General features: G+C 39.6%; 1 protein-coding gene across 2 annotated transcripts; it reads right to left on the bottom strand.

Moving 5' to 3' along the window:
- Positions 1-17,625: 17,625 nt before the first annotated feature.
- Positions 17,626-61,637, bottom strand: ARSJ (arylsulfatase family member J). 2 transcript variants are annotated; one of them, XM_061443342.1, is made up of 2 exons: positions 60,891-61,637; positions 17,626-20,549 (listed from the first exon to the last, which is right to left on the bottom strand). In XM_061443342.1, exons 1-2 carry the CDS (start codon positions 61,265-61,267, stop codon positions 19,154-19,156), a joined length of 1,773 nt encoding a protein of 590 aa, XP_061299326.1. In that variant the 5' UTR covers positions 61,268-61,637; the 3' UTR covers positions 17,626-19,153. The 2 variants fall into 2 exon arrangements, with proteins under 2 accessions (XP_061299326.1, XP_061299334.1); XM_061443350.1 differs by lacking the exon at positions 60,891-61,637 and adding an exon at positions 44,773-46,854.
- Between the last annotated feature and the right edge of the window lie 10,452 nt (positions 61,638-72,089).

The raw sequence follows: 72,089 nt of genomic DNA, 5'->3' as shown, positions 1-72,089 counted from the left end.
GCGTATGGGAAGCTACAGGTAGGTTCTTGCATCTTGCCCTGTAGTACCTGGCACAGATACTACAGAGAAAGAATAGAATTTGGTTCTGAAGTTAAATGAGTAAGAAAAGGGCATAAAGGCATTGCATGTTTACTATTTTAGCCTAACACATAAATTTACTTATTTTCCTTGCAGTATCAGCTCAGGTGTATAAAATACAACTATACAGAATAATCCTATCTTTCTGTAACAGCTTGACCAATATGGCATGATTCAAATAATTTGTACTTATTTTTTTTTAAAATGCAAGGAAAACTAATATTAACAATAAAAGTTGCCTGTTGGTGATGTGTGTGTCCGTGCATGCACTGGACAAGAAATCATTTTCCTTGAATGCTGAAATTTTTACAGAACCTTTTTATTTCCATGTGTCAATTTTATTACAAACAATGTGTGCGTGTGACTTCTCTTGGAAGATAATGTAACAGCTTAGAAAAAATATACTCTCTCTCCCCAGTGTTTTCCCTAGTGCTGTATATAGCTTGCTGTATATTATTTCTAGATACATTTTTATATATATATACTATTATTTCTATATATTAATTTCTTTAATAGTGAATATTATTATTTCAGCATAGCTATCTCCCAGCTGTCATCTGGCTTCACTTAAGTTATTCTGAAAGACTTGGGGGTTTATTATTTTTCATTTTACACTCAATTCAAATAGTAACTCATAAAAATACCCATCAGCAAAATGAGAAAAAGAAAAGGTCAGCACAATCAGGAAATTTTTTTAAAGAGGTTTATTTATTGCAATCATTTATTAATGCTTTCCCCTTCTACAAGGTTACTATTTTCTATTTGAAAGTCATTTGTTGCAAGAAAAGTATATCCCCTATTCATATACTACCTTAGTAATACATATAGATACATTCTTAGGTTTAATATATTTGGAAATGTTGTCACAAAAGCATATTAATTGACTTTTATTCTGTTTTGACTTACCTACATTGTTTGACACAAGCCTTTGGCACAGCTATAATTAAATGCTGTTAACTTCTCTCTGAATTGAGCTGGAGCTGGGGCATCACAAAATAAGGTAGGCTCCCAAATGCCTTTTTGGAGTTAGAATCATAGAATCATAGAATTGCTAGGGTTGGAAAGGACCTTAAGATCATCTAGTTCCAAGCCCCCTGCCATGGGCAGGGACACCTTACGCTAAATCATATCACCCAAGGCCTCGTCCAACCTGGTCTTGAACACGGCCAGGGATGGAGCATTCACAACCTCCCTGGGCAACCTATTCCAGTGCCTCACCACCCTAACAGGAAAGAATTTCCTTCTTATATCCAACCTAAATTTCTCCTGTTTAAGTTTTAACCCATTACCCCTTGTCCTGTCACTACAGTCTCTAATGAAGAGTCCCTCTCCAACATCCCTATAGTCCCCCTTCAGATACTGGAAGGCTGCTATGAGGTCTCCACTCAGCCTTCTCTTCTCCAGGCTGAACAGCCCCAACTTCCTCAGGCTGTCTTCATACGGGAGGTGCTCCAGTCCCCTGATCATCCTCGTGGCCCTTCTCAGGACTTGTTCCAACAGTTCCCTGTCCTTTTTATGTTGAGGACACCAGAACTGCACACAATACTCCAGGTGAAGTCTCACAAGAGCAGAGTAGAGGGGCAGGATCACCTCCTTCAACCTGCTGGTCACGCTCCTTTTGATGCAGCCCAGGATACCGTTGGCTTTCTGCGCTGCAAGCGCACACTTAGGCTCATGTTCATTTTCTCATCAACCAACACCCCCAAGTCCTTCTCTGCAGGGCTGCTCTGAATCTCTTCTCTGCCCAACCTGTAGCTGTGCCTGGGATTGCTCCGACCCAGGTGTAGGACCTTGCACTTGGCATGGTTAAACTTCCTGAGGTTGGCATCAGCCCACCTCACAAGTGTGTCAAGGTCCCTCTGGATGGCATTCCTTCCCTCCAGCGTATCAACCGAACCACACAGCTTGGTGTCATCAGCAAACTTGCTGAGAGCGCACTCAATCCCACTGTCCATGTCAGTGACAAAGATGTTGAACAAGACCGGTCCCAAAACCAGTCCCTGAGGGACACCACTTATTACTGGTCTTCAGCTGGACATTGAGCCATTGACCACAACACTTTGCGTGCGGCCATCCAGCCAGTTCTTTATCCACCAAGTGGTCCACCTATAAAATTGATGTTGCTCCAATTGAGAGACAAGGATGTCATGTGGGACAGTGTTGAATGCTTTACACAAGTCCAGGTAGATGACATCAACTGCTCTACCCCTGTCCCTCAGTTCTGTAGCCCCATCATAGAAGGCCACCAAATTGGTCAGGCAGGATTTCCCCTTAGTGAAGCCATGCTGGCTGTCACCAAGCACCTTGTTGTTTTTCATGTGCCTTAGCATGCCTTCCAGGAGAATCTGCTCCAAGATTTTGCCAGGCACAGAGGTTAGGCTGACTGGTCTGTAATTCCCCGGGTCATCCATTTTCCCCTTCTTGAAAATGGGGGTTGTATTTCCCTTTTTTGCAGTCATCAGGAACTTCACCTGACTGCCATGATTTTTCAAATATGATTGCCAGCGGCTTCGCAAATTCATTTGCCAGAGTTGGTGCTGTATGCTCAAAAGTTGGAACAGAACTCTACCAAAATTGCATTTCTGTACATGATATATTCTTAATATGAGGCCAGCTTTTAATTACTGAAGCCTGTGCCAGTTGTGCTTGAGCCCAGCAGCAGTCATTCCTAGAGATTACACTTTATTTAGAATAAATTCGACAGCCTAGCATCTGACCATTTACTGCTTTGTTCTGGCTAGTCATAGGGCATTCTAATTCATTGAACCATATCTTTGCTTCTTCACAGAAATTTTTCTCAGCACTTAATTTGCCTAGTGAAATCTGTATTATCCCAATATTATGTATTAGATACATAGTAAGTCAGACGTCTGCATAAAAAATACTGATAAAATTACCAATAAACTAGTTTCTGATATGCCTCACTGTTTACACAGACTCACAATCACACTGCTATATATTTTAATAGATACACAGATTTTTTTTTAAACCGTAGGAGACCTCTCTGATGGTGTATAAATGAACACAAGTGGGTCAAATAGCAAGTTCAGGTTTACGTGGTTACTACAGTTGCCAGGAATAGAAAAAGAGATCTGTCAGTTCCAGTAGAGAATTGAGAAAATTCAGTAATACTGATAAATAACACATCTACTGCCTAAAAGGAAAACAATCTAAAAGTAAAGAACTTAAAAAGTGTTGCAAAGCTGAAGCAAAACTAGGATTAAAACCAAACAGAAGAGCAGTTATGCTGGTGCACTTCTCAGTATATCTTTGGCTGTATTACCTTTCCTTTAGGGGCACCCAGAAGAGCTTTAGAAACTGTAGCCCAGTATACAAGCCAATGCTGAGTTTCTGTGTCATTCAAGCAAGACACACTTAACCACGAGGTAAAATCAGCTAATAAAGTTCTGAATCACATTTACTCCCTTTAAATTTTGATGCAACTTCAGCACTGAAGGCCCTGTATTTTAGTGGCAAAGTCAACCTGGCTTGGCCTTTTCAAGAGAGTCGGGTCTTCACAGCACAGCCTTACATCTCCTCCACTGTGTCTTCTCTGGAGGAATAATCTCCTGCTCAAAGTGGGGTGATCAGCACCTCTTCCATCTCACAGAATTCTAGGTGGAGTGCAGAGCTTAATGATATTTAAGATCCTGTACCAGTAATAGACTTCATTTCAGCCACTGGTGAATGTGCCTGTGCAGTAAAGCTTAGCAGCTAAATTAGGTTACCTGTAAGAGTATAGTTAGTTCCCCCATAACTGTGTACACTCTCTTTTTTCACTTAAAAATGCTTTCAGAAAGTTAACCTATGATCAGTTACTGAAAGGACATCCTAACAAAACTTCACTGGCGCACTGGAACTGACACAGTGGTAGCACTGGAAACAAATATCAGAAACAACACTGCCTTCCTCTTTCTAACAGTCATCACTGCACTGGCTCTTCAATTCCAAATGTTTGCCATATGTAGCTACAATAAACAGTAGAGAAATGTTTGTCCTTAAGAATCTTTCCCCTTTACCTTCCTTTCCTTTTCCTGCTCTTGCTCTGTTTTTTTTTGGTTTGTGGAATTTTTCCCATGGATTAATTCCCCCCCCCTTTATTTCAGTGGGTTGTGATTGTGGAGTAACTCAAGTCCCAGGTACTTCCACCTCAGCAGGGTTCTATAAAAAGGAAAAGATGGGGTTTGGATTTGCTTTGAATGTCTTTGCAGCTGTGAAACGTGGATGGCAGTGTTACTGGAACAAACTCTTTTGTGAGGTTTCCTGTACTTTCTGCTTGCAATACTGTCAAGAATATTCCTAAGGCAGCTTTTCCACAGTGACTTGGAATTTCACACTCTAGATGAAAGCAAATCAAAAGAAAAAAGCAGAGTTTAAAAGAAATAGAGTATTTCAGGTTCGCTGTGTTAAATTCAAGAAACGAACACACTGAAAGGAAAAGATTCCTTCTTTTTCCCTCCCTTCACCAACTCATCATTTCCTACTTAATATTTCCTCCTGATTTCCCTGCAATCTATCAACAGTGTCCCAGAAGTTGCTTCTGCTTTATCTATTATTTACTGGCAACTGCAAAGTGACCTCTCAGACACAAAGTCCACAGGCAAACACTTCATGGATATCAAATAGCCTCTGGATCTCTGCTTATAGATGGAAACAATTGAAGTAGTACAGAAGCATATCTGGTTTAGCCAGGCTTTTAAAAGGTGCTGCCCCCTCTTAGCCTGGGGAAATCTAGTCCTGTAGGACTTTATTCTCTCTGTACTTAGGAGTTCAACATCAAGAACTATATCATGTTTTACCCATGAAATTCAAGGCAAAAAACAGGAAGGCAGCTCTGCTCCCTATGACCTGTAGGAAAGGTTGCCAGCCTCTTGAGAAACCCAACAAAGTGTGCTCCATTCCATGTGTGTACAATCGCTCACATGAGACATATTTCCATCTTCAGCTTCTCTGAGGACACCTGTTTAACTTCTGACTTCTTTTTTTTTTTTTTAAAAAAGCACCTTGTCATCATCAGCTGAAAAACAAGGGGATGTATTAGAGTCAGTTCTGGAGCCGCTGCTGAACTCTTACATGCGCTGTGCTTTGTGCCAAAGAAGGAATTACAGCACTTGGGTCTCACAGGCACTGCTGTTTGTGGCGTAACCACGAGAACAGCTTCCAAGCCCTGCAAATTTACTGAGTCTGATCACACTTCTCACATCCCAAAGCAGAGCACCTGGAGCCTGAAGCAAACATTCAAAGCTTCACTTCCTAAGGACCATATAGAGAGGGCCTAATGCTAGCGATAAACACCCAGAAGCCACTGATTTAGTAGAATATATTAATGGAAAAGAAAAGGTGCCCAAATCCCAGGGTCAGATTGCTTGATACAAGTATATGTCTTGCTGTGAGAGTAACTTTGCTAACATTGTATGATAATGCATGCAAGTGTCTTGGTTTATCTTTTATTGCTTAGCATTTATTTAATATGATATCTTTTACCATATTAAATATACATGTAGATGGTGATTGAGAATACGTGTTTTAAACAGTCATCTACTGCTGTAAAAATACAGATGGATGAATGCTTATGTTGTTTGGAGGTCTTCATTCAAATACAGATGAAGAACTTTACACAAGCCAGTTCTATCTGTGTGGTCACTGATGTACTTTTTTTCAGAGGCTGAATGTGTAAAGCCACTGCCTTGGCTTGCAGAGAGATGAAGAGAGCCCCCATCTCTTGCTTCTCTAATCCTATTATTCTGCCTTTCATAGTCCAGAAACTTCAAGGTCCAGCTGAAAAATTCTCAGAGCATATTTCCTTTTGCCAAGAGCTAATATATTATTCTCAGAAAGGTGCAGAGAGCTGGTTCCAGCTTTTCTGTCATGCTCCTTAGATGTTTATTTTTTATAGGTGCTGCTGCTAAACTTCTCTGTCAGAAACACAGAAGAAAGAAGTCACAACCACAGTATTCATGGAGAATATGAAAAGAAATGTACTTTTCAGGGAAGAACACAGCTTGGGAGGGAATGAGAATGAATCATACTGAATTATTTTCACTCACTGAATATAGTACAGAATAGGAGGGGGAGAGAAATGTGAAGATATTTGCCTCAGTCATTCTATAAAGTAATAGCTAAACCTTCTCAGGACTCCTTTAAAAGCTGTATGAAACATTTAGTCTAGATACTTTCTGTACAAGCACTTAGTGGAGTGAAATCATACAGAAAAAAAAACCAGCACAGGCTGATTTAATGGTGGTGGGCAGACTGTCACAATTCAAGGGGAATAAAGAAGGGTTGTGATGGTTGAGCACTTTCAAAGGGATTTCAAAGGATTCTCTGCCTTCTACCAAGCACAGTGTAAATAAGATAATTTGTCCTATGAGAGCAAAGAAGATGTCTCTGCCCCCAGAAGTAGCCCACATTGGTATATATATCTATAGGTATATGTGTGTGGAAAGGGTAAAAAAACCACACCCTACTGCAATGTTACTATAAAACAATGTTATACCACTGCAGAAGAGATCATGGAGATGCTGCATTGGTTTCACTACACTTGTGCAAAATCACATCACATTATACTGGTAAAAAATGTACTTTCAGAACGGACCTAACGAGTACAGTCTAACTGACCACAAAGGAAGGGTGGAGAAATTTCTCTTTTAAAAACAAAAGGCCTTTATTTAATGCAAGAACCCTATGTACGCCTTGCCTGGATCAACTCCTATAGAGTGAAAGTTAGCTATATGAAACAAGAAATACCTCTCATTTTTATTTATTTTTATCTTTATTTTTTAAAAATATTGCTTTTAACTTAAGAATTTTATTAAACCATTTCAGTAAAGTACATTTTGATAAAAGTTACTCTGGTCATTCTGGAGATGAAATACCATCAAGAAGATGAGCAGGTAATCTGGCACCCTTCTAAAGTTGAAATCCTTTGAAGAGAATGAGCTAAACTCTTTTTTCTGTTCATAAACAGTGCTATGTGTAGTCCTGCGTTGTGGTAACATGCACCAACAGCTGATGAGGAGGAGGGATCAGAACTGAAATTTGAAAAGGGTAAAAGGAGGAGACAAGCACATACCCTAGGATTACAGTTAGGAAATACGTCCCTGTCTCAGTGGTTCTTGGATGAAGAAATAAATGCATCTCTCTCTGGAGAGACAGAAATTTCTGTAACACCAGTTCACAGTGTTTACCAAAGTCCATTTTTCACTGACTCATCTCCACACTGTGCTGCTACAAGTTGGCCTCTGCTCAAGAACACAGCAGGAAAGATTCCTCTGCTTGCTCAAGGTCTTCTTACTGACTAGGGGCCAAGTTCTCTACTGGAGCTGGAAAATGTGCCAAAAAAATGTAACTTGTTTTGTTTTTCTTTTCATTCTCAGTCATAAAATGGAATTGCTTCCCTGCACCACAGAAGATGCAAGTTAGGACAGTGCTATGATTCAGACTGGGTAGGCAGGGAGAAAAGTATGTGCTGGATGTATGTGCAGGGCATGTTAGTTAAGCCAGCCGGAAGAAAACAAATGGAGAACATTTTGCTTACAACATGAATGAAAAGGATGCCACTCTACCAGAGGAAGGGAATGGGGAGCTCCTTTTCCCATTCCTTACAAGATGAAAGCTAAGGGCTCCAGGGAAGATCTTACCAATAGCAAGGACGCCTCCGATACACAGCCCAGAGCTCCTCTTCCTAACTCCCATTTAATTTAAAATAATTACTTCACCCTTTCTTTGGGAAAAAAAAAAAATAAAAATCTACAAAGCACTTTAATGAGAAAGCCTTACCAAGATGAGTAATTCTTGTTGGAGAACAGCACCTGAAGTAGGAATTTTTTGTGTTTGGTCTCAATCTATGCACACCTTCAAGGGGAATATGTAAAGAATTGTGGGATGATCTGAAGGCTAGACCATGAAATTAGAAAAAATTATCAGAAAGAAGGTGCACACTTCTAATGATCTGGGTAATTCAACATTGGAACAATTTATTAAGCTTGGGCTGGATTTTCCATATAGTTTAACATGTTTGTACTTAGACTGCTTCATAACATGGTATCTTGCAGCAAATTTGTAAACACAATTTGGTAGCACAGATTTTTGCTTCAACCTGCACCAAGTGCACATACAGATTTAAAATCATTGACAGGAAGGCTAATACAAAAAAAATGAAATCACACTCTCAGCTACTCTGGTAATCCCACCCACCTTTCATGCGATACAGGGAGATTTCAAGCAATCTCCAAAAGGGCAGAAAACAAAACTAATATTCGTAAGAGATTTATAAGTAAAGCCAAAGATTCATTCCCGTTTGAAACAGATGGTCAGGCAAAGGCATTCTGGATAATTTAGCAAAAGCCTGCACTTCAACTAGCTAACAAAAGCATCAGTTTAATCTTCCATCTAGTTGCACAGGATAGCCTGTGTATTAAGGATCAGGAAATACCTGCATTGCTTAAAAATTAACACGCTGACAGGACTAGGGCAGATCCAGTTATGAACAGCATTACTGCTGTTAATGAAAATAAATTAAAATTGCAAGTGAAGAGAAAGTCAAACAAGGCTTATAAAATTATTGAAAGGAATGAGAGATTGAGAGCTGAATGAATCAGGAGAAATCTAACACGATTATAATGAATGGGAGATACCTAAAATATCACCGAGATGTTGTGGTGGAAGCAGTGTTGGATAAATGCAGTAAGTTTGATAGACAATCAAAAGTAAGTTTTTCTTCATTTCTTTAACGCAAACTAAGGAACCATAATATGACACAGTTACAGTATTAGATGGATAAATGTCAATGACAGCACTAGAAACATGCTTTCATACCTTGGGAAGTCTTCTATCTCAGGAGACAATGCAGAAGGGATTCACTGACATGTCTTTTCCTCTGGGAATAAAAAAGAGTGGTGGCAACATTATGCCTGTGTTGTTTTTCTTCCTTCTGTTCTCCTCATAATAAACAAGCAGCAATTTTGGCTTACTGCTGTCACATCTACCTTAAGTAATTCCTAAACTGACCGCTTAAGACAGTAAGTATATCACCTGGATCTGTAAATGGCAGTAACTGCAAACTCTCAGACCTGCCCTCTTTTCTTTATTGAAGCTGTTACTGTTTTCCAGCAGTACTGATGCCCTTGCAGTGGAACTTTATTTTTGTTTGTATTTTCAGAAAGTAGTTCATGGAAAAAATCAAAATTAATGATCTTCAGGGAAACAATATCACCAGGCAATTACAGCCTATATAAATTCTGGAATTAGAAGACAGTTCTACAAATAGAATTGTAGATAGAATTGATACTGTCATAGGGAAAATACTACTCATCTTGTCTGATGCAGCAAAACAGTTTAGTGAGTGTTCCCCTACCCTGTGCTCCTTCCAACTGAACCATGGGCATGGCTAGTAGCTGGTGTTAGATGTGGTCTATTGAGAGGAAGGTGAGAATGTCTAAAACTGCTCTTTGACTCCAAACTCCTTCCAGAGCAGATAAACCGGGCAACTGAGAGGCTGCTGTGGTACTGCTGCACATTAATTTAAACACGGCTGCCTCAGAACACCAGGAGAGGCCACCTGATGAAGTGTTTGAGGAATGATGGCCTTATGGTTTAAGCATCAGATGCCCATTCAGGACATCCAGGCTTTTGCCAGCCTTTGCCATTGACTTCCTCCGTCACCTTGGAACAACCTGTATCTTATTTCCTATAGGTAAAACAGAGATAGAAATAATGTCCTGCACTGCAGAGGGTAGAATTAGTAAATGTACAGGAGCTGCTCAAAACCAAGAGCGTACATAGTGAAGGAAAAAAGTGGAAGAAATAACTGTGATAAACGCATCACAGCAGTGTTTCAGTGAGATGAAGTGAATTTCATCATCCAGCAGTGATAAACCTGCATGTCAGATCCAGAACCAGGAAAATCAGAATGAGGATTTTCCCACAGCAGTGGGAATGGAATAGCTGTTTCATAGCACTGATTACTTACCTGCATGATTTTCTGCTGGGAAAATGTGACTCCTAAACTAGTTCAGTTATGCATGCTACCCTGAAGGCTGTATCTGAATAAATACAATATACCTGATTTAAGTAAGTGTGAGTTAAACAGGGCCTACCCTTTGGAATAATGAAATGTGAAAAAGTGACTCTTGAAAATTTACTCCTTAGAGAAGTATATTAGTATTTTTCCTGAATTAAACATTATAGGCATGGCTGCTCTTAGGATATTTGGGGTTATAAAATATAATTAGACAGCTTATTCTATATCCTCTTTATTTTATATAATTTCATCATCTATTTTGCACAGGAAGCTTTTAGAAAATGGCTGTAGAAGTTGCAACAAAAAATTGAATTGCTGTGGGAAAACATAAAATACTTTTCCAGGATAATTTCAAACTTTATTTTTTTCCCTTGTAGAATAATAAATAACACTTAAGAAGTAAAGATTGCTTCACATGAAACAACAAAAATAAACAGTTCCCTGCCTGGGCTCCTCGATGGGGAGTGCCATCCCGAGACTGAAGCAGCAGGGGATGCTCTAGGCTCAGTGTAGCCTGCAAGGGCAGAATTTGACCCTTACAGCTACCATCCACCACATGAGATTTAGGCTTTCAGGACTCCTGGATGCCAAACTGTTTTGCTATTTGAAGCAAACAATCAACAGACTAAAACAACTCTGATAGAATATACGCCAAATTGCATTAGCAACAGCTACTTGATAGGCCTTCAACATGGCTGTCAGTGAGAAGTCATCATTAACAGGAGGTGCTGTAATGGGAAGCAGTGTTGGGTCCAGTCCATGCAAAATGACTGCAGACAAGATTTTCGGGTGACACAAAGGCTGCTGGAATGGTGTACAAGGAGGACAGGGCAACTGCAAAATGATGCAAATTACCTGAAAAATTCATGGAATCATAGACATTCGGCCTCTTCAACAAAACATGTTTTTCTGAAATCAGCTATAGACTGATGCACAGAATACGTGTAACCAGGAATGAAAGCGTTCCAGTGGAATGGTTCGTGTGGTGAGGAACCTCAAATCAATTTGAGAGTCACAAAGGACACACAGTTCATTAGAGGCAGAGGACTACTTGTTTCCTCTCAGGAGGTGGTGTTTCTTCCACTAAAAGCTTGAGTGAAACTAATACTAAAATATTGTATTTACTTTTGATATCCACTGGAGAAGGTGAGCAAAAAAGCCTCAAGCTCCTATTCAGGAATGGAGAAAGTGCTATATAATGGTAAGACTCTAAGGACCCAATCTGTTCAACTTCTAAAAAAATTTAGAATTGGAATACAGATGTACAATCATAAAAGGAAAACACCAGGTGCCAAATGGCTCAGTCTTGCGAATAAAGATAGTACAAGGCTGGAATCTGTAGCCAGACAAAAAATCAACTTAGAAAGAAAGCATGCATACTTTTAACTCAGAAATTAACCACTGAAAGAGGTTTACAATGGGAAGTAATAGATTCTTCGTATTTTTCTGCTTTGAATCATAACTGGATGCTGTTCTTCGTGTTTACTCAGGTAACGGTTACCTTCTAGTTAAACAGAATTTACTAGGTTTGGGTAATGGAATAGGAATTAAAGTATAGGAAATGGCCACCTGGTAAGCTTGTCTTTAGCAAGAGACTGTATATTTAACAAGTCTACTGTATAAGCAAACAGGACAATGAGAACAGTTTTTATTTGTTCATAAATTTAGCTGAATTTAAGATCACTTTATATTAAATTATTTCCTTTGTATCTCTGAGGAACAACCGTGACTAATATGAGAAAGATATGATTTTAGCTGGATTTCAAGGGCTTTCTTCTAGTACAAGCCCTCATGCTGGCCTTTGCTGGCATGGATGAGAAGGAAACAGATGTCAGTGAGATCTCAGCATGCTGAATCTGTAATAGTGAAAATCTTCCACTGATTTTAATGTAATGATCCCATAAGTTTAGTCAGTGCATGGAAGTAAGAAAGTGATTGGAAAGAAACAACAGGAACCAGGAAGGGCACCTTTTCATCTCAACTTGCTTGTTATCTGGGGATACTCACATGCTAACAAGTTTAATGACTTTCCCTGTTAATGACTTGTAGCTGGGGCTATGGGAGGCTGAGGAGAGCAGCGGGATGGCTCCTCCTGACGCACACCAGGCACATCTTGTCCTTCTTGTGTTGCCGTTCTATGCAGGGGTGCTTCTAAGCAGACTTTCACATATGATGTCAAAAGCAAAATGAATCATTTAGCCTTCTTCCTTTCAAAGAGAAGTAAACAAAATCAAGTGGCAGTAAAAATCTCAGAGGCTGTGAGTTGCTCACTGGCACTGAACACCAGGTCTGTGCACTCCCTCTGCACCTCTGCAAATTCTTCTTTGTGGAGGTTAATGTTTGTTAACTGCAGATACTTTCTTCTGTTGCCCAATGGAGATGATTAATTTCCAAATCCTCCATAGCTATATAGTAATAACAGATCAATTATTTAAGTATATTAGAAATAGGTGTTGCTAAGAAATTGCTTAGCAATTGCTTGAGAGCCTGAACAATTTGGTAAGGATAAATGACACTGACCAAAACCCTCCAATATACTCTTTATCAGCACTAACTATATTCACTTCATCCAGAGTGATGAAATGTAATGAAATCTGCTAATGAAAGCCCAAACAAAACTGGAACCAATCACTGTAAGAAAGGTATGCTGTCAGAGAAAGAGTTAAAAGGGTTGCCCAAACGTATGACTTCTATAGTTATGCTCTTAGCTTTAAAGTTTTGCCAATATTCAAATCTTTGAAGTTGTTTGGGTTTTGTTTTTTGTTTTCTGTTCTTTTGTTTGTTTGTTTGTTTTTTGTTTTGTTTTTTGGTTTGGTTTGATTTTTTTTTTGGTTTTGGTTTGGTTTGTGTTTTTTTGGGGGGGGGGCTTGTGTGGGTTTTTTGTTGTTTTGGTTTTGGTTTGGGGGCTTTTGGGGGCTTTCTTCTTGTTGTTGTTTTGTTTAGTTTTGTTTTTGTTAAGAAGAAAACCAGATGATAGTGGCTGAAGTATTTCTTTAATGACATTCAGTTCACTCTCCAAAAATGTTCCTTTTAACCAACTTGCAATTCCTCCATTCCCTGTACTATACCAGTCACAGCTTGGTACTCTTCATATTCGCACAGGGCCATCTCTCCAGATATACTGGATTCTGTTAATAGTGATATCCTTTCCCAATCTGTGCTCTATATTCTTATAATGAAGAGCCATTAGTACTTTTAGAGCCCTCTTGATTTTCTCCTGCATGTGGTTCTGGGCTGCTAATCTGGAAGCAAAGCCACATTTAAAGGAAGAATTAACATGCCCTTGCCAAAGTGATTCTACAAAATGATCTTTTAAAGCAAATGTAAGGAATGACAACAAACATCACAGCCTGTACTAATTTTAGATGATTAAATACTTTTACTGAGAGTCTGATGTTTACAAGGAATTTAAAAATACATTTTTCAGGCTACACTGGTCTGACATTTCAGGACCCTGTTCTCTACTCATTATGGAAATTCACAATAACACTAATTAATCTGTTTTATTACTTCAATCACAAGGTAAACTTTAGCAGCATTGCCCTGATTTTAATTGAAATGAACGGAAAATATGTCTTTGTTGCAACATTAACTCAAATCCAGACACTTAATTGGATTTTCTTTCATGCTGTTAAACTGTATTTCTGTCTATTATTACTAACCTGCTTGGCAGGGGTGAAAACAATTCTTTTTCAGGGAAAGAGAATAGTTTTGTATTTTCACACTCACTGGTCTGCCTTTTACAAAACCCCTCTACTTCATCAAGACTTTGACATGGGTCCCACAAAAATGAATTTAAGTATGTTATTGAGTACTCTGCTGAAGAGGAATGGGATGCTGAAGTGAAGCTTGCATTATATAAATGCTAAATTAAATCTTACACTCTTTTTTTCTCTCTATGCATTCTCTGCCTGCTCTTGGAAATGAAAAAAAAAAAAAATAATTGCGATTCCTGAGAATAAAATTCATTAAGCCAGTAGTCAGCACGTAATATATTGTATATTCCAGCATTTTTCTCTGAGGTAAACATTATTTATAGTATGTGTGGTATGAAGTAAACTAGATTTTAATTGCTTTGCTTGCAGATTAACAATGAGTGTTCACTGGGTTTAAAACAAGATGACAAAAGGAACCTGTAGTTAGTCTGCAAATGTTACATACTGAAAACTACCAAGTATTTTTCCTTCCCAGGACTGGTGTACAATGCAAAACAACAGCCAGAAAAGGTACAATCCTTTGTTCATAGATCTCTATATGAGGAGGGGGAGGGGTATCCTGTAAAACATACCATATGTTATTTTCTTCCTTCCTTTTTCTTTCTTCAGAGATTTTCTGAACAACTTTTTAAGTAGAACCTGATCCAGCACCCCCATTTGCACTGAATAATGCCACTGGGCGGAATTCAGTATCCCCTTGTAGTTTAAGGAGAACAAACATCCTCATTTCTTTTGTGGAAATCACTCTTACTCTTTGCCATCAGCTGAATCCGAAGCTCCCTCAACTGAAAGAAATTTTAACAGCAAGTCCATTCCTACTTTATTCCCCACATGCTGCAGCCCAGGATCTGACCTTGTATGTTCTAACTTTGGGTGCTGTGTCTCTTTCTGTGGTAGAAAGCTAATGCTCTTTATAAAAGGCAGCTTTTAAAGTGTGGATGGCTGTGTTAAAGCATGAGTGGTGGCTGCTGAACATGCAGTGCCTGAAACATAGAGAAAGAAAAAGCAGTTTATTTTATGCAGTGTGATCACAAACTCCTAAATTTCAATGCTGTTTAGATGATACCTCAGATAACCCACTATGTACAATCCTCCATGGATGGAAACACGAGGGCTCCTTCATCAGCTTGAAATCCAATCAGCACCCATTTCTTCCAGGGAGAAAGAGAAACTTGCAGGCTTTAATGGTGTGGTTCACTTTCGAGAAAGCCTCATGTCCCAGCAGATGCAGAAAACTTTTGGATGTCTTCAGACACTAATGACTCCATTAGTTGTGAGAACTCATGCTTCATGACAGAACTTCACATCTTACAACATGACCCCCATGCAGACTCTCATTTTAGATTTACTTACCATCCTTGGCACATTCTTCCACTGGTCTTTATCTGTAGCAAGGATAGTGGTTTGCCTCCAACTTTATACTTTTACAACACCACCACCACAACAGTAATCAGAAGGTAACATGATAATATTTTTCCACACTTACACGATTTTAAAAAGCAATTCAGCATGGTATACTATGTTCAGGGACCACAGATCACAAGGCAAGACATTCTTGCTTCTGGTTTTCCTTTTTTATTTCTTTCTTCCTCTCTTCCCTGCAGTTATCCTTCTCACTCTTCAGGCTTCCTTGACGTACAAATGATGATCCAGGACCACAGCTATCTATGATACATGGAAAAAGAAGATAAAACCTCCTCAGGCTGGTCCTCCCAAAGGCATGCATGTCACCAAGACCAGATCAGAGAGTTACAATCAGACCTGCCTTTTTCTAGCACCCATATAGCATGCAGAGTAATAGAAGGCTTGAGACCACTTAAAAATAGTAAGTAAATCCCCCCTTGCTATTTCTCCCCTCACCCACTCTTTTTCTAGATGTCTTAAAAAACATGGATAGAGATACCAGTTAATGACTTGCACCAAATATCAATTGGTATTCAAGCATGACTTTGCACACATACATCTGCCCAAGTAAAGTGGTAACTCCCTTGCTATGTCTGCCCAGCGATTAGGAGGACAGTTGGTTCTCCTTCATAGTATAGGACTGTGGTTTCAGTATGTCTGGTAGCCAGTTTTGAGCTCTTCACTGTGTTTACCTCTCTTACCTTCCCTGAGACCACACATGTAACAAATTCTGAGACATAACTAACCTGTGAAATCCTTCTGTGAGAGTGTGTGAACTCCTCACAACATGGTATTACCAAAATCTAGAGACCATTGTGTTGTTGGAGTGAAAAAAAGAAGTTTTGCCTGAAAGTAGACAGGAAAATTGAAACATGTTTCTTTCACATCAGGATCATCAAAATCATCAGGATTTTGTTTTCAGCAAAACATCTGTAAAGGCTTCCAAATGTTAACTGTTTTCTGACTTCCTCTAAATCCAACTTTTGTCCTGTACCAGATCAAGTGTCAGTTTCAAGGGAATCAGCCTAACTAAGAGCCATTGCAGCCTTACAAAACTTAACTCCCATTGTGTACTCTGCAAACACTCTCGTGGCACATTTATTTAATATACAGGCATGCTGGAACTGATCCACTGTTCTGCTCTGAACCAATAGCTTTCAAGGACTCCCATCTCTCCAGAGAGGGGACAGATGCAAATTATTACGGAATAAAATGTTGTCACAGAATAACGCTATCTGGTTGCTTCTGTCCAATAAAAGCCAAAGCAACCATAAAACTTTCATGGAAAAGGGTGATCATTGACTCTTATGAGGATAACACTTTACCACAGCACCTTGTTTCTACTATGCCAAAATAAATTAAAATATCTTAGTCCTTCTTCATGTCCTGTTCAGCTTACACTTCTGATTTTAGCATTTTTTAAAAAGACCTGAAAAGTCAGAAAGCTTACTATTTCTTTCTAATACTGAAATGGAAAATGAATGCTCAGTGTGAAACACAGATGTATTTTAAACACAAATACAATGATTTATGTATTAAGTTGTAAACTAGACAGTATAATTTTTCAAAACTAGTTCTTACTTCCTTCATTTCTCTCCTAATGTTTAGTAAGAAAATGTAGATTCTTTCCTAAACTAGAAAGGTACATCATACGAACTCATAATTTCTATCTTTGTCCCATTTGTACATATACCTATGCCTTGATATCTGATCCAGACTAACTTAAAAAGTCTCACTTTTCCTCCAAGACAAAACCGACATGTATTTTCTCAAAGACATGAATTTTATATACCACATTTTGGAGTACAGTTATTAATATTTCAAGGACATCAATGGTACATTAAAAAAAAAAAAATTGAGAAATCAGAGAACATTTGAGTTCCCGATCACTCACTGAATAGTCTGAATCTTAAAGCTAGACAGATTTCTAAGAAAATTAATTACTCCTCCTAAGGACCATACGGCATGAAAAATAACAGTGAATATTAAACACTGATGCAGATACGCATCATCTTTTTATAATTACAATTTATAGGTAACTTCCAGGATTCCATTTCTGTGTTCTCTCCAGTATATTCACTACAAAATGTAATTCTAAAATGTGACAAGTGTTGTTTGTAAGTTTTTGTTAATAACAGCTTTATTCTGTTTCAGAGCTGAAAAATATGCAAATTACTAGGGTTTGGCAGTATATGTCTGCAGTTAGTTTCTTTTTAAAAAAGGTCATGCAATGTTGGAGCATTCAACATGATTCGTATTTTAGTGTGCACTGATTTTATGGATGTTTAATTTTCCAGCTCTAATCCATTTATATAAACGTGACTTCTGAGTCAAGTGAGAGGTCTTAAGCAGCCTTATTTTAAATTTTACCAAAATATTATAGCTGTTGAACAAATGAATCATCAATTTTACTTAACATAATTTATCTTGAAACTTATATGTGTGTATTCATTGTATCAATTATCACAGATCACCAAGAATATGCAGTCAGTACAGCCATTAATCATCTAGGCAGACACCTTGGAAAAGGGCAAAGTTTGAACTGTGTCTCACATGATGTACATATTGGAAGAAGAAATTCTGTTTCAGAAATGAAATGGTCTAAAATATCATCCCTGAACCAAAAATAATAGTAATAAAAAGCTGAGTTTTAAAAATAAGTTTTTTAAAATATGAGTATTTAAAACAAACAAGAACAGAATTGCTGCATTTAATGCAAAAAAAAAGAGGCAGGTTACTTTTATGAATGCCATAAAAATTAAACCATTTTAATAGATACATAAATAAAAGGTTTAAAGTAGAATTTCCCCCCAAACATGAAGATGGCCTAGCTTCTGTACAGAAAGTGAATAATATTCATGAGACTACTAAATTAAATAATAATTTTGTTACATTCAAAATAATTGGAGACAAATACATAATGAAATGATGCACCTGAATCATTCTCCTTTCTCATCCTAGCAGTGTATACAGTATTTTCTTTTACAGTACTCTAAGGATATGGATCTGTTAAATAAAATCTCTGAATAACAGAGTGGAAATAAAATTAAAAATCAAAGGAAAAAAAAACGAACAACCCTAGCACCCAAGGGGTACCTTGCATCAGCCCATAATTACAGTTTTAATGGAGGAGAAATAAGTACTGTGCTGTAAAATAAATAATGTCTTTTACATATTGCTGTATAGTTATCTTAAAGTGTTAAAATATTACATTCACTTTGGTGATATGTTTTTCTCTATGCCTATAATAAATTATATCTGGCATGTGCTAGCTCTTCATATGTGTTGAATAACAACCTTCTTGTTTTATTACAAATGGGGGGAGCTTAGCACATCTAGGACATTTAAAAAATATTTCTGATTTATGTAAGACAAAGTCTAATTCAAAGCAGCTTTCCTCCCATCATGGCCATGGCCCCCTGCCCAGCACCTCCAAGAAGTTACTCTGGTGGCTTTAGGTTTTTGCTGTTGTATCAGAGAAGGTCATGGCTTGGTGACTTAACACTTTCTGACCCACGGAGTTTCTCAAGTTTTGTTTTCCCTTTCCCTCTATGAATCATCTTGTAAATTTGAGAACATCTGCCACTAACATCTCCATACTCTCCAAATATTCCAACTAATTTAGGCAAGAAACCACCATTTGTCCATCAAAAATTAGTTTACAGAAATGAGATATTACTGCTGCTGTTATCTAGAATTTAGCAGTGATGGGCAAGCACCATTCATCCTGTAGAGGAGAAAGTTTGTCATGTAGATGCTTACGTACACTCAAGGCGAAGCTTTGACATATCCTGTGCTGGTGAAATCACAGAACAAAATTAAAGATGACAACCTTCATCCACAGTCCAGAGCTAGCATTTCTAGTATATTCTGTCTGAAGTTCAAGAAGTTTGGCTAAGCTGACTTGGACTTGGCAAAAGAGCGTGCTTAGAGTCTATCCACCAGCAAGACGTGAACGGCAATGTAACGACTGTCCTTTTTTCTGATTTGTTTTTTTCTTGTTCTTCTTTTGCTTATTCACACCTTTACTTTTATCAGCTTTCTTTTTCTTCTCATCCTCTTTAAACCACGGACCCCAGACTCCTCCATTCAGCTTCGGGTTACTCCGAGGGTCCTTCGGTGGGTATCGAACGGGAACTGCTGTCTTATTGAACTGTGAAAGCCTCCGCAGCAGCTGCTTCACTACATCTGGATACCTTGTGGAGAGATCCACTCGTTCATAGGGATCAGCAGTGATGTTGAAGAGCCACACTGTTTTGCCAGCTGACCAAGAAACACGTTCGTTGTGCCAGCGATTGGGGCCTGCGTTACTGAAGGCCTGTGGAGGTACCCAGTCACTGTATCCTGGATTTCCTGTCAGTAGTTTCCAATGATTCACTCTGATGGCAGACTGAATCGCAGTGTTCCAGATCCCATAGCCAGCTGCCCAGGACCCATTTTTGGCTTTGGTGTAAATTGGGTCAATGTTGTGCAGGATGTCTACCCGTGGAGAACGTCTGCCTTCACTAATGGTTTCCCATATATCATAACCATCCAGCTGGATATCTTCATCGATCTGCCCTTCTGCCAGAGTGATCAAAGTGGGGAACCAGTCTGTGATGTGCACAAGCTCCTTACACACAGACCCTTTGTTTTTCAGAAGGGGACTATGGACAAATCCAACAGCGCGGATCCCTCCTTCCCAATAGGTCCCTTTGCTTCCTCGGAGAGGCCAGTTGCTTCCTCCAGCCATTGGCTGCCCACCATTATCTGAAGAATATATGATAATGCTATTCTCATAGTAGCCATGCTGCTTTAAAGCAAGGGTTACATTGTTTATGGCTTCATCCAAACAAGCCAGCATTGCAGCATATCTTCGCCTATTGATGTTATTTATCGATCGATAATGTTCAAAATACTTGCCTGGTGCCTGCAAAGGCGAATGAACAGCTTGGTAAGCAATATAGAGGAATATAGGTTTCCTGGGGTTATGAGAAGCCAAGATTTGTTGTACTTTCTGTGTGTACATCTGTGTGGAGTAGATGCCGTTGTCGTGATCCCAAGCTGCATTGTCATTCTCATACAGGTCATAGCCACATATCCCAGGGCTGTCACATTTGAAGTGGGTGTAATAGTCGCCGCTGCCTAAAAGGGAGCCGAAGAAAGTGTCAAATCCTCTCTGCGTGGGCATGCATTCTCTGCGATAAAATCCCAAGTGCCATTTGCCAACCATGTGCGTTGAATAACCAACCTCCTTCAGCTTCTGAGGTAGTGTGATGTTATCCAGAGGTAAGCAGTTGGGCTGGCTTGGACGTATAATGGAGTGCTGAAGGCCGGTGTGTATCTGGTACCTAGAGAAAGACAGGAGACAGGCATTAGGTTTTGGTGGGGAGAAATGCTCAGACTCTCCTTATGCATGGAAACCCATGCATAGCTAACAGAAAATATTCCTATGCATGCATCAGTTTTCTCTGGAAATATTTTGAAGTGCATATGTCAAAAACTAACAGTCATACTATTAGACCTGCTGAAACAGGAAACTGGTAGCTGTTTCTCTTCACGCATGTTTAAGAATGGCTCTCTCACCTCCTTTGGCCAGTGGGCAACAGTACTGAGCAGGAAACATGACAGAGAAGCATTACACACTTCTCTCCCTGCTGGCCCCATTTTTAATGTTTTCATTTCCTTGTAACTGTGACCAGTATCAAAGGATCTCGGAGGCAATATGCTGCCTGGGAACCATCATTTGGGCACTACTATTTTAAAGGTAGTGGTCTAACTCATAGACCTTGATGGTATCCCTTCCGTATAATAAAACCCCGAGAAAGCAGAACAATTGCATTGTGGATAAATACAATTTTTCAACTGCCTCATAATTTGGTAATGGTAAACATATCTACAGCATATAGACATGCTGGATTTTGAGCATGTAACAGCAGTATGTTTAAAGGATAGGATAATAAATTCTGCAGTGGAGTACAGTCTATGGCCTCCATATGATTAGAAAATGAATGCAGCATGGGCAGTAGTACGTATCAAGAATCAAGGGCAAATCCATTTAAATGAGTTTGACTTTAAAAATTAAAGTGTAACAGCACCCTGTAAACCAAAGAAGATTTCTCCCTGAGAGTGAGATTAAATTCTCAGGTATGAACAGAATAGCCAGGTCCACCAACACTGTGAATCTTCTCCCAAACCTCTTCTTTTATTCATTTGTGGCAGTAGGAGTTGGGGCTTCGTAACACATTCTGCTCGTATTGCCAATCTGACTGGCCTCCTGAGCTATCTAGAAAATTAAAAGCATTAGGTTCTGGCTGCCCATAAATAACTTAAAGTCTGCCATCCTGGCCAAGATGTTAGAAGGCACCAGAGATGTCTTTAATGCCTGCCTATCTGTAATAATTGTGTAACTCACATTTTATTCTTGAACTTATTTCCACAGAAACAGAAGCTCTAGTCTAATTAATTTATTGCAGAAGCCTTGGGTGTCACACTCCTCTGCTTTAAGCTGGCCTGTACCAAATATACTGCAGCACTGCTGCTTTACTTTGTCTCTCTGGCACTTTTTCAGAGCATTGTTTCTGTACCAGCTTGAGGACCTGGAGCCCTGACATCCAGTTGTCCCCAAAATCACACATTGTTGCTGACACAAGAGATACTGCAGTAGTTACAGCATACCCTCAGAATTCAGGGATTCTGGATCTACACTTGCCTTTTGAAAAAAAAAAACAAACCACCGTGCACACAGAAATACCCACATCTTTCCCATGATTCAAGTATAAGACTTGTCTTTTAGAACAGGTAAGCTTCAATAAGGAAACTACACTGACTATCGCAGTGCCGCATACTTCGGTTCACTCCATCTTTGAGAGTCCTCAGGGAACTACGTTCACAAGACATTTCATTTCCTTCCCCTTCTCTTTCCTCTGCCTTGTTCAACTCCTTCAGTAAATTCCCCTTATTTGATCCCATTGAAGAAGTCCTTGTCCGTCCGTCCCCGCCTTGCTATTTTAGTAAACAGCTTTTGCTTTCCCAAATGCTGACAGACTCCTCTATCTTGAGATCAGCTCCAATCCCTACTGGGCAGTTTCTCCCTGGATAAGCCAATTTTGCTGGAAGTCAGCATTCTCTAAAGTGATGCTGTTGCAATAGAGATCCTTCCACCTTTCTCCTTGACAAAGAACCTAAGCCTGGGGGGAACAGGCAACAGAATTTGCAACACACTGCAAAACCAATTTGCCTCTTGAAAGTGCCTACACAAAGTATGATATTCATAAAAAGTTAATTCTCATAAAGAGCTCATAAACAGGCAGATTCCCCACCTTGGGCTTTTCGATTATTTAGCCAAGAATGGAATTCCTACACTGTTAATCTGACAAATACTGTACCAAAAAATATCAAGAGTTAGCCTCAGTTATAGATTATATTTTTAGGAAAATACCTGGCATACAGCAATGCATTTTATTTCAGCAGTGCCCTCAGTATGCTGGTTACAACACACACAGAGCAGTCCTGTGTCAGGTCCCTGCTGCTGTCTTTTTGCAGAAGACTTTGGTGTGTTTCCCATATGTGTTGGTGTATGTTATTTATGGCTTAGCTGTGCTTCTTAATATACATCTATGTACACAAATAGATTCTAGATAGATATTCAGATGTGTAAAAAGGGATCTGCAAAATAACCAATTTTAAGTAAAAATATTCCAGCTGGAGAAATGTTTCAAAGAAATATCAACCTGTATTTATCAGAATATTCTTCACTATTACAAAACAGTCAAGATCTGTTCACTCTGCTGTGCCACATGCCTTCCTAATTGATCCATTATGTGCCAATATTGCTTTTTCAGTGAAAGTCTTTTGCTTTCAGAGGACTTGCAGACCATCCATGGGAAAACAAAATAATGAGACCGAAAGACAGTGATTATGTGGAATTAAATGGAATTAATAACAATAGGAAAAGTGTCTCAAGATTACTGTTTTGAAACTGTATTTAGACTGTGAAAGAGAAAAAAAAAACTGAAAAAAGCAAAACACAAAGGAAATAAGAGGCAGATGCTGATTTGGGGGCAGTTCTCTTGAAGATAAACTTATGAGCTCACTAACTGCCATGAAATGTCTGTGAAATACATTCTATAGATTTCATCGCTTTCCATCACAAGATTAGCTAATTCTTTAGAATGAATTGGTTGAATTTAATTCCAAATGCAGAAAGGAAGTTATAAGCATGAATAGTCTGGAATTCACTGTAATTACAACACTAGTAACCAGTTAAATATAAGCAAATGCTGACAGTCCACAGAGCCTAATGTCATATTTTGGACTTCAACACTTATGGATGGCGTTTACAGAAAGGTAATACACTGATAATATTCTGTACAAAGTATAGGGGCTCAAGACCAGTGAATACTTTATACACATGTACTACCCTCTCTTACTCCTTACTTCTCCAAGTTTCTAGATTGTGGCTGTTTCTATTAGATATATCTACCAGAAATACAGGACTTACAGAACAAGGAACGAAGTAAAATTTATGTGAAAAGTTCAGCTAATCATTTGCATATTGAAAATTAATTTATGCTCACTACATGGGGATGGCTCTTCTTTGCACATTTCTTTTTATTTCTATTTTACTAGTGTGGATGCTGTTCAGATTTTACAGTAAAATCACTGATAATTGTTTCAGCTGTTCAATACTAGTTGACTGTTCCATCACTTTGTTTACTTGTTTGTGGTGGAAACTTGAAAGCAACAGGCTCCCAGTGGGAGTATCTTGATGACTTAATAGGGCCTTTGCTTCTTGTGTGCTGAGAAAAAGATTTTAGAGAATTCTTAAAATGAACAAACAAATAAATCCTCTATCGTAAGTTTGAGCTCACGATACTGCTTTCCAGTATGATTGCCCTTCCTGTTTTGATCTAGAAAGGTACAAAGCTAAGACAGTGGCTGTTACATTATTCCACTTTCAGTCTCCAGGTGCAGAGACCATGAAGTTGTTAAAAGTCAAATGCACATTCAAATGCCAGAATCTTTGTGGATGCAAATCACCATGGGTACACCAAAGTCAATTTGACCTGAGCTGAGGAATGCATTAACATTTGGAGGCTTAATTTCCCCCTTCTGATGTCCTTCGTAAAGCTAAAGTTTCCCAGTTCTTATCTGGAGAGAAAACCAAAGTACAGAAGCAGATTGATGACAGTAATCTTTACACATTTTCGCTACTATTCCCCTGAAGCAGAGAACAAGATAGATTGAAGTTCTGTGTAGTAGAAGACATTCTCCTGGCATTCCCCACATCCCTGTGGTGCTTATGAAGTCTTAAACATACGTAGGCCAAAACGGTTCTCCTTAAAAAAAAAAAAAAATCCCCTAAGGAGTTTTCTGTTATTTTCCCCCTTAACTTCAGGGTGGATTCTGCACTGCGCAAGAGGCTGGGATGTTTCTAATTTTGTAATGTGCCTGTACAAAACCACTGATTTTAAGCTTTCATAATTTTAAAATACTGCATTAATTGTCTTCAAACTGAGATTCTTTCAAGGCTTACTGAAGATTAACAAAGACGCACAGTTTGAGGTTTCTGATTTCAGGAACTTTTACTAGCATAGTTCTAGTAGAACATGTGGAAAATGTATTTTTATTATGCTTACAGAGTTCAGGATATGTAAAAAAATAAATAATCAATTCTTAAAATACTAAACTCTAGCCGAGGATTTAGAAAAGACTATTTTAAATTTAAAAAACAATAATAATTTGCCAAAGGAGTTGCAAACAGACCAACAGTACTGAGGTTATGCATGTTACATGAGTTAAAGGGATCATTACTGACGATTATGCATCTCCTTGTTAAAAATATTAAAATACAACAATACCAGTTAATAAAGTAAGCTAAAGGGACTGCTAAAGAACAGTCTTCGATACCTTACCTGAAACTGTGTAAAACACAACAGCTTGAAATATAGCTATTTCAGTTGAGTAAAGAATATAGGAAACAGTGACACTTTTCACTTGGAGGTTTGAGTCCTCAGAGGTCCCAGTTAGTGGGGTGAAAAATCCAACAATCCCAAATATCCCAATTGCCACCATCAAATCATTAGAAGCTGGACTCAATGATCCATAAGAGAAAACAGAGATAATAAAGACTGCTTTATAGGGTACTGAGGCTTTAGTATGGTGCCTACAAACCCTTAGTTTGGAAAAGCTAATTACTCTGAAGAGATACGTTTACTCTCATTTACCTCAAAGTTGGTTTGGGCTCTGTAAGATGCTTGTCAGGCAAGCAGGAGCTGACTGGAGGCTCTTCTGCTTTTAGCCCTCCAAATAGGTTGGTAAAGCTCATGGCAGAGAGATGCAGGGTTCCTGATCAGACATAGACCAACACCAACATGAAAGACTCACACAAAAATTATTTGGATCAGAAATACTGGCCATAAATCTAAATGTTTTATGTGGAATCTGCTAAGATTTTAAAAACTAAAATGAAGGAGTGAAGCTGGAAAAGGGACAGGTTGATGCAGGAACCACTAAGGCATAGGACAGAGCTAAGGTGATTTAAATGAGATGCAGATAAGCTTACCACAGCCCAACATGAAGTGCTACAAAGCAGTCATCGTCCCTTCAGACTGATGACGACAGCCATAGCCTGTAGCTACAGTGCTTCTCTCTCAGTCTGCACTGAGTAAATTTACTGATAAGCAAAATATTTTCTAAATTTTCATGTCTTTTTTATTTTCAATCTTTTCCTGACTTAGATTCAAATGACAAGCCTTGCCTTTGTTAATTTCCACTTACCATGCTCCCATGAGAGCAAAAGCAGGCAGCAGGTATCTCAGTATTTGTTGTGGTAGCAAATTTGATTCTCTTCTAAACAAGACCAAGTTAGCTAAACTCTAAACACATTTCTTCAGTACTGATGGTCTATGGCCATAGGAGGTAATCCTGCCCCTCTACTCTGCTCTTGTGAGACCTCACCTGGAGTATTGTGTGCAGTTCTGGTGTCCTCAAAATAAAAAGGACATGGAACTGTTGGAACAAGTCCAGAGAAGGGCCACGAGGATGATCAGGGGACTGGAGCACCTCCCATATGAAGATAGGCTGAGAAAGTTGGGGCTGTTCAGCCTGGAGAAGAGAAGGCTGCGTGGACACCTCATAGCAGCCTTCCAGTATCTGAAGGGGGCCTATGGGGATGCTGGTGAGGGACTCTTCATTAGGGACTGTAGTGACAGGACAAGGGGTAACAGGTTAAAACTTAAACAGGGGAGGTTTAGATTGGATATAAGGAAGAAGTTCTTTACTGTGAGGATGGTGCGGCACTGGAATGGGTTGCCCAGGGAAGTTGTGAATGCTCCATCCCTGGCCGTGTTCAAGGCCAGGTTGAACAGAGCCTTGGGTAACATGGTTTAGTGTGAGATGTCCCTGCCCATGGCAGGGGGTTGGAACTAGATGATTTTAAGGTCCTTTCCAACCCTAACTATTCTATGATTCTATGATTCTGTGGCAATGGTGTAGTAGTCCACATGATGTGTTTCCTAAATGTTAACATGAAAGTTTTGGTTTTCATGCAATATAGTCTTCTCAGAAAAAATCCTAAGGAGCCCTGAGTCTATATTATAGAAGTTAAAGTTTGTCTTTCAAGAATAGCAGCTATGCAGCTGCATGGGAGGAAGTGCCTTTTTTCTGCCTTAAGTTCCAGACACTTAGTTCCAAAGTAAAGTTACAGCTAAGGCCTCAGTTTAACATGCAGTTTAAATAAGAATGTGATTTCAGCCAGGTAGTTGGCTGAAACAGGACCAAAGTAAGCAATCAAAGCTTGTGCTCACTCACACATGAGTGATGCTGTAGGTATGGAAAGAACTCTCCAGTCATATGTGCAGCATTTTGTCCTGGTATTTTAGCCATTTTTTATTCAGATCTTTATCCAAACAACACTAAAGAGGGAAGGAAACACCTTCTGCATTAGAACATGGTCTGTCACAAAGTATATCCTTTTCCAATATAATTTAAGGGTAGAAAGCATGGATTGGCTTATGCTGCCTATTTTATTACCTGCTTAAGATTGTGGGTAAGATTCTCTGCAGATTGTCCCGGCAGTATTTGAATTAGATGTGAAATACTTTTACTGATACATTTATTTGCAAATGGTACTATAGATAGGAAGTCACTTCCTTAAGATGGTGGGTGCATAACTTCCAGGAGAAAAACTCCTTGCAGAAAAAAGAGGAGTAAAGATTTATTACCAGAGCCTGCAGGCAGTTCTTCACAGGCTGGAGAGTTCAGACGAGCTCTGCTGAAGCAAATGACTGTGCCACACAGCCTGACCAACACTGCTTGATTTTGTTTAGACATTTGAGGGAGGCAAAGACTGTCCACTTTCAGAGACTGGCATGATCCCTCTGGTCCCCAGAGTCCTGGCTCCCAGCTATTCAATTGACTGAATGCTGAACACACACTGGGATGAGACCAGGGTGTGTGTCATTGCCTTAGATTTACAGCTTCTCTTGGAAAAGAAATGGAGGTGTATGCGCAGGGAATCCCCAGTCAATCTGAACAGGCCCCTGAGAGCGTTTTCTCTGCTCAAGTCTTCTGACAAACTTAAACATATGACAGAAAAAAAACCCTCTGTGAATCTATCATATAACCATTTTTGTTTCCTAGCTTATAGATTTCATATTTGACTGGGGGAAAGGCAGGTTATGAATGTAGGTGGATCAGAGAAGCAAGTGCAACATTAAAGACTAAATGTGAATTTCAAACCTTTGCAGACTTCACTGTGCTGGCCCAGATGAAAGAAAATTGAAGTTTTCACATGCAGACATACCCATTCATTTCATCTTCAGCTGTATTCCTTGAATTTTTATATGCTTATAGATCAGGGCAGAAAAATAACAATTTCTAAACCAAGTGTTTACAAAAAAAGTCTAACTGAAATTACTTTCTGAATTTATGTTCAAGTTTTTTGGGGGGGGGGATGGTAGTTTTTTGGTTTTGTGGGTTGTGTTTTTTTCTTTTTTTTTTCTTTTTTTTTGGGGGGGTTAAGTCAGCTAAGACTCTTCCATCAACTGCAGGAAAAGAAAAAAACCTAAGTAGTGATTTATTCATGGATTATTAATGTTACCTTTTTTGTTCCATTTACCTTTTTCCGAGGACCTCCAGGAGCTGAGGTATCCTTGTTTAATTAAATGCTATTTGGATTTTGATGCATTAATTCAACCTCAACATCATTTAGAAATTCAGATCTCATGCAAGCTCTGACATGTGGCCATTTAAATAATGCCCTTACAAATACATTTTTATCACCCAGCACTTAGAAATGCCACTCAGGGTTACATTAACAAAATAAACATTTAACCATAACAAGAAGCAGAGGAACTTTCAGGGAACTGCTTGATGGTTCAGAAGCTGTGATGGACCCTGCTGCTCAAAAGCTGGAGAACCAAGGCGGAAAATGTTGTTTGTGGCTCTATGTTCTGACCAATTTTGCATCACAAGGACATGGACCAGCTCTTCTCTCTTTTATCTTCCCAACTCCTGCTAATGCACCGTGGGAGCGAGGCAGAGCTTGGTGAACAGCAGGAAGGAAACTGTTGTCTCTAGATCTGCCAGTTTTAAAGGCAAAAAAAGGTTGTGTGGAACCAAGCTGGGAGAGAAAAGAAACTGAAAATCTTTATCTGCATTTCCTTGGGGTTAATCTCCCTGGTTGCAAGGGGCGGTTAGTGCAGGGAAAAATAAAAATCATATAATGCAACTCAAGCGGAAGCTTCAACTTTAAATCACCCCACAAATTAAGCCGCAATTAATTTTTTCAAACCCTAATTCTGATTTTTAAAAACATTATTAAACTGGCAGCATATCTGATTCTAACTTTTCCTGTCATTAAGATAATTTTTCTGCTCAAATGGGAGGGCAAAAAGGATAATGGAGTGGGAGCCAGCAGCAGCTGGAATGCACATGTGTATATGCAACTATTGTTTCCTTTGCTCCCTGTTTGCTGCAGCTGTAGAAACAGAGAACAACATTTCCAACTTTATCACAGAATGTTACTCATTTAGAAAAATGGGGAAGTAAAATGTGTGATTGCATAATCAGCACTCTAGGTTTCCTGTTTACATGGAAGTGACATGAGAAGAAAACAATTTGACTAAATACTTTGCATGCCAACCACAAATCCAGTTGACGCCAGCAAATTCTGGGCTATCAGCAAAAATAAGTCCCATCTGATATTACACCCAATCAACATGTTACAAGGAAAGAAATGCAGTGCTGTGAGTTCTTGAGTATACCAGAGCTACACTCCAAAAAGAAAAGCTCCCATAAACAGAATAGCACTGTGTTTCTCTGACATTAAGGCAAGCAAACAGCAAAGAAAAAACAAGTCTTTAAAAGAAGTCATTTTTTTAGTCCTGCTGCAGTCAATTTTATAGAAAGAGAAACAGAAGAAAATGAGATAAATGGAGCCTAAAAGCCATAAATTGGCATGAAGAAGAACTTCCCCCTCAGGTACTTCAAAAAGTGGTCTGCAGCCCTTGCTGCAGCACTGCATGAGGCTGGAGTGGGATCAGCATGTCACAAAAGGGACACGGCACATATCAGTTTGTGAAGGCTGTTCTCTGTGCTACAGCACGTAACTCCTGAGCATTGACAGTGTGTAAAACCAGCCTTCATTTTAATCTGTGTGTTCACTGCTGTGCTGGAGAGAATAGCATCTCAGATACTAGTAACATCCTGAACTAGTCATTTTGACAGACAGGGTTCCATTGTATATTGTTGAAGCATTCTGCTAAAAATCCCAAGGCTGAAATCTTTATATAAGAAGAATTTATTCAGTGAATGCACCTAAGAGACGTGAAATATATTCATTATATGGTTACCTTTCATAAGAAGACATCTTTCATAAAAAAAACTTGATAGCAGTCCTTAAGGTAGCAGCCAAACAGTTATTTTGTTACCTTACACTTTAATTAAAGTACCCATTTTGACCACTTATTACTATTTTTGAATTATTCATCTGTCCAGTACTTAGAGCCTTTATCAAGCAAAATGCTGTATAGTGACCCTGAATTGTCAGCAAGGATGACTGAGGACAAAATGACAAGATGGAAAATCCAGGTTAACAATAACCATATATGGTTTTATATGATATCATTTGAGACAGGGAACTGATTTATAACTAAAGAACATTATGACACTGATGAAAAGTCAGTATTATTTGGCACTTCAGAGACATCTCAAGTGCTTTAGATACTTTCTTGCAAAATCCAAATCCAAACATTCCATTTCTGAGCATGACATTGAGGGATGTCATAGTTTCATCACTTTATTGCACTGAAGTGTATCATAAGCCATTTTCTTTTGAAATCTTAGATTAGTCTTTAAGACTGTAACTTAAAATTAGAGCTAAATTACTGAGAGTATGCTAAACAAGTGGTATTGGCCCTTTAGTATTTTTTAATATTCCTATTATCCTGCTCTATGATATGTCTTAAGCTCAACCGTCTCAAAGCACCTATTACAACAAAGAGAGAAGAGATTCTAGGCCCCTTAATCAGTATGTAGCTACTTAATTAGAAGGATCAATTCCATCAGTTTCAACTGAATATTCTTAGATAAATTTTTGCTCTGTGTTATAAAAACATCAGTATAAGTCCCTGGATTAATGCAGGAAACCCCTTTTCCAGTGTAGAGATTCATTGTGAATGACAATTAATTAAGAAATACTCTTGCATAATCATTTCTGCTTCATCTCAGCTTTGCTATTCTATTTGTTCTACTTAATGCAACCTATCATATAATGTTATTGTAAAACCTGTATGTTTACATTAAAAGGAAATTATTATCTCTTCCTTTATCTTCCATTTATCACACATCAATTCAACATATCAGGATATCCACCTAGAGCAATATGATATAGCTGAGCATTCGTGTTTAAAGCTTAATTACACATTTCTAGACACTTGTAACTGGCACTGCTTGACACATCAGTTGCATAGTAAATGACAAACTGTGATTCAAAACTGAAACTGAGAGGCACGCAATCCACTTCCTCCACTTTGGCAACGTAACTTCAAGCTTTATACAAGACTGCAATGCCCGCCGAGACACCTCCTGTTCAATATTTTTAACACTACCATTTTTTTTGTTTTTCCTACCAGTGAGATAACCATGCCCTTCGCTGTTGGCTCTACAGGTATCCTGGTACAGACACAAGCCACAGCCTGTTTTGTGCCACTCCAGAGATTCTGCTAGAACTGGAGTAATTTTCCCAGGAAAGACCTGATGATACCAAGAGCAGCTTTATCCAGATTGAAGAATAAAATACATTTTGACTTTTCAACACCACAGATAGTTTTCTGGGTTGACATTTACTGGCAATAGCAGTGGCACTGAATGACTAGCAAAAGTAATAACCTTGACTTGAAAGAGAGGGCTAGGAGCCAAGAGACACACTTTCTTCTGGGTTCTGCATAGTTTTTAGCCTGAGCACTTCAGCTGACCTCTAGTTCTTTTGTCCTTCTGACACTTTCATATTAGTTTTTTAGTCTTTTGTGTTTCTCCTTTAAGCAAGGGATGGTACTATGTCTGTTGTACAACACAACTAATGCTCAAAATGGGTTTTTTAAGTCTGCTGATAAAAAACATTGGCATGATGCAAAGGAGCCTCACCATAATGCTAAAACCACTTTGTAACTGGATTTATTAAAATACAGCACGTAGAGGCATCTACTTATTTGAAATTATCTGCTTATTTACAATGATTACCAGCAGTTATGTATGAATTTTGTCACATATTGCTGGCTACTGAACTAGATCCTCTTTCCTCACTAAATTCTGACTGTTGATAGCACTACTGAATTTTCTTTTCTACTTCCCAATTCATTTGAAATATACCATATTAAAATCCATTTTTTAGAACTTACCACAACATGCAAATCCATTTTTGATCAATGGCTGGTGTTGAAGGCATGGTGTGCAGTTCCCAAAGAAGTTATGGATTAAGATAATGAACTATTTTATCAACCTGTGTCCCAGACAAAAGGTTCCTGATTGACAACATGGGGAAATAAAACATCTCTGTTTATTCATAGGGGAGATTTAACAAGGAAATGAGATGCTTTTGCTGCCGTGGACGTAGATGTAGGTGTGCTTTTGTAGCAAAGGAAGGAGTAGGGAGCAGTGTTTCAGGGCTGTCAGTCATTTATGACAATTTTTAACTAACACGTCAGGGGTATTACATACTGTACAATATGGCATAAAAAAGAAAGTAAAACATCTGTAGTCAGAGCATGATGCTTTTCTTCCTTTAGGGATTTTCAAATTTCTGTGAAGCAATAAAAGTATGAAGACAATTTGAACTCCTTTCCCACATATCCTTAAACGTAGTGGCCATCAGTTTCTCTCTTAAAAGCTCCATATGTTGGAACTCAAAAGTAACAACAGTTCAGCAGGTACTGTGCCCAGGTCACTGCAACCTGTCCCTTTTAAGAGGAGCAAATAGCAAAACCCCCCACAGCTGCCTCTGATCATGGTGAGCCAGGAGCTTGGTACTTCATAGGGCTCTTTTCTCCTGGAGAACTCAATGGATTCTCTGCACCCAGTTCAAATTAGGCAAAGGCTAGGAAAAGTGTAAGGCTGCTATGTGGAGCAGGAATGCAGTGAATCAGAAAGCTCTCTTTTTTGGTGACTAAAAGCAGCCCACACATTTGATAGTTGCAAGATACCAGGGTAGGAAGCACTACGAAGCCCCCTCCCACCATTTTGCCGCATTTTCCCCTTTCCTTCAGTCCCTGATGCGATGGAAAAGAACAAACTAGAGTTAATAAGGGATGGAGGTTATTAGCATGTCTGTTTCCAGCCCTTCATGCGACTGAATAATGAAGTGATTTGGATAAATGGTTCTTTATTTGCCTCCTAAATCTGGCTTAGCCAAACAAGTAATGTTATCCTGGATGTCACTGCTGCACCCTCTTATCCTCAAGGTAATTTCTCATTTACACTGCTCCTCAGTCACATCCTGCTTTGCTGTTTGCACTGCAGAAGTGTTCAAAACAGAAACTAGGGCCACAGTATAATAGCCCTGGGGATGGAATGGAAACAGCTGCCTAATGATTGTTAGTCCAACTAAAATCTAGAAGTGATCTCTCTTACATATATAGCAATTATGTCTAAAACGAGACTATAAAATGTTAATATATAATGAAACTGTGCCTTATTTAAGATGTTAGTAGGTGATTCTGATCCCAGACAAATTACCACAGAATGACTCATGTAATGGAGTGAGTTGCATAAGCATAAGGGAGGTGTAAATTCGACTCACACAAAGTTTTGGCATTCAATATCTTAAACAATTAAATCCTAAGTACATCCATGTAATCTATGTAGTGATGCCATCAACGCTGTACACTTGCCTTCTTAGGGCTTCCCCCCCTCCCCTTACCCGAAAGGGTGTTTAACAGAGTGGTATTAGCATCATATACCCTGTAGTAAGTGATTTAAAGGCAGATGCCTCTTGCAAATGTAGGTCACACACACTGAGGCAGGAGGTATACTATTCTATATGTATTATAATCTCTACTATGCTATGAAAGAACTTCAAGGCAAAGAGTGACTTGGAAGAGGTGGATGGGGTTATCAGCCTGATTCAGACATCAAAACTAAGGGAGAAGTTTTCACTGAGTTCACAGGGCCCTTGTTCAGACCTCTTGCTTTGGTACTTTGGACCTATCTGCCCTTTCCATACTCTGTAAGGCACCCAGATGGGTCACTACCAGCCTGACACTTGATAGTAACCATTCTGATCTACAGTCAATCCAAGAGCTGCTCATATATTCATATTTCTCTTGTTCAGCTGTATGCTGTTCTTTTTCTGGAGTTCACTACATCCCATCCCTGCACATTATACAGAAAGAATAAGCATAAATTATGGTGTTGTGTTACTAATTGGTTGCATGTATTGTCATAGCCCATAAATTACCACAACTAAGAGCTGAAAGACAAAATCAACATAACACTGGAAATTAAAAACAATTAAGAAAACCTGAAATAATTTAAATTGTGATCTTTTATACTGTGAGGCATTTACTTTTTCAAAGGTTTATTTTGGAGCCATAAGAAATAAACATTAGTTGCTAAGGAGAAAGGGAAACACATTTAGCATTTCTCAAAGTGGTTTTGTTTGATTAAATAGCTATAGAGCTCTGACTCAGGAAGATCGCTTTGTAACAAAAGACCGTCCACTCCTGCTTCAACTCCTTGGAGGTAAAAGAGCTTTCATGACTGGGGTAGATTTAAACAACTGCCTGTTCTTGAACTGATGATTCAGTGTACTTCCAGTCTTTGCAGCATCACAAGAATTTTACAAACTGGTCTATAAATGTTTTTATAGCTAAAGACACAAATAGGTGCCTAATGGGATTCGTAAAGACCTCCCTAGATCTCCATGAAATCAATACAAGTTACAGCAATTAAAAAAAAAACACCCCAAAACACTGATTCCGAATCTGCATTATTAAGCTTCTTTTAAAAACATCTGGTCCTTCAAGACCTTTCTGTAACCCTTTCACTCCAGCCAAGGCAACTGAAGTTGTTAAGGTGGGTGGAAACTTCTGAATACTGGTATGTTCATGGGGACATCTAAAATGACATCTAGGACTCTTAGAGTAGCATGGCAGCTTTTTTATTAGGAGAAAATATGTTCGCTGTCTAAAACATTTTAATAAAGGAGATCAGTAAATTGTTCTCCATTTTGACTTGTAATCTTATTACCCCAGTAGAACTGTATCTCGTGTAATTAAAAGTGCATACTACTCTGTTTTCTCAGAGGTTGCAAATCAAAATTACCATCTCCACAGCAAAGCGACTCCTACACATTTCTCTTTGACCTTTGTGGAGCTAGGCACTTGGTGAAAAAGTTGACAGGAAGACCGCAAGCCATCACTCCTTTTCAAGTGCTATTAACTATGTGGAACAGTGCTCAATCCATGGCAAATGACGTGTGGCTCCCAAATCACTTGTGTTCTTTCACGGTTGTGAAATTATGGATTTCAGTGGTTAATAATCCTGGCAATAATGTCAAAATTAACAAAAATGCATTAATGCCAAAGAAGCGAAGAATCATCCCTGAGAGTCTGTTATTGTTATTTTGAACATTCATCTCTATATGAGGAGAGGAATATGGGAATTGTGGAGATTGTAAAGGGAAAAGAGGGGAGGAGAAAAAAGAAGAATCAGGCACGCTTCATATGTGTCATGAATAAGAAGACAAAGTATTTCTTTCCTCCTCAGGAGCAAAAGAGTTAAAGGAGGAGAAGATCAGCACAACTGAAGGCACACACAGTAATTTGCTGACATTGTATAGTATTGCCTGTATTACAACTGTACAATACCACACAGAGCTGATGAGTCGTGACAATATCACAGAGCTATCTTCAGTTGGGAGAATGTGAAGATGTTAATAAAACTGCTAAATATCAGAACATCACATCTGTTCAGTTTTGTTTGTAGAGGCTTTCCCATTGACTAAGCAGATCTGTCTTCCCTGTGTAGCTCTGCTGGGTCACATAGGAGGGAAGCAGCCCAAACAAAGCTATAAACCCTTCAGGGAGCCTGTCAGCTAACTCAGTAAAAAATTCTTATCTACTTTTTCCTATTAGTTCTAACAATATATAATGTACACAGCTTTGCAGTCTCAAAGCATCCCACAAAACAGATAAATCAACATCCCTATTTGAAATACAGGCACTCCAAGATAGGGAAAAATGAAACATCTCACAGAAATAACCCAGCACTAAAGACATAACTGTAGAAAGAGCCCTGGTCATCCAAGGTCAGCGTGGGGCTCCACAATGACATAAGAAAAGTCCACAATTAGGTTCAGTGCCCCAGAAATGGAAAACATGAGAACTCCTAAACAGGCAGCCTCACTCAAGGGAAGGTTAGAAAAGCAAGAACATAGTTGGATGCATGACACTAACTGATTGTCTTGACAATTTTCATTTAATGTACAGAATTCATCTACATTCACCAAACCTGACACTCCTTGTAGTGCATTTCCTTACGTACAACTGGAGCTTAGTAAGTCATTGCCAACTGCAAATACTGTCTGAGAGCAATGGGCTTATCAAGGATCTATTAACCAGGTTTCTCACAAGAGTGGATGCACAGTATAAAACACATTTTCAACTTGTTCTCCAAATGTGCCCCTGCAAGTTAACCATGCTGCCTAAATGCACCAGTTCTTCACCAACTGACTCAGTTGACTTGTTCAATATTCAGCACATCATGCATTTTGAATTCTGGTAATCTGGGTCCATGACTGTAAAATCCCTCAGCAGTTCATCTGATGCCAAGCTTTTAATGAGTAGTGCTCTATAAATTGCAGGACCCACTTCTTTACTTTTATTTGTTTTAAAATCACGCATCTGCTTTTCAAAACCAGGCTTATACATGTGTGTTCAAAATCAAAATGCAAGAAGGGTTGCCAAGAAATGCAAGCTAAAAACCTGGGTTAAACATGCATTTTGGCTCTGATTTGGGAAAATGAAGCTTCTTCTATCTTTCTGATATAATTTATTTAACCGAGAGGTGAGCCGTAGTGATGGTCATTTGGGGAAACTGCAGCAATCTCTCCTGATAAGAATGGTCAATGGCTGCTCCAAATTAGGAAGAAAAGAGACAGAGAGAGAAAGAGATAGGGAAGGGCAAGAGAAAGAGAAGATCAATCCACAGAAACCACATTAGAATTAAAGTAGAAAATAGTTGCTTCATTAAGGCTGGATCCAGATATTAACATTACCCAAAACTTTAAATGAAGCCTTACATTACTTTTTGCCCACTTTCTTTCACTACTTTAAGTACATACTATTTTAGACATAAAGCCAGTTTCAGGTATTGTTTTAAGTGCAGTATTTTAAAAAACAGATAGCTACGTATCTAAAATCCAAAGAAATTTGAAACGCATCTAATCTAGAGGAGATGGTATGTAATAAAAATGTAAAGTACACTATGAGATAGCTAACAGAAAACAGAATTACTTCTCAGGCTTTCACTGCCTGAAAATTAAGATATTTTTTCTTCTTTGTGGGGCTGGGGGAGGTTTTTGGGTGGTTTTTTTTTAGTTTAAACCATCCAATAAATTTTGTGATGTTACTTCCCTCCTGCCTCTTTTCCATTTGAAGACTGAATTAAGCAGGAAAAAAAAAGTTCTTGTGGCAAACTAGTTTTGTGCATTTGGTCACAAGGAGCATAGCTTGGAAATGATGCATCAGTCTAGGAACAACAGAATAGCAGAGAAGAGAATTATTATACTTGGAAATGGCATAAACGCTGGGTCAGCTGCAGAGAAACCATGGCTGGACACACTTTCCCTTGAAATATGTAAGTTAGGTTCAGCTGTGGGATATGAAAGCAAGTTTTCTCCTGGTTCTTCAGTTCTCCGGTATGTTACACAAGCTCCCTTTCCCCTTTATTTTCATAACAGTACATAAATATTTTGTGAACTGGGTTTCTCTGACCCACTGACTGATTCATTTGTCTCTTTGAAATTGTATCTCATATGCTATGAGAAATTCATTACCCTTGTCTGTCAAAAAAAAAAAAAAAACAAACCCCAAAAAACCCCACAACAGTAATCCTGTTTGTTGCCTATGCTACACGTCAACTCAAAGCATAATAATTTTTTACTTAATGTTAATATCAAGGTTGCATGGAGACAATTGTATTCTGATATTAGAAGCAGTAAAGCTCAAAGAGCTTTTAATTAATTCTTTAATACCTGAAGTTCGCCACTCCCAAAGATATAAATAAAAGAGTAATGAGGGAAGAATATATTCTCTTTCAGTGTGGATTAATGTAAATCCTCATTTCTACCAGAAAAATGAAAATATGTGTCTACATATCTTATTGCATATCTGGTATTAGAGGTGACAGTGAAACACAGGATATTCTAATGCTATTCTAGGCTAACATTCAGGGCTTCATACAGTGCACAAGGTTTTGCAGTATTATGGAAAAATGAATATCTAATGCAAGGCATTTTATACAGGACATCAGAGTATCCCGGTTCAACACAGCTAAATAGATCTGCATTAATGAAACTTTCTAGATTCTTCCAAACTTTTCCAGTTTAGAAAAAGTGGGTTTATTTTTTTTTTCCCCTCCACTTTTTCCCATCTGCCTTCATTCTCATTCCTGTGGAATAGAGGGAAAACCTTATGCTTGAAATTACAGTCAATTGCAATTCTGGAATCTAAGCTAGTATGATTGGTTTGACAAGAAATAACTGATTTTCTTCTGAGATTACCAGCATTCCCTGTACAAGATCTGAAATTGCTGTTCCAACTCTTCCTCAGTCTAACTCAAAATTAATCATGATTTAAAGCATTTGCTTATGAACTAACCTTTTTATTTTATTTGTTCCAGAAAAATCTCTCATCACTACTTCTTCTGAGCCTAAAAATATCCTTTGCATCAGCTACATTTAAGGAATTTATGTGCTGGAATAAAAGACTTACTGTGTCACTGAGACGAAACTAATATAAGCCTCACAGATTCACTTTCAGGAAGTTCTGATACTGCCTTCTGTGCTGGTGTACAGGGTTTTCCCCTGCATGAATGTCACTGCTTTGCCCAAGTTCAACTACTTAGCTCCCTGCAAGGTTTCAGGAATTAAGTGCATCCTCTACAGGTTTCCCGTATCTCAGTGTATCAGTACACAGTCAGGCTGGATAGTCAGGTTGCTATATTTTTCCACTGCATGTTAGACTTGTCCAGCACACCAAAATCACTTTTGGAAAGTCAGGAGTAATTAAATCTGGCCATCTTTCTGGTGAAATAATATTTCCATTAAAAAAAAAAAAAAGCATTAGAAAAATCCAGTCAAAGCCCAACTTCCTTCAAGTGAAAACCATACTACCAAAAGTTTAAACTGGAAATGTCTTAGAAGTGACAGACATGTAAGCCTTTCTCATTAGCACTGTGGCTTGAGATCTGAAAAAGCTCACACTTCTATCAGTTGCTCTTTTTACTATGTTCCCTGAATAGAGTCTCAAGCTACATGGCAGGAGAGAACACTGACTACTGCCCTAAAGACACAGCCTCTGAGGCCAAGAACAGTCCAGCAGTTTTAATGGTGCAATGGACTGATTTTTCTGACAGCCACAGGGATATCACTTACAAGGGATATCAGACAGACAGGGTCAAGTTCCTGCATTCAGGTTCCTGATTCTGATCACAGTCTCAAAACCAGTTTTTTTAGTGTTAGAAGTTAAGAGTTCATTATGTCTTCTGAAAAAAAACCACCCAAACCAAAAAATCCAAACCACAAAAGCCCACCATCACCTGAAACTCTTGTTTTTCTCTTTGTCTTGTGTATCACTACATGGTGGAACACTTTTCAAATCACAGGAGTTTCTCAAAAAAGAGAAAAATTCCTCTAGCTCTACTATGACAGAGACAGAAATTGCAAAACAGTAGCTTGATTGAGGAAGGCACAACTCAGACATTTACACATCCTCTAGTATAGCTGCAGATATTCTGGTGATAAGAAACAAAATCCTGCAGCTGACCAAGTAAGAAGCACTGTATTTTGCTCATTTACCTGGTTTTCTTCTGCTTTTCTAGCTGAAAAAAAAAAACCAATTTTTCTTTTTTGCTATCTCCTCTTGGGATAGGAAAAATTTCAAAGAAAATTCTCTTTCCTCAAATCTGCAGTTTCCAAGGTGTGTTACTGAAACAGAAAACATAAAACAATCTCAATGTTACAAATTTCAAGTACGTGACTATTATGGAGCTCTTAATTAGACTATAAATGGAAAAGACAGATTTACGGTGGCTTGCTGAACAAGTGGAATCATGCAGAGCATACTATGCCTTTTAATAAAACCCTAAAATGCAAATACATTACTTCATGCTTTTACCAGACAGAATGGTTTCTCCCACTTGCTCCTTCAGGAATGTGCTTACAAAATTCCACTTCTCAACTCCTACTTCAAAATTCCTCCCAATTATGGCCATGTTTTCCGCTCTTGCTTAAAAAACATTTAATGGCCTTTTATTACCTGCAGATCATTTATTTTCTAGAAAAGAATCCAAAAGAATTAAACACTACCCCTACACATTGCTGTTTCCATGCTAAAGTAAACTGTCATCTAAAGAAGCAAAGTATGGTGGCAGGAAAGGTGGAATCTCCCTCCTGATCTGTCTGAAACTTCCCTTGAGATGTAGGACAAAGTACATAGGACTCTCGACTCTTTAATAAATAGTGGCATACTCTTGAGATCTCATTCTGCCTACCCTCTCTGAGAAGTTGCCTACCCCAGAGAAAATTTGCCCGGTGCTAGCAGAAACCTAGTTTCCGTGATAGTTTAAGACCCCCCACTGTGGTCCAAGTTGGCAAAGCCAAAATTACATTCCCTTTTTCTCCCCCCAGCACCTGGGCAGTAACCTCTGACTTTGGAAAGGGGACATGTCTGAGCAAGGCAAAAGTATGTTATACCACATCGCTAAGCTGAAATGAATTTGCCCATCACGGCTCTTCATTTTATCAAACCAGAATAATAATTCAGTCCTCCTCCTCTGTCAGCGTTGTGATGCCAGCCTTGTTAATGTCTCTAAAGCTGTCTGAAATCCTTTGAGAGGAGCAGCTATGGAGGTACAAAGCTGTAAGACTGAAATAGCTGTGGTTTCCATGGTTCAGTGACTTTCTCAGACTTCAGTGATGACAATTATAGGGGCTGGACTTCTTGTCCTTTGTTCCTCTGAAAATAGCTTTCAAAAATTGTAGTATAAGTCCAGAGTGGGAAGGTAGGTTACAACAAGGGGGAAGTCAAAGAGGGGGAAGTCAGGCTCATCTATCTTATTTCTTTACCCGCATTATCATGCACCTACACAAATTAAGACGTGGTTTCTTTCTTTCCTCACCTCCTTAAAGAATGAATTTATGAGGTGCAAATTTAGAAGCAAGTGGCATCAGCAAACACACATGGCCTGTGAACGTTTGTTTCTTAAAGACTGACTGTGCTGTAAATAGGTTAAATTATCTGTTTCAGGGAAGAGAAGCAACCTGTTCTCTCCCTATCATGTTTCCTTCATGCTGAGTTCCAGTTGTACCACACAAACTCAGAACATTCAGTTTTACCACACCCCCAATGAGATGGGAGAGAAAACAGGAGGGCACATACAGTTATGCTGCATTCAGGTGTTTGCGTATTTTGTGCATTCAGGTTTGTGTGTGCTTTTCTCTGGGTTTTGTGAATTACCTGTCTTCAGCTGCCTACCACTTGCTTAAATGGGTTGTGTTTAGTTAGATTTAACTAATTTAAGAAAATCTACATTGTTATTTCTAAACAGTATATCAAATTATAGCTTTAAGGGAATAATATTTTATATTTAACAAAATAATTATATTTTAATAAGTTGTATCTTTTTCATTAACCATGGCAAACCTCTGTGTGTGCATTAAATAAAATGTTGTGAACAGCTGCTGGCTCTTAAATTTAGGTTCATCTAGCTAACAAAACAAAGATATATTCATGTAAAAATATACTAAGGGAAAAATGATGCTTCTGAAATGTACACCAAGAGTGCGGTCATGAAAAATTCAGAAAATTAGTAAATCATCTACCTGGGACTTCATCTCTGGAGACAGATGAAGTTGTATCTCTTGCTAAGGTCATTTGCCTTCTTTGTTTTCTGCACATACCAGACAAGAGATGGACTTGACCTTATCAGCAGAGCACACTGCATCTCTGTCTCTTGAGCAGCTCTCAGGCTGTCCTGAACACCTGAAGAGTCACAATGAGCCTAGAAAATGTAAATGCAAACAATCCATATGGTTGTGTATCCCCTTTTTTCTCCTTCTTTCTGCAGGCATAGAGAAGACACTGCCATGACAGGAGGCAGCATGGGCTGAGCACATTGTGTTCCTAGTCACTGACCGAGCATCACTTGCTCGACAGAATGGGAATGCAGAGGAAAAGAAGCACACATTCCCACAAGTTACATACATTGACTCAGTGTGACCAATACACCCAGCACTGGGGTGAAGATGACACATTGTCACTGCTTGTCTTTGCCAGAAAGAATAAAATGAAAAGCACAGAATAAATTTACAATTACACTTTTGAACCACAAGAACCATTACAGGAAGTCTTTGTAGATACTGATTTATATTTACAGTAAACTTTTCTAGCATTCATTTCCAAGTAATCTCTTTCCTTTGCTAAGGTTTCCTAAATCAAATGACTGAAATTTATGATATGAAGGCTGCAGTGCTTGGGCTATTTGCATAAAGTATCTTAGTACACATTTAAAGGATGTCAAGTTAAATTTATGCTCCATGCCTAGTTCCTTTAGAACCAGGACTCGAGTGTTTTCCAATATGAAGTCCCTAAATAGTCAGCCTTAGACCTCTGCAAACCTGGAGTATTTCCCTTCATGTTGATGCAATTGATGTTACTAATTGGGAAGGGCAGCAGATTTTGATGCATTGGAGTTTTTTGGGCCAGACAAATGGACTGCAATTAAAACATGGTTGTTAAACCCTGAATTGATGAAAGATTTATTTGAAAATAAAACTGTTTATGCAGGAAAATATATGTAGTTTGGATCAGTGTACTATAGACAGAGTTTCTGTACAGCAGATAAGCCTTACAGCAGCTGATAAGCCTAAAGCAGACAGTGGAAGGGAAATATTTTTATTCCATTGCTGCCTGGCCAGTATTGTACCAGCACCAACTGTTTCAGACACTTCTGCAGTGTGACAATATTTGCAAGTGTTTCCTTCCAAAATGTGCAGAATTTAATTCCAAGTAAGCAGGACTGTTTTGACACAACTTATCAAGTGCTACCAAACAGAGCAGATTCAGACCACACTTGTTCCATTTGCTAAATTCAAAGTTTCCCATGTGGAAGCCAAGGGAATTAGGCTATACAAAAGTAGGGGTTTTGTACATAACTTTTTCTTTAAAGCCAGCTACTGTGGCCATGTACATCTATTGCCAGCAGATTGAAAGTTTAATTGAGACAGTAAATTTATTTTCCATAGAAGAATGGCGGTAGAGAAAATGAAAACCTTTTTACGTCTCCTTTGCTAACCTTTTTCTAGATACCAAAACTTTACTTGGCATTCTGTAGTCCATTATTTTCCCTTTTAAATTCAACACAAGGCGGTTATTTTAGAAACTACTTCCAATTATATACATGATCATTTGGCATAAATAATTTTAAAACTAAAACTCTTCTGCCATAAGTTTCATTTGGATGATGATTTCTAATACAGTAGTATTGACATACATTTATTTTACAGGCTGTTCTACCAGGACTACAGGGAAATAATAGTGTTTTGGGTTTTTTTTTAGGAGTAATGTATTTTTGAGCATAGAAGTTTTTCTTCTAGGAAGCCTTTCTAAAAGGCTAGGTACTTCTTCAGCACTTATTATTTTGAATAGTGAAGGTTTAAAATATTCAGCATTCTTCTGAAAATTATGAGTCACACTGAATCTGACTAAATTACAGTACTGTGCAACCTGGCCATCTCGCAAGGTTGTTTTATAAATGCTAAAGGAAAAAAGACAACAAAACCTACTGATATACAGAGAACAGGAATCCTTGCTGGGCAACAGATCTTGCCCTCTGCTGTAATGCTAGCTTAAATGAAGAAACTGACAATTCCAATCTTCTGTGATATAATCCTGATGGTTTCAGTCTAGTAAGGGATTAGTTTTCCTACCTTCTTCGTCACAATCCATGCTCTTTGGAGATGAAGAGCAGAAATTCTTATGCACAATTAAGAGCATGCATGTTTTATTCCTGAAGCCAAAATCCAATACACTGACAATAAGTGCTAAATTCCATTTTGCTGGACATGATTCAAAAGAAAATAAAGGTCATATTTCTAATAAAACGTAGTATTAACTACAGGAGAGGAAACATCTGGAGCATGCCTGATGGTCATTTCCAATCTTTAAAAACTAATGAGGCCCCAACAGTTAATTTTGTAGAAAATGCCCCTGCTGTTAAATCCCATGTGTCTGCTTCAAAAGACCTTAAAGCTTCAAAGTCTTCTAAGAAAATACCTTCATGTGTCAATGACCAAAGACCAATTCATGAAATTGGTCTTTCCTCAACAGAGAAACAAAGTAATGAGAATACTGAAGAGTACAAGCGTACAACTTGTACTGTTGAATACAGGAGCTGTACCTGCATATTAGCTTTCTGGCCCTGCACATAACATGATCACCTTGACTTGCAACACAGACAATTTTTTTGGTGAAGAAATCTACTCAAGTAACTTTATCTTGAAGGGCCACGGGCCACAGGCCACAGGGCTCAGCCCCACCTATGGAGAAGTTACAGCCTGTGAAAGGCTCATTGTTGCTTGCTCACTATCAGAAGTATACAACTGAGATGCAAACCACAACAGCCTGGTTCCCTGGCTTGTACCAACTTTTTTTCTGCCAGCTTCAGCACAACAACTGGGCTACAGAGAAGGTTCTGTCTACTCATTTGGGTACTTGTTCACCTCATTTCTTCAGAGAAGAACAAACCAAATTAAGATTGAACAATCAACCTATTCATATCTTCATTTAATACCTGCGGGTGACATCCAGTAATGCTCTAGCATAACAGGATCCATTGACAGTGGCATGGTTCATTCAACACTGTAATGGCAAACCCCAAGATAATTAGCTTATTTGATGAACCAGAAACACAGAGAAGGGAGAGTAGAAATACCTCAAAACCAAAACAAAACACCTGTAAAAGCCCAAGGCTCAAAAAGACATAATGAAATGCCCACATGATTTCCTTAACTAATCCTGAATATGTACTTGGCAAATTCAGTTTCAAGTTCTAAGATAAAGAATTTGCAATAAATATATTCAAGCTACAGGCTTTTTATTCTTAAAGTACATCTGTGAGGAATAAATAACAGCAATTGTATTAATTACATTTATAGCTATTATTTTCATATGGGTTATGAATACATTTTTAAGGAGAAATTTATACACAGTGTATTTGCTCACCTGTGTAGACTATGAATTTGCACTAGTAGAACTGCTGCATTGCCTTTTGAAGAGGAGAATTGAAATTCAAAAGGAACTTGAAATTAGAAGAATAGCCTGAACTAAACAGAACGCAATTCACTTACAACAGCTGCAAAATGCTGCCTTTAGGCAGGAGTTATCAACTGCACAAACTTTTTTTCTTGCAGAAAAGATCTGTGGCTTACTGATAACCAAACCTGGAGATGAGGCAGTAGTGACTTGATGTTGGGAAAAAAAACACCATCCTCTTATTGGGATGTATAAAAGTGATTGGCTAAGTAAAATATAAGACATCCTGTTTAAATTAAGGCAAGAAAACAGCTGACAAGGGTTTTTCAGGTCTGTCAGAGGAAAAGGAAATGCATTCACCTCTTATCCAAACATTCAGACCACAGAGGGAATATACCTCAAACTTGGCTGCTATCTTACTATGGCTTGGGATGACCTAAAGCACACTTTGACCTGCACTGCCCCAGAACTTGGGCGTCGTAACAGGAACAAACCTGTAAGGATCATCATCCTGGTTTAATCAGCAGATCGCAATTTAACGGGTAAAAATAGTACAAGATCTGTTGTTCTTGTGATATTCCCTACACATCAGCTGTGGAAAGAGAGTCACACGCTCTCTGATACACAGATGCTTTGACCAGATTTTCTGCTGAGGTAAATTCATGCCAGCAAAGAAGTTGATGAACTTCATTCCAGTTACTCAACAGTGAAAATATTTTAGGAACTTTGGAATTTAAAACACCAAGGCAGTACTGGTCGAACTTCAGATGGAACATTGTGTCTAGTTCTGGGTGTCACTTTTAATAAGAAATATGCCCCAAAATACAAGTCCTCTGGACTCCTTATTTATTTCGACTAAGAGTCATCAGAGGTATATAAACCAACATCGATGTGGAAAGATGGAAAGAACTGATTTTACTCAGGTTATGGAAGGGAAGAGCAGAAACATTATAATAGACTTCAGATGTATGGGAGATTTACCCCCTTTTTGTAGCAAAGTAAGTTCTTCACTTGGGAATTGCCAAGTGATCAGATCATAGGCTGAAACTGTATAAAGAAAGATGGAAGTTAGACAATTTAAAAGCTATATAACTGAAATTATCGCTAAGACTGCCTGGGGAAAGTGTAGAAATTTTTTTTTTTAAAGGCTTTTAGGAAGAAGTTATTCCCACATATTTTAATAATGGAATTTCCTGAAGGAGGATGGACTACACAATTTACTAAAATATCTTAAATCCCTGTTTTCTAGAGGTATCTGTATAGATACAAAGCAGCAACTGCTAGTTTGATCGCTCCATTCCTAGCTGGCTAGCAGCAAGCCAGGCTCAGTTCAAGAGCTGTAAAGAAACCACCAAGAGAGCACTAGCCATGCCTAAGCCAGCCAGTCCAGCTAAGATTCCCTTATACACATCCGACTTCGCTGAGCAGCAAAAGCAACCATCTCCATGGAGAACAGCTGAGAGAAACCATCCTGAGGAGCAGTGTTTAATTTGTTCCTTCAGCATTAAGACAGCAAGTTTCTCCCTGCTACTGGAATGCTGGCAGTGTCTGCAGGAGCTGGGTCCAGCCGTGGTGAACAGGGGCTGAACCTGGGATGCTGCAGCTGTAAAAGGAACATCTGCTTTAAGGAAAACACCTTGTTCTCCTCTATCAGATTGCAAACCAAAGTGTAACATTTTCCTACGATGCTAAGACAAGCAGAGAACTAAGTTCTAGGACTGCTAGTATAGATTAGTTTGAATAAAGAAGAGCAAACTCAAGAGGTGAATAATCTTGCTTATTTACCATATCACATCACAACATGTCATATCTAATTAGAAACCCCTGAACTGCTTCCAAGTGCCTAAGGTTTGTTTTCTTTTTCAAACTTTCTTAGGAGTAGCACAACCTTTGCAAAGTTCCTTGTTCTCCCTGTTAGTATAATCTCTTCCAGTTTTAAAATGGTATGCTGATAGATTTTTACAGGGTAAAAATCAAATATTTATTAGAAAATTGTCTTTGACAGAAGGCTTTTAAACTGTTTTAAAACACTTTCAGACTGCGCAAGGAGTATCTATGATACTCCTTAAAGCGTATTTACTACTGTGATCAACTGCAATCAATCAAGCTTTAATCCTGACAAGGCAAGTATAAATATTCTTTGCTTACAGATACAAAAGTTATCTGCATGCATGCCAGTAACTGATTAACATGAACATAAATTTAGACTGTATCTAAAAGATACATCAAATTTTGCACTTTAGCCAAAAATACCCGAAGAATTAGAGAGATCTAAAAAACAGGGTGACATGATTCTTTCCTGTGGGGAAGACTTGGTTTGGCTCCCCCTTAGCTTAGTGCCAGAGGCAGGACAAGAGGGAAAATGAAGAAAATGGATTAAGTCTGGGCAGCTGAACTGATTTGCCTTGGAAGCAGACAGAAGATGCCAAAAGGACAACCTGGCAGGTGGGTACCCAGGAAAGCCTGAAAGATGTCTGGAAGGCTGCAAAGCTTTAAAACTGATTCTGGAACAACCTGAAAGGCTTGAATGTTTCCAGGGTGGGGGGGAATAGTATAAAAATTGTCAAAGGGGCATCCTGAAGGATGTGAGGGAATCCTTCACATTCCCTGACAGAGAACCACTATTAACTATGGACATAATCATTTCCTGTGCTTTTCTGCTAGAAGGACAGGAGATTGCAGAAGGAACTGAAAACTGGGTCATGTTAACAAATTATTAAATTTCAGAAACTCCCTGCTCCGAACCTCTAACAGCAATGTCATAAGAAGGTTCACTTACACAGATGTGCAAATTGAAGCTTGGACAAGATACACTGCCTGCCTGAGGCCATAAAGGCAATCCAAGAGGAGATTTAAAGTAGGACAGATGTGATAATCCTTGTAGTATGCTCTAGCTACTACCCACTTCACCCCAGCCCCAGTAAATAAACCTGCTATTATCCTTCTTGAAAGAACTTTATCCAACAGTACTCTGCTGGATACGGCTCTTTATTTGTTATTTATTTCTCTAGCTGTCAGGAAGCATGCATGGTAAGGCTCACAGAATTTTATGCAGCACATTTTACAGGGAGAGCAGTCATATAATTTAAGCACGTAACTAAGCTGTTACCTCCTCAGAGATGTCCACTGATCTCCACTGACAATATATGTATATGGCTATACAGGGACCCATCTTTGGTGCTTTCATTTGCATTTAAGTTAAATGCCAGGAGTAGGGTATGTGTAGTGGTCTTGATTACACCCTAAGGGGTAAACTTGTACATGAAAGATGCTTTTCATGCTACCAGCCATATTATTTTCAACAACAACTGCTTTTGTTACACAAAGCTTTGCATTATGAATACCAAAATTAATATTTGGAATCAGCAGCTGAATTCAAAAACATTCAAAATGTTTGGGGTTTTTCTTCATTTGTATGTTCCATATAATCATTAAATCAATGATTCTAACAATGGAACTTAATTTACAGTTACTGTCAGCCTAACTGCATTCACTGTTAGAAAACAATGCCTCTTCTCGTAAAAGCATCCCTATGCCTATGCTACTGTCCTGGGTTCAGCTCTAACAGTCATTTTTTTCCTTCTTAGTAGCTGGTGCAGTGCTGTGTTTTTGACTTTAGTCTGCGAACAATACTGATAACACGCAGATGATTTTAGTTGTTGCTAAGTAATGCTTACTCCGATCAAGGACTTTTCAGTCTCTCATGCTCTTCCATGTGCCTGGTGCACAGGAAGCAGGAGGAAGCAGAGACAGGACACTAACCCAAACTAACCAAAGGAGTATTCCATACCACAGCACACCATGCCCAGTATATAAACTGGGGGCAGTTACCCGGAAGGCCCAGATCGCCGCTCAGGTCAGGCTGGCTACTGGTCAGTGGGTGGTGAGTGATTGTATTGTACATCACGTGTGTTTATTGGTTTGGTTGTGTTTTTTTTCCTTTCCCCTTTTAGTTTCATATTTTCTCCCCTTGTTATTTCCTTTATCATTATTAGTAGTTTTGTGTTATACCTTAGTTACTGGACTGTTCTTATCTCAACCCGCAGGATTTACATTCTTTCGATTCTCCTCCCCATCCGCCCCCCCCCCCCGGTTGAGTAAATGGCTTCATGGTGCTGAGTTATCAGCTGCATTTAAACCACGACTGCTACTCTCATCTTATTTTCTAAAACCTAAGAGAAACAGAAACCAGGAAACAGCTTTCTCCTAGTTAACTGGGAAGAAGAGGGATTGTTTACTGTTTTTCCTCTTGTGTGATGGGTGCCTTCACCCTACAGGCAGGGTTTCCAAACACAGGTACTTGGGCAAATGATCTTTGTCATTTGACTGACTGCTTACATGTTGTTTTTTGATCCTGTATGTACTTCTGACCCTAAATACATTTATTATCAGTAATTTTCTAAGCAGCAGAAATGCCCCCTAACCTCCTCCCTCAAATCCCAACTATGACATGAAATCATTTTACACAAAACGTATTACTCTAGTTTTGTTTTTAACTGTCTCAGGCTGTGACTTGTTTATTTAAAAAAAACAAACAACAAACAAAGCAAAAGAGCCCACAAACTATTTTTTGAAAAAAGAAAAAAAAAAAAATTGCCATACTTAAGCTGACTCACCACAGTTAATTGCAGAAAAACATGGTTTTGTTACTGAATGAACAGGTACGACTCAGTGACATAGAGGAAGCATGCTGAATAATAAAGTGTCATCTTGACATGACAGGTTTTCATTTTCAAAAGCACTATAAGGACTTGCACAAAAAAAAGCTATGTCTATACAAACCAAACCCTTAAATCAGATTACTGGTAAAGATCCTGCCCAGTTAACAAATGCAGCGTAGGAGATAACAGCTAGAGTTTAGACTACTGAACTCCTTGAAGTGCCCTTCATGGTGACATTCAGAAGTAGCAGGCAGAGTGTCAAAAGGACACTGAAGAAAGACACTTGGCTTCTAGTAGCAACACAGAGAAGAGCCTGGAGGTTAGTATAGAAGACTTTAACATACTACTTGAGCTACATTTCCTCAGTGGAAAACAGCCAACATTTTACATGGCAGAAATATAACGTAATACATAGAAAGCTCTGAGCTAAGGCAAGCAGAAGCATTTCTACTGAAAATGTCTGTGAAAATATCAGACTTCTCCAAATGGAAGCTAAAAACCTGCTGCTCCACTCTGATCTGCAATATGCTCAACCCTGGCTAGATCCATTCTGCAAAGCCTCATCACAACCCGGTAAAGCAGCCCCAAAATTTCAAATTGATACAAGGAACATGAAACCAGAACCTTGTAACAATGGAAACTCAATCCATAAACCATGGATAGGGTCAGGTGGCAAAACATACAAAGCATTCAAATCAACAGAGAACCTTAAAACACTGAGAGATGCTACATGCCTTCACCCTACAAGGAGGGTTTCCAAACACATGTACCCAGGCAGATGATCTTTGTCATTTGACTGACTGCTTACATTTTTTTTTAATCCTCTATCTACTTCTGAGCATAACCTCCTCCTCCAGACCCCTGTTCCAAGGGGATGGATGGATGTTCCATGGGGAGGGATGGATGGATGGATGGATGGATGGATGGATGGATGGATGGATGGATGGAACCTCTATCCCAGTGCTGTGGTCCAGCTGTACCATGCAGTGGCCCTGGCTCCTGGAAGAGGTGTGTGGCTCCAGCTCAAGAATGACTCTCACCCCCACATGACTACTAAAGGTTATAAAATGAAATCTGTGCCAGAATAAGGCTCTAACAGGGCTGTAACAATGCCAAAGAGTATTACCTAAGCTCTTAATCACCACCTAAGACTGCATCACTTACAGTATCTATGCCTAGTATTACCAAGATGGCCAAATACTCCTCAGTTTATCAGAGACTCATTCTTTATAAGTTTAAATGAAGCCTTAAAGGTTTTGCAATGTAAAAGGATCAAATTGTATAGTTACAAAATTAAGAACTAAGGCATTGTTATCCTTCTGCACTGTATACAGGATCAAATTCTCACCCTCCCATTAAAATGAATTCAATATTGTAACAACAGCAACAATGAAGACAACAGAAATATATCTCACAAATTGTATAAACACTTCAGTGAAGAACATACCTGATACATGTAAGTCCGTCTTTACTAATGTAGGTACTTCCTGCACAGATGTGGTAAAGTTCAGAATCTGAGGTACAATGCTAAGTTTAGTGTTGTTATATTCTTACCAGTGTGTTGTGTTCTTAAAGAAACAAGACTTTAACAGGGATGCAATAACGACAACTCGAGAGCGACTGGTCAGGTAAAAGGGCCATAAACCAAGCAGGCACACTCCAAATACTTTATTTTTTGCCTAGAGAACTTCTGCAAGGGGAGAAACAACACAGAAGTAAGTTGCTCCTTCCTCCCATCCACCAGGAATTTTATTGTGACAAATTAGAACCATAAAATAGTTTAAGTTGGAAGCAACCTATCAATGTCTCTGAGCAGCCTGACCTAGTCTTGATGCAAGCAGTGCCCAGCCTTTCTTCCTTTCTCTGTGCACCTCTGAAAGAACCTCCTGCCTTCTCTTTCCCCGCACTGAGGTAGCTGAAGACAGGGATGAGATTCCTCTCAGACTTGCTTTCTGCACAGTAGGAAACCCAGCTCTCAAAGCCTTACCTTGTACATAAGGCGGTTAAGAAAACTAAAGAAAAGCATCCTGCATGTCAGTAAGTCCTAGAAGCATATTGCAAATGACAGTGGATTTGAAAAGATAATAGTAAAATAAGTACAAAAGTTAAATATTCTGTTTTAAGAGAAATCAGCGAACATACTAGAATAACTTTCCCTAAAGTCTCTTGAAAATACGACATGGAACAGTTAAGGAAGGAGCTGCCATTATGCTATGGACATTAACAAATTCGCTGAACTCATTTCATCAGTTGGCACAGAAGAAAAAAAAAGCAAACAAAAACAAAACAAACAAACAAAACCCAAACAAACACAACCCCCCACTATTTTTAAGAGATTAATGGAAACAGGAAAAAGTTCACAAAACAGTTTTCTTAAGTTCACTAAACTGGACAACCTGGTAAAGCTAGGGAATTGCCTAACAAACAACAGTCTAGATTCCAATTTCTTGAATACTTTGCAGTATTTTCTTATTTCCAGGAGGAAACAAACAATAAAAGAGAGTTTATAAAGTCACTGCATCCCTACTGTGTAATTTGTCAGGACACCCAATTAGACAACCTCCAGAGGTCTCCTCAAACCCAGTTTTCTGACTCTTTGAACTGTAATACACGACAAACTAAGTACATAAAATGTGATTATAAGTATTGCTTTGACAAAGTTTATTAAATTCAGAGAGCTACAATCTGTGAGTTAACAGTATATTGGAGTGTATTCAGCCTAAAGATACTGCATTGCTTCTCCCTACCTGAAGACTAATTTTCACTGCATTGCACCCTACCAGTTTACATTACAGAGAAAAGCTGAGGTCACCAGCCACACCTACTAGCTCTCAAGTAAGAAAATTAAGAAATTGGGCAGCTATTATAAAAAGACTACTTATTGATGCATAGAAAGCAAACACATCCCATGCAGGATCACTCTCACATGCACAATCTTCATTTACCTCTTACTATTTATATTAATCTAATGAATTAAGGCTGGTGAAATTACCCTATTTATTCTTAAGCATACATTCTAAATCTAAGGAAACTTTCTTCAGGATAGAAAGTCTGCCTACAAATCAGTACAAAACAAGGAAAGAAACCCAACAAAAAAAACAAACCAAACCAAACCAAAAAAAAAAAAACCCAACAAACAAAAAAACCAACAGGGGAATAGAAAACCTCAAAGGTTGACAGCTAAGAACCAACAAACAAGTGCTAGCTCCTCAAGCTGCAAGAAACTACTAGTCTGGAGTAGAACATGAAAAAAGCAGCATGAAGCATCATGCGCTGAAGAAGCAATTGCTCAGATGTGTCAAACTTGACAACCACTGACTTGGTATCTATTAATAAACATTAACATTTTAGGGTTTTAGTGGAAATTAACAAATCATAAACTTTCCATAAAAATCAATTCACACAAATCACAACATAAGGAAAAAAAATTAACTCCCCACAAAGTGAAATAAAATAGTTCATAAACCTGGCAAATCTTTCTACAAAATGTATTTAAAAGAAAACATGAATTTAATTTGCCCAGATTTTAAGTCCCTTCTAACTTGAACATCTTGGTCTAAATCCTTTAACATGAAAGTAAACCCCATCTCTTTACTACACAGTTTTGTTTCCAGCCACCCATCTGACATCCTCATCTCGATTGATTTACAGGGTCTCATGGAGAAAGAGGAAGGGAAATCAAGATTTGTTATAATAGGAGTCCACCACTTCCACTCATTCAAGTTATTGCTGCAGGCAGCAACATGCATCATCAATTACAAAGCAAACATACCAGGAACAATGCTGAATGAGCAAAATCCCTTAATTATTTAAAGCCTAACTTTCCCATGGAATATAATTTCTCTTTTCCAGTTCGAAAAAAGGCAAACCAAAGGCTTAAAATTTATAACTTAAACTCTTCAGAGTACTGATCATTTACAAGCACAGATACTGTAAATTTATTTCCAACTGTGTTTCTTTAATTTACTGCACTTTTTATAAATTTGACAATGAAAAAGAGAGTTAATGTACTTCCACTATCCCATTAGTTATATATGTCAGATAACACTATGTTTGTCTTATAGGCAGCAGACCTAAATATCAAACAGTACTCTTAAAAGTTACCAAGAAGTGATATAAGAAGAAGTTATCAGAACCTGTAGTACACTTTCCTATTTCCTCCATGTTATTTTTATTTAATCTTTATTGTCTGCATGAAGTTCTGTTTCCAACTTTTTCCTCCAAATGCTCCTTTGCATAGTGCATTAGCAATTACAGTGATATGAACAGATTTCTTGTATCTTAAGCCCATAGAGCAGTTCAGTACCTGGATCTAATTTTCTGCAGAACAAACACAGGAGAGCCGAGAGGCAGAAGTAAACGAGAAAATTAAGTCCTTGCATTTAATTATTGATTCATTCTCTGTGTATGCTGCATACATATATGTATGTATTCATGGACAATGTCATCCTAAGTGAAAGACGTAACAAGAACATGGAAAAAGATACCTCAACATCTTTTGCAGCAACGCCACAAATTGTCCTGAAAGAAGTCAGCATAAAAAAGTAATTACATATCGCAAGAGTTATGAAGGCCTACAAAACAAAATCTTGGGAGTTTTCAGAGAAAATGAGGATACGGAAAACAGGAATTTCTAGGAGAAAACTGAAGTCAAGTTTCCACAGACCTTTCTTTCAGAATGAACACTGAAATAATTTCTAGCATTGAAAAATGTTTTACAAACATACTGCTTCCGAATGCCTTCTCTAGTTAATACAGACTTCAAATGAGCCACAGATGAACCTCAGCTGGAAGAATAGCCATCCAGTTCAACTCTTTTCCCCAAGACAGATTCAACTACATTATGTCATTCCTGACATATTTGTCTTATCTGTTCTTAATGACTGGCAATGAAGAAACACAGCAACTTCCCAAAGGCAGCTATTCCAGAGTTTCACAACCTTTAGCATTTGAAAGTTTTCCCTGTTCTCTAATCTGAAGTTTTTTCGTTGCCCAAGAAAGCTACTCATTCTTGCACCATCAATCATGACACTGAAAACACATTATGTCCTTTCTCTTTTCACAGCTCTTAAAATACTGAGGACTCATCAGGTTCCTCCTCATTTTTCTCTTCTGGAGACTAAACTACTCAGTTTCTTCTGATTGTTTCTCCACGGTTATCCTTCTAAGATATCTGATCATCCTTATCTGGACACTATCGTCCTCTCGGAGAGCGATGCCCAAGTTTGGGCACAAGTGCTCCAGCCGTAGAGCAGAAGAGCTCCTTCGCGTATCTACTAGGCTGCTGTATTTATACAAACTGGTTTGATGTTTGCCTTCTTTGTAACTGCATGACATTGTTGACTTTATATTCCATGCATGATTCACTACAATTACAGCCACTTTTCTACAGAAATGCTAAGTAGTTGTTCACCATCCTCTGGCTTGTAAAGTTATTTCTGCTTCAGCATAGATCTGCTATCTATAACTGCTGACTTTAATTCTGCCTTTTTTTCAGGTTATTTTTTTAATTTGTCAAGATTTTCATTATCACTATAGTCCCTTAATGCTGGCAGTTCCTCCTATCTTAGTGGCATATTTAGTCAGAACATCTTATTTAATCATTCAGGTTCTTAATGGAAACACTGATCAAAATTAAACTCCAGACCAATGACTGCCAAGTCTCTTTACTTCAGGGTAGATGAGACCCCCTCTCGACACTTAAGGCTGATTTTATCCAGTCCTTCATATTTGGTGAACTACAGAATAGGGAATGTAAATAATGGAGTGCTACACACATTCCCCAGTATTCCCACCAGGCCTCTGAGACCCTTCATTCCAACTCCGAGCACAGAAGTGAGCTTCTGAGTCACACACCATTGTACTGGTTCCTTCTCAGAGCAACCAAACTGCTGAGACTGCAGCTGGGACCATTATGCACCCAGGAGGCAGGGAAAGCAAAGGCTTACAAGTCTGAAACCCCCAAATACAGTGCTTTTGTTTGACTACAAGTTAGCTACACTGCTTTCAATTCAGAGTACTTTAAACTCTATTCTATTTCCGTTTGCCAAAATAACTCTTAGTGTGCTAAGACATCATAATTTTTAAAGGTGAACTGTGTATTGATATACAGTGATGCCTACAAGAGAATACATGCTAACCAGCTATATGCATTTATATGTGTAATACTTATATAATTAGGCAACAGATGTAATTATTTATATTAAAATAACACTTTGATTATGCTTACTGATTATACAATCTATTTTTGTTTGCTTTGGAGGAGCAAATTCTCATATTTCATTTTATGCCAGTGAAAACAGTATTTACTTCCCCGAGCCTTCAACATTTCTCTCCATCCTCCATCTCCATATTCTATTCATCATGCGAATCTCAATCTTAGGATTAGTGTAGGATTCCATGATTCATAACTGTTCACTGTAAAAGAGTTGAGGTTCCTTAGTGATCTGTCAGCCTATCTATGCATTGGTTTCTACAAACAGAGAGATAGATCCCTACTCCTGCATAGGTCAGGAACCTTCCTGTGGCCCAAAGGGGTTCCAAGGCACATCAAGGTCCTAAGGTTACAAGTCTGATGGTCAGCAGAAAACTGGAAGCCTAGCAGAGGAAATAGGTGTCCACTGCCGGCTTCCACACCAAAAACATTTATGCGATATTATGTCTACATTCCTTTTAATCAGTGAATCTTATTTCTCAAATTCCTTTCCTAAATTAAGTATTACTCCAACAAATATAACTCCATTGCGTAATACCCTCCATGGAATTGGGTCAGCTACCTCAACAGATATTCACCTAAGCTTATAGTCTTTTTGTCTCACCAGCTCATAATAATTCTCTTGGCCACAATCTTTCTTTAAAAACTTTGGGAAACTGTCCCCACACTGACTGTTCTTCAATAATTCTTCATTTAAAAAAAAAAAGATGACTCTTAATGATAATACAAGTTAGCAATCTATCTAAATAATCAACACCACACACAAACATAAGTCAATCTTCTACTCTCTACCTCACCTAAATCCACTGTCATACATGCACATGAAGAAACCTTTACACACAAATAATCTTAGATTTTCTTCATATGTTACATGGCCTGTATTGTTCCATAAATCAAGATATTAACCCATGCTACCAAACTAGTCTATGAAATAATACAAGGGGTGAAAAATCATAAAGTAATTAAGCACACAGATAAAACAGCTAACTCACTAAATGCTTGGCCAGTGAGCTGATAGGTGCAAGCTGAGCACCCTTGTATGTTCTTAACCCATTTCCTAGTTGGGAGAATTTGAAGACCTTAAGTCTGAGCCACTATTTTTTTATTTTCTTCTATATGAATTATAATAACATAAAAAACAGAAATGTGTTTATTTTCAATTTCTTTAATGGATGAATTAAAAAGCAGCCTTTTAGTTTAGATGTGTTCTGTACCACATCCATGTCTCTTTGTATCTTAAGGATACTCCTGCATGGCTGATGTACATAGAGGCAGATTTCTTCTCACCTAACTCAGCATGTGTAATTATTTGGTTTATTGAGGAATGCCTAATACTTCCAAGGAGAAAGCAACAGCAAAAAAACAGTGTCGCGCAATACAAGTCATCTGGAGGACTACTCATGTTGACTGATCCTTTGGGAGAGGGGAAAAATAAAAAACTTCTACAATTTCTCAGCAGGTCAATCACCTCATGATTACATGCAGTTAAACCTCAGGTGAAAAGGGTGGGGCCAGTTCTGCGCAAGCTGCGCCTCACCTAAAAAAGTCCTCTGCACAGGCTGGAAGAGCTTACTCTCACTTGTCTGTATGGACAGGCGAGGGTTGAAACGGCAGGTGACAAGGTGCATGGGAAACTGCAGATCCAACCTTGCACGCGGGCGGACCAGCACATGGGTCGCTCAAGATTGCTCAGGAGATGACAGTCCTGGTCCGACACTTCCTGATTGCCTAAGCACCCTTTTCCAACCAGATTTGCATATTCCACATGCCCTTGGTCATCATGCTTGTAGCAAGTGTGGTTAAAGCCCTTCCCAAATCTTTGCTCACGAAGCCAAGCCATCACTTGCAGGGCACTGCCCTGTTGAAACCAGCCTTAAGCAGCACTTAGGGATGAGCCTCCAAACCCCCGATGATCAAATTTTGACTCCAGCTGTGGAAGCTGAGGCAGGAACTGCAGCAGTCCCAGGAGCACCACAAGCTGGAGCCCCTGTCCCTTCTGTCATTGCAGTCATGCAGCTTTGGAGCAGGGGTTGAGCTGCCTCACTTGAGCTGCCTCCCTCACCTCCCCACACTGGCCCCAGCACAGCAGCTGGGAGAGCAGAGCAGAGCACATCACATGTGGCACTCAGCCCACTGGCTCACACTTTTCTTCTCTGTTCCCAAGATTCAGCTCAGCTGCAACTCCCCTTTCCACACCCATAAATAAAGCCCAAAATAAAAAGTTGTGGAAGCCAAACTTTACTATTAGCCTGAAAGCAGCTGTTTCTGATGGAGTGAATGGGGAAGGAGGTAACAGGGGGAGAAAGCAAGAAATGAAAATGTGTGTTTGGCCAAAGCCCCAAGTACAGCTCATGTGAAATCAAACAGAAGTATAATTGGTCAGAAAGACAGACTCACCAACAGTTACCCTGTGGTACAGCATGAAGGGAAAAAAACAGCTAATTCTACCTCTTCCTTCTGACATGTTCACCTCCAACCTCTTTCCTTGTGCTCATTCACTAGCACAGGACAGCTACCAAAAGGGTCTCTTTACTAACTTAAGCCTTGGAGGGCCTGTCTAGAGACCTGTGAAGAATTTGAAGCCTCCAGTTTAACTTCCACTTGGCAAGGTGAGTCAGTGCTCCCTGATGAGTCCGGTTTACATAAGCCCCTCTGTTTTTTATAGATCAATCAGGTAATGTTTGGAACATGTTAAGCGTGGTATGTGTATTGGGAGGCATGAAGCATCCAGGTGATCCTTCTGTGGACAGGCAGGCTTCTAGCCTTGAACTGACACATCTTGGAATCTGAGAAATAACAGTACTTCTCCTGGCTTAGCAGTTTTTGAGTCCTGCCATTTCAATAAAGGTGCCTCTACTAAGAAGCATTAAAAGCACTTGTTACTAGCATTTATCTTCAGTGAGAATGCGTAATAGTATCCTCTGAACTTGTCTTGTTAATACTCTACCCAAGCCTATTAACCCCTCACCACTCCCTCCCTTATTTCTTAGTCACGTGAGGTAGATCTTTCCCTCTGCAGCTCCTTCCCTCTGCAGCTCCCTTTCTCTCAAAAGTAGAACATGAAAAAAAGTGTTCTAAAGGTTTTAGTTAGATCAGCAAACTAAGAAAATTAAAATGAAGAATAAGCTAATTTCTTTTTTTTCCTATAAAAGCATCCAAAACCAAAGCAGGCAGATTCCCGCCTGACGAGCCAACGACAAGCAAGGTTCCTCTGAACATGCCTGACTTTTACTATATGTTTACACACAACCTGCTCATTAATTACCAAAGGATTAAAACAGTTAAACTGAGTTACTGTTACTCCTTACTTTACTTTTGTTCCTTTTTGTGCTTAGACAACCCCTGCAGTCTCCCAAGAGCCGAAGCAGCACCCTGGTTCCCCCGGAACTGAGTAATCCTGTTCCTCCAGTTACTTCATGAGTCATTATTGGGTAACATGACATTCCCTTTGTGAAGCCCTGCTTCCCAAACCACTGTCCTCGGAAAGCTGGCTGGCTACATGCTGCTAGCGAAGGTTGTTCCTTCCAACTGCTGCATAGCTTTAAAGACAACCAAGATGCATTAAGCACTATCCTGATACACACTGCCCTTGTAAACCGCTACTTCAGTTGTGCAGGGCCACTGTGCTCTGATGAAGGAGTGAGTAGGTGTCTCAAAATAAGAAATGGTCCACATAAAGGAAAAAGAAAAAAAAAAAAAATCCGAAAAACTGTGAGGGGAAGCCTTGCTCTAGATAACATGTCAGTTCTCCATGCAACTCTCTGCGGTCCAGCCATCTGGGAACTAGACTGAGACCAGGAATTATCTCCAACTCTACCATACAGAGACACAAGACACGAGGCCAGTCGCTTGTTTCATTTAAGCATGTATTTTTTCTACTAGCAGTATTAACATTGCTGTGTTCCTGTTTATACTTAAGGAAAGGAGAACATAAACAAAGTAACTGTTCCACTCTCATTTTCTTTTGCTCTTTTAAGAGTTCCCTGTTCCGGTCAAAATGAGTTAAGCTAAACAGAAACAAGGTGAGTTTGTTCCAGAGTAAATGTGTCCACACTTAAGAGGTATTTGGGAACCACTCCTACAGCTCAAATACCAGAGAGGGCAAAGCACACACAGTACCAGCCCACTGCTGTTAGCATTTTGGCAAGGCACCTTGTTTAGTGGCTTCAGAGAAAAGTTTCCAATTGTTTGCAAAGCAGCAACCACACCATGACAAGAGCGATGCTGCAGCATGGGGAATCCCGACAGAGTATGGATTCCTGGCACTCATCCACCTGTGACGCACTGAGGAACCATCTCATACATTCAGTACAGCCCTCAGAGAAAACTCATCGCAAGTCAATGCTCATGGGGCCTGTGAGCCAACATGCTGGCTGCAATGAACACATGGGAGGATACATAACTTTTTCAATTCCCTAACACAGACTGCTCCTGCAAGTCACTGTGAAATGGCCCAGAAAATCCAAGCTGATCACTTCCCAGCACTTGCAACACTACTTGACAACTAGCACGTATGTTTGTGAGGCAGTAACTGTAGGACAGTACACTGCAAGGGTAGCACACAGTGCTGAATCCTCACCGCCTCAACAGAGCATGAGGTTTTCTTTCACTACTTCAAACACATTAGAAAGTCCATTTTGCTCAAGGTTTTAAAGCAGATCAAAAAGGCTCTGCCAATAGGATAAAAAAGATGTGGACCTTGCCAGGTTCAACCTGTGCTCTTTTCAACAGGGACAATGTTTTAAGATGGTGAGGTAAATGATGAAGTAGCAGTAAACTTACTTTCCAGTGATAAACTGACTTCTGGACGGTGTGCACATCGGCTGAACATAATAGTTCTCCAGTTTAACCCCTTCAGCAGCTAGCTTGTCCAGAGTGGGCGTCCTGATCTCGGATCCGTGGTACCCCACGTCTCTGAAGCCCTGATCATCAGCCAGGATGAAGACGATGTGTGGCTGCGAGCTGGGGGAGCTGACCCCCGGCTCCTCACCCATCCCAGCGCTCGCTGCTCCCGTCTCTCCGGGGCCGAGTCCGAGGCTGTCCCAGGCCAGGTAGCCGTAGGTGAGGATGCTGAGCACCGAGAGCCCGGCCAGCACCCCCACCACCACCATCTTGCCCTTGCAGAGGCAGTGAGGCCAGCTGCACCCACCACGGGCCATCCACCTTGGCTGCAGCGAGAGCCACACACCACAGAAAAATAGTAATAACCATAAAAAGAAAACCAAAATCTCCCACAAACGGAGCCAGATGCCGAGGCGAGGCAGGGCTCCTCAGGGGTCCCTCCGGCCAGGGCCAAGTGGAGGAGCTCCGCCGCTCATCTTGGCCACCACCATCTTCAGCAACCTCAGAAGCTGCCGCCCGGTGCCGGTGCTGGAGCCGGTGCCGGCCGGGTGGGCAGGGCCGCGCCGGGGGTCACAGCATCCTCGGCCCGCCCCGGTCGCGCGCCGGGGCGCCGCTGCCTGCCCGTCGCGCGGCCGGTGACCATGCCGCGGCGAGCCAGGGCGCCCCGGCGCACCGCGGCGGCGGAGCGGGACGGGACGAGACGGGTCCGGCCCGGACGGACGGGACGTGCCACCTCCCTCCGCCCGCCCCCTCCGGCACTGCTCGGCCGCTCCCTCCCTCCCGTCTCCTCCTGTCCTCCTCTTTCCTCCCAGACTTCACCCTGCTGCTGCCGGCACATGGGCTGGCGGCCTGGCGGCCCCCTGCCCGACCCCCCTGAAAACCCAGGCCCTGCCCGCGCCTTCTTTTCCCTTTCCTCCTTCCCGGCCTTTCCCCACCCTTCCTCCCGTTCCTCCCCGCAGCTCGGCGGCGAACACCACCGCTCCCGCCCCCCCCCCCGAGCACAAGTCAACCCTTTCCGCCCGTGAGTCCCACGTCTCTTTCCTTCCTGCCCGAAGCTAGGTGGTCGTCGTCAATCCCCCCGAAATATCTATTGGTTTAAGTGTTTCCGAAATCGACACGAACATCTGGAAGTTATGAATGTACCGGATTTGTTTTCAGCCACAAAACAGTCCCCAAATCCCAAACCCTCCATTCTGGTAACGCTGTGGTACATGCGAGGAACGCCCCCTTTCAAAGTGCTATCATTGTAAGAAATATCGGTTCAAGTATGAATTTGCTGGAGTTGCAATATACAACTTCACCCCAACCCTGAATGACACCGAAGCCAGCAAAAACCCATGTTCATGCACGATTAGGCTAAACAGAAGTAAATGTGCAGTTTGACCTGTCTAATATGAGTCATCATGACAGGAACAACTTCAGATTTTATGAAACATTAATTCTTCCAGAACCACTTGGAGAAATCCCTGTCATGACTGCACCTCAGCAGCCCTCAGGGGCTCGGGCTGGTCACTGCTGGTAGCCAGCCTCCCACAGGAAAGCTTCTATCTCTCCTTTCTTAAGAGCTGATGGATTCTAACTCTGAAAAGTTCAGCATAATCTTAAAAGTTCACTCTGCTCCCCACAGCTCTGAGTAATATTGCCCGAAACAGCCAATTTTGGGGCTGGGAGGGAGGAGTTTTTTCTCATGGAGCATTACTTTCCTCTTGCACAGCACATTAACTTGTGCATAATATTAACTTGTGTACTGCACGGAAACCATGTCATCTGGAGTAGCTTCTGTAATGCAAAGTTCCTCGTATCAGCATTAAAGTATCAGAACAGAAAATGCGGCATGACAGCCAACATAATGGCTCCCAAACTTAACTATTTTTCTGCCAGATACACTTTTACTGTATCACAGACTGGTTTTGGTTGGAAGGGACCTCACCCAATTTCAACCCTCTGCCATGTGCAGGGACACCTTCCACTAGACCAGGTTGCTCCAAGGCCCCTTGTGCTACAGTTATAATGCTGCAGCAGGGAGAACATGGAAGTAGAGGGGGGTTTAGTGAATTTAATGTGGTACCTAAGGGCTTGTCCAAACTGGAAGTTGAGAATAATTAAATTACATCTGCATTGTGAAACCTACAGAGTTTAACTCCTGAGGTAGAATATCGTCTGACACTGGAAGAACTTTACAGCACATTAACTCAAACTCCTAAAATGCCAAAACAAAACAAGAAAACAAAACCCACCACAGAACTCCAAAACCTTAAGCTGAAGAAACACTTTTAAATTTTCATATACTGAAATGACATTCCCCTTAAAGCGTTCTCTATTCAATTTTACTCCTTCTATTCCCCCAGCTTTTACAAAACTAAAAGCATGCGTATGGAAACCTAAACCTACGGGTGGTAAAATGCAGATTTGGTTAGCAACGCTATTTTGCCTTTAACCCATCTCTTGCAAAATGGCAAACAAAATATGAAGTCCTTTTAACATAAACTAATAGCGCCATGGACCCAGACAATTGGAAGAGCATCATACTAAATATCTAATCAAATGTATATATATTTTCTAGTACTTTAATACAGTTTTCATTATTTGTTTCAAAAATACCAACCATCAGCTACAACTGTATGCTCTACATAACCCATGCATTATGCTATCCACATATAGTTATCCATAACTAGCCATATATGATTCTGCTTGTATAATCAGAATATTTCGAACATGTCCAAAATATTCAGAGTGGTAGAAGGCTGGCTAAAGGGGTTCATTCCTAAGCATATGACCAATGGCAGTGAGTAAAACTACAGAATCATCTAAATTTGGAGTTTGGAATTCAGATTATTTGAATGGTAGGAAAAAATATCTATCAGTAGGGAGCTGGCACAGCGTCTATGTCCCTGCAAAACAGAGCTATTAGCAGACATCAGAACAGAGCCTTCGATTTTCCCACTGCCCCATTAACCACAGTTAACCCTGGTAGTCACCGCCCAACTGCAAATGAAAACATTGGAGAGCAATCTCTGTTAGACATCTATAAACTTGGCCTTCTGTCTTTGTGGGCCTGCCAAAATTTCCCTTTTTCCTACTTTTGTAAAAACAAAAGTAAGCTTATGTCAGCAAAATATTCTGCTGACCTTCAAGTAAAGAGGCCTTGAAAGATAACATGCTATTAATATTCCACTTAAAGTATTTGTAGACACTTGGGAGTTGCAAGTGAGATTTACACAGCCCATTCAGGATGCTCAGTCAAAGCCACAAAAGAGTTGTGAAAGCTGGAGGAAGTGTTTTTCCCTTAGGGGAAAAAAAAACAACCAAAAAGTCCCAAAACATGACAGAACCTTCACAGATATTTAAACTTGAGTGCAGTGAATACACTAATCTGAATATATGGTAGTTAAAATTGAATTTATTATACCATTAGAAAAGGACACACTTTCAGTACTTGTTATGCAGGCTCTGTATGAAGACCGTTAAATAACCAAATTATACATGTGTGGAGAGGATAACTTTGGTTGAAGATAACTTTTGTTATCTTCGATCAAGGCAGGGGCTTTTCTGGTTGTTTCAGCTCAGGCTGACATGCAACCTTTCTGTTTCCAAGACACACCTATTTGGCACACAAATACAAGCCCAAGAAGACAACAGCTTTATAAAGTTAGGCACAGTTGAAAAACTGAAGGACACTGTTTCTTCAAAGCCCATCATGACAGAGAACACAGCGTCAGTACTAGCAGGGACAGCAAAGCATTACTCTGGGTGAAGGATCTTCTGTCTAAACCTGGGTTCTGAGGAGTAGGGATGTTTCTGAGGCATGCTGTGCTCCTATGTCCTCCATGATACCACTCCGCTAGCTGCTGGACTGTGTCAGGTTCAAGGAATCCAAAGGGTTTGTTGTGGTTTTTTTTGGGGGTGGATGTGAGGCAGTTTTAAACCGAGACACACCTTGGACAATGCAGATGAAAATGCTTTCTGAAAAGGGTGATAACACATGCTCTGTTTTCTTTTTCTGCCCTAACTAGCCCTTGCTTTCAGCTGCCTTGAAAAGAGACCCTCCTGGGATGCATGAGCAGGCTAGCGCACAGCTCCAGCCTCAGCAGTGTGTCCAGGCTGGAAGATGAAGTCTCACTCCTTGTGCCACTACACATTCCGAGGGGGAATCACACTCAGAGTTCTAGAGCAGCAGGAATAATAACGGTAAATAAGGTCTTGGAGAGGGAGCTTGTAGCAAAAAATAGATTCGAGTGCTAAGACTTACAAGATAACATTCTAACTGTTTTTCTAACACTTAGTTGAGCCCTAGAGAGGTATTTCTTAGTAGTGGGGACTACATGTCTCTTCTTACTCTGGAGTCAAAGCTGTCTGTACAAGAAAGGTTGCAATTCAGGATGTGCATTCCAGTGCTCTTCCTGGTTATGCCTGAGGCCAGAAAACTTAGTCTGCTTAAGGAACAGCTTTTTGAACTGTTATTTTTAGCTTCATAGCTACAAGTATAGTAAGAGCAAAATAGTCGTTGGCCTGCACACACAGTCAATATTCTTCATTTTTCCAGGAGCTAGAAATGTAACTGGGCATTTCCTTTGACCCCAGTGAATCTTTGATGCCCCTGTCCTCAGCATCCCCCCTACTGGGGAAGGGAAGAAGCAGGACTTCACTGCACTCTGCTTCCCAGGTGGATGCTGTGATACTGCCAGGCACTCATCACTGGAAACAGTATATTAGAAACAAGAATAAAATCCCCGTGAGTCATGGGACTTAGATCATTCCCTTTGCCTTCACTGGGGGACCTTGCTAATTAATTTACAGATGTGCTGCTTGTAAATGATCAGATTCTACCCATGGCTTACTCCCTGATTTATGATGACATAACCAGAACTAATGGCTGTTAACTTATTCTATATTTAACACAGATTTTTCTCAATTCCCTGCTTTATTTCATAGGCAAAGGTCCAGACTCTGATCTCAGGTGCCTGCAGTGACTTAAATGTGCAGTCATTCAAGTGATGGCAATAAAGTCACTCTGGAAATTTTAGGACTTGACCTTAGAAATACCTCCCATGTCAGTCCCTGCAGTGATTGAAAGGACCCAGCTTTAGAGCCAGTGGTTACCTTCCAGGAGGACCCTCCCTTTTCCTCCCCATTAGGTAAGGTTCATGATCCCAAGTGAAACAGAAAAAGTCTTTAAATGTGTATACTGGTTCTGGAAAGAGCAACTGGACAATATGCTGCCTAATGCAAAAAAACGCTTAACTATCCTACAAACATGAAAAATTTCTGGCATTTCAGACCTTATCCAACAAAGGAAGCCTGTGTTTGTAAGTACTGCAGTGCAGCACTTGCATTTTATGATTATCCTTCCCTTCTACCCTCCAAGAGTAATCCCAAACTGAGAACCAAATATTTATCATATAACACACATCGACACAATTAGGTGCCTCAAAGGCATCCATTCCCACTTCAGGCAGCTACAAAACATATTGAGTAGGGAAAACACAGCAAAATTAAAATGGTCCTATTGGAGTAGAATAAGAATTGTCTGGCCAGCATCTTGTCTCTGGGCAGTGATTACAAATATATTCCCAGAGAAAAATAAGAATAAGAATTACATGACACTTTTCCAGATATTCCCCAGCCTCCAACAGTTTTAGATGAAGAAATTTCATCAGATGTATATGTTTTCTAATGATTATGAAGAGAGGCTAAGAAAGTTGGGGCTGTTCAGCCTGGAGAAGAAAAGGTTGCGTGGAGACCTCATAGCGGCCTTCCAGTATCTGAAGGGGGCCTGTCAGGGTGGTGAGGCACTGGAATGGGTTGCCCAAGGAAGTTGAGAATGCTCCATCCCTGGCGGTGTTCAAGGCCAGGATGGACAGAGCCTTGGGTGACATGGTTTAGTGTGAGGTGTCCCTGCCCATGTCGGGGGGGGGGGTTGGAACTAGATGATCTTGAGGTCCTTTCCAACCCTAACTATTCTATGATTCTATGATAATGTGCTTCCTTAGGAAAAGGACACATTTTATTAGCAGATGCCAGGGAAAGTCCTTACTGAACAAAGGTTCAAACAGTTCTCAGTGGCATTAGATGATATAACTCCTCTGAAAATGAAGTGGCTATGGCACTACATGGTAGTTAGATTTACCTATCATTTATGAAGCAGAGGAGCTTCATTTGCTTCATTTATGCACTTAAACATCTTTTCAAAGCTAGGGTTTATCAGTTGTAATGGCAGAATAGAATTTACTGCCCCATGGATGAGGATGGAACAATTTCTTTTTCATGGGACTTAAAGTGAGGAAGCTTTACAGACCCCATTCAATTCAGAATGACTGACTGGCCAAGAAGGTTCCAGGAAAGGCCATGCACAAATGGAACGATAATGGTTCTTAGTACCTTTGCTTAAGAGAAGGAACACAGTGTAGCTGGTGTTGCTGCAGCCTGAGAAGGCAAATGAGGTGTTGCTGCAGCCTGAGAAGACAGATGATGGTGTGGCTGGTGTTGCTGCAGCCTGAGAAGGCAAATGATGGCCAGAATGTGACAAATCGCTGGCTGCAATGTTTTAGCACAACTAGAGCAGCTGTTGAACAGTATTTCACAGATACACCTTTTAAAGTTTCACAAATGATGCAATATGGCAGGATTGCTCAGCTGAATTCTGATATTCAAGCTTATAAACAAATTTATAAATAGAAAACTCTTGGAGATCTGTGACAGACTGCCTATTGGACAAGTAGACTTAGAGATAAATGTGAACATGTTTAAGATCTAGTTCTTTTATGCCTTCACAACTCCTGCTATCCCTACATCATTATCTTCTTGGTGCCCTACTTCCCCCCCCCCCCCCCCCCCCCCCCGAGCATGTCTAATCAATGTTTCATTGATTATAATCATGCTGCACCACACAAACACTCAAGTGCCTAACTTTGTAGTATACAGACTATTTAAAACATAGGAGTTGAGTTTATTTGCATTTTGTTTTGTTCCTTGATTCTAAACTGGTACTGGAAAACACATGAACTAACAGAAAATAGTAAACAGCAGACAAAAGCCAAAAGCATAAGCACTTCCCTATGTTCACATTTACTTAGTGCTAAGAGAATATACAACCAACAAGTAATACCTGCACAGACTTTAAAGTATGCCATTTTCAACAGCTTAAAGCAATAACTTTTTTTTCTTAGACTTGTGCTCTTACAACCACCATTCTTCACACCAGTCTGAAATCACCTATTCCATAATAATGATGGAAGTGTGTCCTGAGTTTAGCAGTAGCAGTTAATTTTTCTCCTTCTTGGGAGCTGGTGCAGCCTTGTGTTTTGACTTTCACCCTGGGAACAGTGCTGATAACACCGATGTTTTCAGTTGTTGCTAAGTAATGTTTACCCTGACCAAGGACTTTGTGAGGCTCATGCTCTGCCAGGGAGGAGGGGAAGCCAGGAGGAAGCAGAGACAGGACACCTGACCCAAGCTAGCCAAGGAGGTATTCCATACCACAGCATGTCATGCCCGGGGGGGGTAACTGGGAGTTACCTGGAAGGACACGGGGTCTTCTGGGTCGGACTCGTTTTTCAGCAGGTGGTATTGTATTCTCTTCCCTTGTTATTTTCTCTTATCATTGTTGTCGTTGGTGGTAGCAGTGGTTTGTGTTGTACATTGGTTGCTGGACTGTTCTTGTCTCAACCTATGGGAGTTGCATTCTTTTGATTCTCCTCCCCATCCGTGGGGAGCGGGGAAGGGGAGAGCCTCCGGGGGAGGACGGGACGGGATGGGACGGGCCTCGAATGCGTCGAATGCTTCCAGCCCGGCACCACTCACTGGGAGTGAGTGAACAAGCTGTCTGGCTGGGTTTAAACCATGACAAAGTGTTCACAAACAGTGTACATGAGGCCCTCAGTGACATGGTTTAGTGGCGGCCTTGGCAGTGCTGGGTTAGTGGTTGGACTTGATGGTCTTAAAGGTTTTTTCCAACCCAGGTGATTCTATGATTCTAAGATGAATTTTTATTTTATCTAAATGGAAGATTAAGCAAGAAATTCTCAGGAAGTATGCTAAAAAAGCATGACAGAAGTTACTGGCCTTTTGCTCCCAGGATGTATTACTCATATGAACTATACTTGACCAAGTGCTTCCTTTCATCCACTTCCAATTCTTTCAATAGAGTCAAAGCAAGAAGAGGAAATAAAACACCAAACACCTTTTTTGCTCTTGGCAGCAGTGTTTCAGAGTGGGATCTACATGGATTAGCATGACAGTATTATTCAAACTCATTAAAATCTTGGAGCCCTTCACACTATTATCCTTTGACTACACAAGATTGATGGTAGGCCACAGTGATTTGTGCAACAAGAACATCTATTCAGCATTTTGACCATCAGTTAAACGTAAAAAGGTAGGAGGTTAAAAGCAATAGGAAGTTACTCACTGAGACTTTTCTGACTTTTCTCTAAGCTGAAAGTGAATGATGCAGTGGAGTTGCATGAAAAGCTTAAATTTCTTGCCACTTATTCCTTTTCTTCAAGGGTAGGTGGGACAATCACCTCACCACACTCCTGAAAAAGAGGTGGGGGGAACTACATTAAGCCACTGAATGAAATTAAGATAGATGGAATGAACAGAACAATTGCTGTTGATTTCTGAGATTTTGTTTGCTTATTTCAGCATCAAACTGCTGACATCACTAACTATAAATTTAGGGAGGAAAGCCAGTAAAGAAGACAGAGATTGTAGGTTTGACAGGAAAATGGTCTTTGTTTCAGTCAGGAAAAAGAGAAGAAAACCCAACAACAGACCTCTCAAACACCCAGTCTTTCCCTCCTTGCCCTGAAAAAAAACCCAGACCCACCCTGACAGCTTACTCCGTCAACGATCACTAGGCTACTTACTTCAGCTGGTTTCTAGTTCTGAATGCTAGAATGTCATTAATGTAGAAAATCATTGGTAATAGATGATAAATGATAGGTGTCACCTATGTATTTCAGTAATTGGAGCTATTCACTATCCAAATAACAGGACTAAACTCAAAAGCAGAACTGACTAATCACATCAGATCAATGCTAACCGTGTTCCCTCTGTATGTGTTGGGAAAAGCAATAAAGCTCTATCTGTCATATTCCTTATCTACCTAGAGTTGGAAACAACCACCTCTTGTCTAAGAAAGGGGTTCCTTCCAGGAACCAGCACTTTGGGGATTTCCTGGGTTAGAAGTTGTGTCACAATCATTAATTGAAATGGAAATTATATAGTTTTATATTAAACCTGTTCATATTTTTGATCTTACAGCCACCATTGGTGTAAGCGTTACAATTTGGCTAATACACTGTGAGAAATAGTGCTTTCTGTTTATTTTAAACCCACTACCTGCTGGATTGCTCTGTGTCCCTTTTTTTTTGTACTGCTTGACAGAATGAATGACAGTTCAGTATACATCTTCCCATAAGATTCAGGACTTTATGAATAACCAGGATATTCTTACAGTTCTTAAGAGAAGACAACTGAAAAGATCAAGTCTAATCTCTCCTCACCCAGAAATTGTTCCATATTCTAATTAAGTGGTAAAAAATGTATTAAAAAAATTCATTTCAGAACACATATCCCATTGTTACATTGCTAATATGTATACATATTATTAATTCTTGTTTATTTGACAGCACAGGAGAACTAGTACATTCTAGCAACACTATTCTGCTTTGTGCAACCACTTACCTATAAGAACTTCCATTTGTTTGTTTTGGGGGTTTTTTAACTCTGAGTGAGTTTAATAGTGAGGTCATCAAAGCTGCCCTTAGTGCAGAGAGTATGAATTACATTTATTTATATATTCTAAAGCTGGAAGAACCACTGTGATCACCTATGCAGCTCATGCAATACAGACTACAGGACTTCCCCAAATTTATGCTCTTATGAACAACTGAGCAAATATTTTAGAAGTAAATCCAGACCTCATTTAAAAGTTATAATTACAGAGTGTCCATCACAGGCTTGATACCCTATTTCAGCTGTTAATCAGTATCACTCAAACTTCTGTATTTTATGTCTAGTCTGAATTTGATATTTATGTCTAGTCCAGTTCATGAGGCAACTACTTGTATTATTCCTCACTCATCCATAAACTCTCTGCTTACACACACAACCATAACACACATTAAGAGACAGGACATGATAGAAGAGAAAAAAAATCCACAAGGCTCTTTAGGAGAAATAAATATCTTTGATATTTAAATAAAATAGCACTTCATGAAAGTTTAGTAAATTATCTTAGCATGTGTGAACACAGTATATTTCAAAATAAGTGTTATTTATTATTAATATGAAAATGTGTGTTGCTCTGTGGAGAGAATTTCCTCCATATTCTCATTATTATAAATTGAGCTCTATCATTCTCTAGAAAGCTCTTTAGTAGAAATGACCCTCCATCGATCCACAGCAATGCCATAGCTGGAATAGTAGCAAGGCCATCAGAAGCCTTTCTTGTAAAACTGTTAAAACACTGCGTTCCAGACCAAAACTGGAGGGAATGCCTTCAAGATCCATTCTTGCATGACTTGGTCACCACTTGTAGCATTTGAACTGTCACTCTAAGTGACATTTAACCATTTTCACATTTATTCAGAGCAAATTCTGGAAACCTTCTTAAAACCCCCCTTGCAACACTAAGATCACTTATGGTATTCAGGAGAACTGCCCTATTTTTTGTGTCATAGAGCATCAGGATAACTAATTTGGCATAAAATAAGTGTTGCTTAGTAATCAAAAGGTAATGAAGAAAAAGAATGCATTTATCAAAATCATACTACAAAAGTTAGCCAAAATGAAATTCAGTGTAACACTGTATCACGCAGAAATTTAAAATCTGTAGATAGCAGTGTGTTGTGAACACCAGGACAAGAAAAAAAAAAAAAAAAGCTGATTAAGTTCAATTAGTAATTAAAATGCATAAAATGTGACCTCTTGGATTCTACAGAGGGCAATAAGTTCCAGCTGAAATGCTGTGTAAGAGCATGTCATGCAAATGAAAGTCTCAAGGCACTATTACACTGTAAGTAATAATAATGAGATTAAATTTTGCAGGTGGGGGGGTTCTATCACTTCTTGGAATTTGTGAGCATTCAGAAAGTTAGCAATATGATAAACTGGATTTCAGCTGGGCCCTGAGGA

The sequence above is a fragment of the Pezoporus flaviventris genome, unplaced genomic scaffold, assembly GCF_033815535.1.
Source record: "Pezoporus flaviventris isolate CSIRO_AGI_PZ_B2104156 unplaced genomic scaffold, CSIRO_AGI_Pfla_v1 ptg000002l, whole genome shotgun sequence".
NCBI lineage: Eukaryota > Metazoa > Chordata > Aves > Psittaciformes > Psittacidae > Pezoporus > Pezoporus flaviventris.
The sequence above is the reverse complement of the archived record's forward strand: the minus strand, read 5'-3'. Positions and strand labels throughout refer to the sequence as shown.

What these genes read in the sequence shown, in the direction of transcription:
- ARSJ (XM_061443342.1), bottom strand. Translation starts at nt 61,267, where the DNA reads ATGGCCCGTGGTGGGTGCAGCTGGCCTCACTGCCTCTGCAAGGGCAAG. An exon ending in AGTCAGTTTATCACTGGAAA is followed by an intron (nt 20,550 to 60,890) that starts GTAAGTTTACTG and finishes GTCTTTCTCTAG; the next exon opens with GTACCAGATACACACCGGCC.